At 31.8% G+C, this 72,089-nt stretch overlaps 3 protein-coding genes across 7 annotated transcripts in view; 2 read left to right on the top strand and 1 right to left on the bottom strand.

The window, feature by feature from the left end:
* The window catches only part of LOC123225877 (ribose-phosphate pyrophosphokinase 1), a 5,125-nt gene extending 2,632 nt beyond the window's left edge, over positions 1-2,493 (top strand). Inside the window, exons 8-9 of one of the 4 annotated variants that reach the window (XM_044650193.1) lie at positions 778-937; positions 2,357-2,493. In XM_044650193.1, the coding sequence (XP_044506128.1) occupies positions 778-937; positions 2,357-2,479 (283 nt within the window). In that variant the 3' untranslated portion in view covers positions 2,480-2,493. Of the gene's footprint in view, positions 1-777; positions 955-1,370; positions 1,790-2,356 lie in introns of those variants that run through there. The other 3 variants (XM_044650192.1, XM_044650194.1, XM_044650195.1) reach the window with 3 other exon arrangements.
* Positions 2,367-5,998, bottom strand: LOC123225879 (zinc finger protein 4-like). The gene is made up of 2 exons (XM_044650197.1): positions 5,780-5,998; positions 2,367-3,469 (listed from the first exon to the last, which is right to left on the bottom strand). The coding sequence occupies exon 2, from the start codon at positions 3,362-3,364 to the stop codon at positions 2,588-2,590; it is 777 nt and encodes a 258-aa protein (XP_044506132.1). The 5' UTR covers positions 3,365-3,469; positions 5,780-5,998; the 3' UTR covers positions 2,367-2,587.
* Positions 5,999-48,808: 42,810 nt separating this feature from the next.
* LOC123226010 (potassium channel SKOR) lies at positions 48,809-63,814 on the top strand. Of its 2 annotated transcripts, XM_044650430.1 has the most exons (13): positions 48,809-49,204; positions 51,249-51,473; positions 51,559-51,622; positions 52,346-52,685; positions 54,363-54,658; positions 56,820-56,900; positions 57,503-57,601; positions 58,379-58,600; positions 58,743-58,931; positions 60,260-60,335; positions 60,419-60,713; positions 61,247-61,368; positions 63,439-63,814. In XM_044650430.1, exons 1-13 carry the CDS (start codon positions 48,987-48,989, stop codon positions 63,678-63,680), a joined length of 2,469 nt encoding a protein of 822 aa, XP_044506365.1. In that variant the 5' UTR covers positions 48,809-48,986; the 3' UTR covers positions 63,681-63,814. The 2 variants fall into 2 exon arrangements, with proteins under 2 accessions (XP_044506365.1, XP_044506366.1); XM_044650431.1 differs by lacking the exon at positions 56,820-56,900.
* Positions 63,815-72,089: the final 8,275 nt, after the last annotated feature.

The following is a 72,089-nucleotide window of genomic DNA, read 5'->3' as shown; positions in this document are numbered from 1 at the left end:
TTAATTATTTTATTTTTAGGTTGTGCATACCTTACTATTCTTTAAAAGCATATATTTATGAGAATGAATTATTGCAAATTAACACTATGTTAATATTATTAAGTAGTTTAAATATAAAAATAAAGAGAAACAAAAGAAGAATGATTTTACTTCTTCAGGTTGATGATAATAGCGGAAAGGAGAAATTGATGAAAAAAAAGAGGAAAGAAAATATAAGAGAATTAAATAGGAAAGAGGAGACATATGAAAGAGAATGTTGAAGATATAACTAGGATAAGAGAAAAAAGAGATAATTACGCCGTGATGATAATAAATCTCTACCCTTCATTATTTTTTAATCCAAAGGCTTATTTTTTATGCAAATACATGTGTAAAGTTAAGGGGTTTTTGATCTTGTTCTCATAAAAATGCTAATTGTTATAATTTGGATAGAGAAAAAGAAATTATTATTGCATTACAATAATCCTTCAGCCTTTATCATGTTTTATTCGAAATGTTTAAACTTGATGTATAATTATGTGTAAATTTAAGGGGTTGTTGATCATGTCCTTCATAAAATAATAAAATTTATATATATTTATTGATTGATGTTTCTTTTAGTAATTTTAATGCTATTAGTTGAAATTTTGAATGGATGTGGAGTTATACACACGCACAAATATTTACATAAACTGCTAATTTGACAATTTTATTGAATGACAAGATTCAGACTTTGCATAATAAAAAATCATTTTAATTGTTTGTACCAAATTTTATTTATTTATTGCTTGTCTGCAGTCCTCCTGCAATAGAGAGGTTGTCAAGTGGCCTGTTTCAAGAAGTTATCATCACAAATACCATTCCTGTGTTGGAGCAGAACTATTTTCCTCAGTTAACTATCCTGTCAGTTGCAAACCTTCTAGGGGAGACCATATGGCGGGTTCATGATGACTGCTCAGTGAGTAGCATCTTTCAGTAAGATTGGATTAGTACAGTAACTTATTAAATTTGTTGATGCCACCAAAATACATAATGAAATTAATTCATTCTTTCTTCCTTCATGATTTGGTTGATGTGCTTTCGGTTTGCTTTCATTCCATTCTTTAATGAGGAATACAAGATTTGCTGAAATTTATGAACTATACATTTGATATAGAAGAGAATTAAAAATTTTGAGTATCAAAATTAAAAAATGAAAAATGAAAATAAAAATCCTAGTAACTTTGTAATGCTACCCAGTTTTTAATAGAATTATTGAATGTGGAAATTTCTATTTTTCTAGTTTGTCCAGTGTTAATCTCAATAACAATATTACTATAGATATTTTAGCTGAAATTTTCTTTAGTTTGAGGGGTTGCAATAATTTGTAAATAGTTTTATTATTCTTGTAGTGCTGGGAGTAGATTCATTTCAGGTCTTTTATGATTGTCAGGGTGCCTATGAACCCTATTCGAGCTTGGGCATTGACTGATCAAATTTCGTCGGTGCTTTATAATTCAGCTTCACCATTGCAATTTTGCTATCTCCTTGACGTTGAACCTATAGCAAAATCATAAGTTTCTGATTAGAGCGGCTAAATCTTTTAGTTGTTTTGTGCTCAAAGCTTTATACTGTGGTTCAATAGGCGTGTTTTTAGTAGCTTCAATTGAATTCTGTATAGATCTTAGAGATTCCTGTTTCTGGGAAATGTTACGAGAGTGAATTGAAACAGATGTATAATTTGTGTTTTATTTTTGAGTTGAATGTCAAATCTTTTTGTATAATAATTTCAATTTTTGGATATCATTAATACTTAGTGAAATTACTGCAATTTGCTTGTGGAGTTTATGAAATGAGCATTTTCTGCTTGAATGAAAGTCATCTAATATGCTGTGGTAACCTAAAAAGATTTGATCTACGCATAAGGCATCCCCACCGTGACCTTGAATGGTTCAATTTTAGACTGTACCTACATAAGGTTGCTGAATCCTCAGTGAAAAATTTAACATTTAATAGTGGTGAGTTATGCCATTTTAGCTCCCTGTACCCCTCCGTTGTGTTAGAAATTGATCCCAACTCGTTTCATTAGAAATAACTGATTTTTTTTAATTTGTTTATGAGAACCATGAAAGCGGTTGCCCCAGAAATTTTGATTTCTTAGATTACAACAGGATATGTTACTGTGAACTGTTTAAGTAAAGTTACATAATATTTAACCCTTAAGCCCCGGTTTCGCTCCCGATATCATCATGTTCTATTTTTCTTACATGTTATTTTAAGTTGAGAATTAGGGTTGCATTATGAGAATTCATACACCAATTAACTTCCAAGAGGGCAAAGAAACTAGTTTGTTTGCTAAACATGTTGGAGAAAATTGATAGGACTGATTTTTCTGCAGACACAATCACTGAAGCAAGAAATTATGGTCTTTTATGCAATCTACATGACAAATCTGCAGAAGTGTCAGTCAATTACATGGATCATGACAAGCAGAGGACCTTACAAAGCCCTTATACACTAGCAATAAGTTTTACAACACGAAAAGTATTAAAGAGACTCTTCCTGGCATATGTACATCTCACAGAATGACATAAAGAGCTGCCAAAGCCAGTAAGAATACACAAACTGGTCAAAGTTTAAGTGTGAGATCTGGTGCAGAGTTATCCAAGTTCATTGGAGGAGATACTTCGAAAATATTCATTCTTGAACTTCCTGCTGCTGCAAAACCTGGATAATTATTGCCCAGCTCTGCTACCTGACGGAAACTACCTGGCCATAACAAGTCCGCCTCATCGTCCTTCACATATATTGGGAGACCAGGATACCCGTGTTCAAATTTTGCATTGCTTCTGACATCTGGCAATCGCATGGCTGGTGAACAATGTTGATGCACTGATGAATGAGCTTGTATCCCCAAAGACCTGAAGAAAGACCCATGAAAGGGCAGAGATGCTGGAGTGGAGTACCTCTCAGAAAATATCCCCATTCGCATAGCCCGTTTTGCAAGTGTTCTTTCTCTTTTATGTGCATTCTGATGGCCACCAAGTGCCTGGGAGCTGAAGAATTTTCGATGACAGTAAGTGCAGGAAAACACTCGCGGAATGGCTGCTGCTGAAGGATTATTCACAGGTTCATTGCTACTCTCACTTGTGCTTGACAATGATAATACTACTGTATCCGGTCCTCCCGATTCATGGTTATTGAGGCAGAGAGTTAAGTCAAGTAAAACTGGATCTGAATTTGATTGAATCTCTATAGGATTAGTGACATTGGAGGTGTTAGTGAAGCTGTTATTGGAGGGATCAGCAGATGCTTCTTGGTTTGAAAGGTTGGAAGCTACCTGGCTGCTAACATCAGAATCTTTTTCTGATAAAGCTTCAACTTCAAGGTCAATTTCTGGCTTCATGGTTGAATTGAAATCTTGAAGCAAAGAGCTAGATTACATTCCAGATATGCAATAACAGAATGATGAAGTCCAAATAATATTTTGCTGTATTTACATAATATTCACCTGCATTTTTCAAGATATGATGGGTGCTTAGTTCATTGCAGTTTAAACTAGTTCACAAGGCAAAGTCTTATGAGTAGGGCCTTATAATTGGAAAATCAAAGCTCATTGCAACTTTTGATATGGAAATGAAAAAGTTTTGAAGATACATGAAACAAAACAAAACTTTTTATATTCCAAAAACAAGACTTTTTAAATCTATCATATAAACTTAAAATCAAAACTAAGAAATAACCAACACAAAGTGATTTAGGACGAGAACAATCGCAGAGGAAGACTAGCAAAATTACACTTTATCTTGAATTTTATACTTGAAAAGAAAATTATTTTCCACAAAAAAAAAAGAGGAAATCTCAAAGAACTTCTGTTTAGCAAAAATAATTTGTTCACTACGAATCATTCTCTAGTCCTTGAAAAAGAATTCTAACATTAAAAGAAAATTACTGATATATATTTTAAAGTAGAATGTATCAGACGCTTTCAACAAAACTGTATATTGTATCAGCAGTGATCAAACAACTGCCAGAGCAAAAACAGAAAGAACTCTAGACCACACTAAATTATTCAAAACCAATGCTTGATAGCAAGGACAAGAGAAAGTGCGAAAACCATATATGTTTAAGGATAAACAACTAGACTTTGCCATTTCAATGATAAACAACTTGATGTCCTGTAATTTTTTTTTTTTTTGGCATTTGATAGGGCAATACTTTGGGCACGCATCTTACCATTAACTCTTAAGGAGAAGCACTATAGAATGTCATGGTTTAGTTAGTTTTGAGATCATTAAGTGTTTCACAACATAGTAAACTGTAATATAGCATGCCATGGTGAGGTAGCTCAAGCTACGCAACATATGAAAATAAAACTGTTTGATTTGTGGTGAGCGTGCTGGAAAGTTTGGCAGTCATATTTTATATACAAAAAATAAAATAGGAATACTTTTGGTTGGGAGAAAGTGGATTTCTAAGCCTAATATGTGAGAATAACAGAATGCAAGAAAGTTGAAGCTTCATTATACGAGTCACCAATTATAAGAGCACTTTTTCAGTAGTTTCAGCTGGGTTGTTAGGACACTGAAATTTCATTTTGCAACATTTTCTCACCCTCCGAAAGGGAAAAAATAATTGAAGAAAGGAATACAACAACATATCATGCTAAGGATTAAAAACATTGCCCACGAAAAGAAAGAAAAAAGAAACATACACACAAACTCCTGTGACTTGTAGAAAAGTCAGGATCAACTATCTAAATTGCTAGTTAATGGCTTTCATAAAACAATGACTGAAATTTGTACATTTTTTCAAGACAATGAACACCACACTTCCCCTTTCCTCTGGTAAATTGTCAGTCAACTCCTCTATTTTGTTTATTAATCAGTAGAAAACCCAACTTGGAAATGTAATAAAAAAAGGTGATATAGTCATAGCTCGAAAAAACAGAACCAGCACCAGAGGAGGCCTACTGACCAAAACTGCTGATAGCTATTGACTGACAGTGAAATTGGAAGCTACTTGTGAGGGATACATGGAAACATAAAAACAATGGAACTTTGTACTCACAACATATAAGCTTACTTATTCAAAGCTATAGTATCCATTTTATACAGCAAATCAAGTATACAAAGCATATAAACTACTTAAAGTAGCATGTGAAAACTGAACAATTAACAATTTTAACTTTCTGAAAACTTGTTCTTCTGATGGTCTAATCAGACAAAACAATTTCCTCAAAGTACAGGATCAGAAAGCCAATCTTATCTGTCATCATAATCTAACTGTAAAAGTGTGGGGGATATTTGATTCTTGACAATGATGCACAAATATGTGACAAAAATTTATAAATTAGTAACAGACAAGAAAGATTAATCCCCAATTCACAGAAGGTAATTTTACAAAAAGAAAAAGTAGCATAGAATGTACTCCAGCACCAAACAAAAACCAACTTAATGGAGGAGAAAAGAAATAATAATCTCACTGATTATCAATCTGAACTCCAATTCACTAGTTTAAGATTTTGAAGTTAAGGATTTCTATAAACTTAAAAACAAGCTAACAGAAATTAGACAGTCAATGAAGATGAATAAAAGGAATCCCAGAGAATAAAGCAAGAAAATATAATTTGGTTCATAAGATGTGAAGAGTCAAGTTCAACAACAGGCGTGATAGAAATTAAAATGAAATAACATGTATCCATCAAAGTTAAAGAATTAATTGAAGAACTCAGCAAAAAGTACCATACACATAAAAGCAAAGATATGAGTAAGGAGAGTGTATAAAAAACAAACAAGTAAAGAGAAACAGAGGATCATACCATAAGCATAAGAATTAGGGAAATGTAGAAAATGAAGGTCAGTGGAGGAGCATCGAGGGTGATCGTTAAAAGACAAAAACATGAAAAATGGGAAGCGTTAGGAAAGGAGAGAGAGAGAGAGAGAGAGAGAGAGAGAGGAGAGACAGTGGTGGAAACGTCAGAGAAGTCAGAGAAAAAGGATGTGATGGTGTTGGGATAAAATTAACAAAGGAAAAGGTTATCTTAATGAATGTACTATTCTTTTTACTTTAATGGCTGACGCTGACGAGTAGTTTTGGAGATATCAAACAAACAAACAAACAGCCCTCTCTTGGGGATAAGTACATAGAAGGAGTTGATTGTCACGTAAAAGAATCTTTCCCTTTAGCTTTCACTTTCTCTCTCTGTCTTTCCACTTTGAAATGAAAGTGGTCAGTATAACTTCACACTGCATGGCCTCGCCTGTCGCCTTTCTTTCGTCACCTTTCTCTGCACGTCCCTCCCTCCCCCCATCTATAACACTATGACTACAACTACAACTACAACTACAACTGCAACTATCCCCTTTCATTCTTTCTTTTAATATAACATAAATAATATACAGGATAATTTTCAAAGCACCCCACCCTCAGAGTTCGTCATATATATTTGGTCAGTACCTATTATTATTATTATTATTATTATTATTATTACCTTTAGACCAAATTAAAACTATTTAAAAATTGATAACGTCTTGCATTTTAAACTAATACTTGATGTCTATTTTAATAATTTAAAGCTTGAAACAGTATGGTGAGGATAGCCTAGTAATTTTACAGACCCATGACATAAATATTTTCCCTAGGTTTCCCATTCACTCAATTAAAGTCTGTTTTCCATTGAGAAAGTTGGACTGAAAATGATATACTTGCATTGACCATATATTTTACTTACAACTCATTTCACGCTTTTTTATATCACTATTATTAATTGTACCCATTTTTCCAAAAGAAGGTCTACCCACCTGCCTCATATTGCTTGAAATTGGATGGGTAAAACACAAGCTAACATCCTCTACTTCCCTCTCAATTTTTAAAGGTACAGATAAAATATTTTCCAAATGAAGAAATATTTAAGCTTGTTTACATAATTCCCAAAATTGGGTTACTTATCTTCTAGAGCTTCAAAACCTCACCTACCCTTCTCCATCTAGCTAGTTCACTTCATTCATTCTTTTCTCTCTTACCTAGAAAGAGTTTATCGTGTTTAGTTAAGTCAAGTCCAAAAGTGAAGAAATTAGGCTTGAATATGCATCTATCCCTTTTGCTACATAATTAGCTTCCAATGAGTATTTTGACAATCCATGGAAATTTCTGATGCAATGACTTAACGGGCTATAGATTTTTGGTACTATTGGTTTTGGATTTGTTTGTATGTTGATTTTGTAAAAACGCTTAATCAAGTCCTAATTACAATAGATAATGTTAAGGGAGCGAATAAAAGTTTAATTATTTTGGTTTTGCTAGTTCATGACTTCATTTGTAAGGAAAGAAGAGAGTTTTGTTTTGAAGTGTAAAAGACTTGATATATCCTGGATTTTCAATGGTTTTGTGTAACAAAATGGTGCCCAAGAGAGGTAGTTGACTAAATGAGATACTTGAAGGGAGGTTTAAGGATTCTTTACAGTTGATGGGGATTAGTTTTTTTTTTTTTTTTTTCAATCAAACGTTAGGATAGGTAGTAGATGATCAGTGAAATGACAAAAAACCTTCACTTGAGATAAATCAATTCAGTTTCTATGTAAACAAATACACTGGACCACCTAATGTTCAGCTTCGCACTATATCCAGCAACACCATAACCAGCTGGGTTTGAGAGGGTCACTCGGGGGCGACGGCTTTAGAAGCTATTCTTGTGCATAATCTAGAACTTTTGTTGGAGAGTTGATGGTTTCATTCATCATTGTTGTTGGAGGCTCTTTGTTATTGAGGTAAAGAAAATACTTGAATCCTTCTAATGTGACAAGAAATATTCAAGTTATAGTTTAGGTTGATTTTGTTAATATTTTTATTTATATTTATGTAAACCCTAATTTTGTTTAAGGGTTGATGATTATTTTTTACTCCATTTTCTGTCTAAAATATATGGCAAGTTATTCCATTTGATTTAAAACGTATATGTCTACATTCTGAAAAATGAACACAACAATTATGAGAAAATTGTATTGTATGTGCTTGATGGGGTTACAAAAATTTTTATACAGAAATCTAGGTTGACTTATGCCACTAAAAGGAAGCAAAAAAGAAAAAGAAAAAGAATAATTCCCTATTGTTGTGGATCAATTCTCCCTTGATTTTCAAAGGCTGTCAACACTCCCTTACCTCCCAAAGCTTGAGCTAGGCTATTTTTCCTTCCTAGCTTGTCTAAGATTAGATGAAATGTAGAGGACATCAATCCTTTAGTTAGCACATTGGCTAATTGATTTAAGTAACATAAAGAGTACATATATATTCTAGTTTCTATTTGATAAATTGATTGTCATTCTCCACATGTTCGCTGTGGTCATTATGGATAGGATTGTGATTATTGCTGTTATGTTATCATAGAATAGCTTAATTTATAGGACTCATGACATTAATCTTCAGGTTTGAAAGAACTAGGTCACAAATTCCTTGTGCCGAAGCTCAAATTTCTATCTCCGCCCTTGATCTTTCTATAGCAATTCATTTTTTAACTAAAATTTTCCTGCCACTAATGTAAGATATCCACTGTCCATAATAGATCTAACTCCATCAGTCAAAATTTATATAGGCTTTTAAAGAACTTCTCCTTTAAAAAAAAAAAAATGCCATATATACTAGATGTTCCATTTAGGTAGTGAATGATACGATAATTGCCTCCAAATGGGATTTAAATGGATCGTGCATGAACTAATTAACCCACACCACTTACAACACAAGCAATGTCAGGTATGGTATGTGACAAATAAATTAACTTCCCCACTAGTCTTTGATAGGAATCTTGTTGCCATGCTAAAGTCCATCTTGATTTTACTTGTGATTGTTGCATATCATGACTATAAGATTTGATAGATGAATGTTAAGTTTTGTAAATGAAAACATTATGGAAGATGTGTTCATGAAACAACCCGATGGTTTCACTCTTGAAGGGCAAGTTGATAAGGTGTTCAAGTTACGAAAATCCATATGTGGACTCAAGCAAACTTTGAGGCATTGGAATATTTATTTTGACAAAGTTGTAAGAGAAATCAATTAAATCAAAAATGAAGACGAGCCTTATATATATGGGAAGGCTAGTGGGAGTGTCATGGTATTTCTAATATTCTATGTCAATGATATAATGCTTATAGAAAATGATATACCAAACTTGCAAATGGTAAAAAAAAAAAAATTGTTATCCAAGAACTTCTTCATAAAGGACTTAAAAGAAACAACCTACATTGTCAACATATAGATTTATCATGGTAGATCATAAAAATTTCTTAGCCTAAGTCAGAATGCATACATGGACAATGTGCTAAAGAGATTTAACATGGAAGGATACAAAAGAGGGATTCTTCTGATATCACATGACATAAAACTCTCTAGATACATGTGTCTATTACATAGGATGAGAGAGAAAAAATTACTAAGATCCTATATGTGTCTATAATTGGATATCATATACACCATATTATGCACTCAAATTGATTTCGCATACACCTTGAGCTTATGTGGTAGAAATTAATCAGATGCAGGTGAGCACCACTAAACAATTGTTAAGAATATCCTTAAGCACCAAATAAAGACTAAGCATGCTTTCTTAATTTATGTAAAGGACAAACTCACTGTAAGAAGACATAGTGCTACTAGATGCCAAACAAATAAAAATGAGTATATTACATTATCAGATATGACCAAATAAGTGATTTGGATTAAGAAGTTTGTTTTAGAACTTAGGGTTGTTCCAATCATTTTTCGATCTAGTTGAGCTATTCTGTAACAACAGTGAACCCATCACTTAAGCTAAGAAGCCATAGTCTCACTAATGGTTTAAACATATTTTCAAACATTTCAGCTTATCAGAGAAATTGTTTAGCATGAAAATGTGTAGATATATAGAGTTGATACAAAAGACAATATAATAAACCCATTGATGAAGTCTTTATCAAAGTAGATGCATAACAAACATGTAACATCATTTCATATTACACAAATAATTAATTAGTTGTAGTGTAAGTAAGAAATTGTTAAAATATATGCTTTAGAGCCAATTATTATGGCTAATATTGTAATTGTATTAATACATTGTATCGTTTTTAACAAATATATGAAATTTCTTCATCTATATCTTACGTGTATAAATTATGTAGGTGATGAATGCTCTTAGAATGATAAAATCGTGACGAGGGGATTAGTATATACTTTGATCATGAGGACCTTATTTACACATGATGGCCACCTTTCAACATGTCCATTGTATGATCTGGCCAAGAGGATTCTATATAAATGATAACCCCTAGTTTTTGAGAAACATGTCCTCTAATTAATGGTGTTCTATGTAATCCTTAAACTTGATCACTAGAAAATCTTATGCACAAATTGGTAAAGTTTGACATTAGCCTAGAATTCCTGAAGAGATACTCATACGAAGTTGTGCACAATTGTGCGTGATTTTTGCACACTCGAACATGTATGTTGCACGAGGAGAATTCGACCATTAAGAGTTTTGATTGAGATTGAATTTTCTAAAAAGTGGTCAAGAACATTAGTGTATTTTGAATGCACACCCATACATCCTCGATTTTCAAGAGAAAGAAGTCATTTTCTAATGTCAACAAATACATTTATCAATCCAATGATCATATCAACCTTTCCAGTCATGTAAACCTATAGATTCAAGTCTCTTAGAGTTGAAAAAGGTTAAAGATCATACATGTAGTACATATACTCTTCTTCACCTCAAAAATTCTCTCTAAAGCTTATTTATCACATCCTTGAGAAAAACTTTGTGCTTAATATTTTGTATCAGCCTTCTAAAGGCATTTTTACTTCAAAATTTATGTATTTAATCTTTGTTGGACAAAATCCCAGATAACTATTGTATTGAGCGCAATTTTGGATCGACTAGTGTAATTAGGTGAAATCCTATAAAACTATTGTAAAGAGAAGATTCTTTATTAGTGGAACTTTAAGCCGATTACTTGAAAAATGGACGAGGAGGCTTGGGTCGAAGAGCTCCGAACCTTATAAGTCATTAGTATTTCCTTCCTTCTCCCTTTACTTTATGTTCATTATTTGTGTTGATTGATTTTGAACAAATATATTTGTATGATAGCTTTAAGTTGTGTGAAGTTTTAAATAATTCTATTCACCATCCTTTAGGATTATATTAGTCATTAGGGTGTTTTCGGAAGTGAGAGCCACTTGAGAAAATACATTTCTCTTTCTCTCTCCTCGTCACCACTCTGTCTCTCCTTGGAAGGAATTTTCCTTTAAAATTTCTTCATCAATGCAACTGTATACTCATACTACTATCACCAACTAGCACTTGTGTGTTCCCTTTTCATCGCCAAGCCCCTATGCGAACAACTAAGGCCTTGCAGAGTTTACAAAGGAACTCTTTGGAATCTAGGATGGATTCAAGGTGAATTCAGAGAGAAGGAGTTTCCAAACATAAGTATCAAGGTATTTGAGCTTCTCTTTACATATATAATTAACCTTTAACCTTGGAATTAGGTTTCTTGTTTGATTTATTCCATTGTAATTTTATTTTATAATGCATGAGACATTTAGACATTTAGAATTTGATTGACTAGTTCACCAACCAGTTGATTAGTTCAAACAAAAGTTGAATTCTCAAGTGGTTGACTAATTTGGTCAATTGGTTCATTTGACCCGATCAAACAAATTTTAATAGAGGGGTTTTTTGATCATTTTTTTGTTGATATGTGAAGGATCAACTTGATATACATTGATACACATAATTTAATATGCATTGTTATGCATGGTTGAATGACAATGAGCTCAAATTCATGTCAATGCACGATTGAATTCAGAATATGTGTTTGGGATCTATTATAGTTTTAAATAAATTATGCATTTTTTTAGGATCAAAGTGAAAAAATTCTAATTTAACAAAGATTGGATTTTGAGTGTGGTTGGTAAAATGTTATGTATGCTTGGCATGTCGTTCAGTACATAGGCCTAAGATCAATAGGTTGATTTTTTTTTCTTTTATTTTGTTGGGTTTTAAATGTAATTTTAAAATAGAGCACGGATGCCCTACCCTCTCTTAAATGTTTTTTGTAATTCTCTTTTCATTTCGGCTCCCCTCGAATGTAACTCAAGGTTTCCAATTTATTGATATAATTTAGATTGAATTAATCAATGTATATAGGCTATGTAATATCTCAAGTAAGCATAAAAGGCAAATTTGGAATTTTCTATTTTTTAATATTTGGTTTTAATTTAAAACAAAAGGATAGACTCACATCATACTTGCAATTATCTACAAATTTTTTAAGAGGTAATCTATTCTAATGAGAGATTATTATTCTCCATTATCTTTTTGTGAGTCCACAAAATAAGAGAGGGGGAGAGACATCCGTACAGGGAAGTAAGGAGAAGGTTCAACCATCAGAGGGGATTTTTCCGTAAGTAAAGAGTGATGATTTTCCTGTAAGTAAAAAGTGATTTCAATAGTGAATCCTCTAGCATTGGAATTGAGGTAAGTAGGATTTATCTTTATCATTTGGGAAATCAAATTGTATGCTTAGAGTTTATAGTGATGATAAATCTTAGATGATGTAGAATTGTTTAATATTAATAATTGGGTTGATGTTTGTACAATTGAAAGTGATAATAATGGGTTTTTTTTGTTGCTGTAAGTTGAAAAATGTGGAAAGAAAGTTAGGTTGTATATTTTGGGACTGTTGTGACAATACCTTCCATTAAATCTAGTGAAAGACATTTTATAGAATAATTGATTTTTCTATCATGACATTTGAGCTACCTTTACAATATCATCATTATTTGGAGTAACCTGAAATTAATTAATTACATTTTCAATATAATTAAAATTAAACAAACTGTTATGGGTGCAAGAACAAGTAATTGTCTTATACTATGATAGTAGTTTTTTTTTTCACCTTTTCTTTTATAACTTGCTTCAAAATGGATAGTGCAATTGTCTCTAGTTCTTGAAGAGTAAGGTCCTGATAAAAATAATCAAATAAAACTAGAATTGATTATTCGATTTGTAAATGGTGTATGGTTATGGAATTTAGATTATACTAATTGATGAATTACCTATTTAATTTATTATATGTTGATATGAGTCTTCCGGAATTGTATTTTAAGTATGATTTGAGCATGTGAATATGGAAATTTTATAAGAAATTTAATGAGTTTGATGATGAGATATGAATTGTTTGATTGAAAGTACAATAAATATTATGTACTATTAAGGTCAGATTATTGAATATATTTTCTTTTTTTGGGTTGTGATGTGTTGTGAATTTTTACTTTGAAGAATATTAAAAATACTTAATCAAATTTTCATATGAATAGAATCGAAGCTCTTAAATAAACATAAAATATCCGTATGACACTGGAATAGGGTAATGAGACAAAAAGATCCCGAGGAACAGTTAAAATTAATTATCTGTGTCATACAAATACTTGAGATTGAAGATTGTATTGAGAGGGTACTCGTGACATAGACTATGCACCTATTGAGAGGTGTTAACCCATAGAAAGGACACATAGTCTAGAGTATGCACCTATAGAGAGGGGCACTCATAGAAAGGTGTTATGAAAGAGATTGATTCATATGTACTGTGGACTGCAATAGTTGAGAGAGAGAAGTCACATGGTTAGGGTGTCAATTCCCTAATACAACATAGATTGATTGGCATAGAGAATTGAAATGAATTAAAATGATAAATATTCTTAGAGAAATAAAAATTTAGTCAGACTGAATAATGTATAATGAAGATTATTACTTACTAAGTGATTTGTCACTCACTCGTTTTAGTTTCGATCTTGTAGGTTCAAAATGAGTTAATGGTGGATTATAGGGCAACCAATCAATAGTGGAGGTACAAGATAATGAATTTCCTTATTTATGATTTTTAATAAATTGTTTAGATGTTATGTGAAACGGGAACACACAATTTTACTTGTTTAGTCTAAATTATAGTATGAATTTTATTATAATTATTATTTTTACTTTTTAAATCCATTTTAATATTTGGTTTGATTTTCGTATAATTTATAAAATATTATGATTATTTTACAACTCCCACACAAATAATATTTTGATTTATTTATTTATATTTCTCTTGATTTCTAATAACATTTCTCTTAAGGGCATGACCCTTGAGGAAGAGACGTTACAATTGGTATCAAAACCTTAATTTTGGGAAAACCAAGTATTTGATTGATATGTGTGTGTATTTTTTTTCATAAAAATAGATTCCTTATGTCACCCTGATCGCCTTTGTAAGTTAACCACTGCAAGTAAGGATTTATTTTCCTTCAATTAAATCTTTTAAGTGATTGATTATGGGTTTTTTTTTAAAGAAAAATAAGGAGAACCAGGAGACTCACCCGTAGTACACCTAAAGCTAATCCCCCCAAGGCTCAAATTTTGAGGATGTCAGCCCCAATTGCTCAACTCGGATTTAATATTACGTATTTTAAGAATTTAATTGATAAGACATTCAAATAAGGGGAGCATACCAATGTTCAGGTTCAAGTTAATGAATCAGTCTAGGTTTCGTCTACTCATGCATCGATATAAGTGACTTCCTTGGATACTCAGGCAGTGGTCAGGATTCAACTGCACTCCATTTACTCTTTACCTACCATGCACCAATTGTAAAAATTCTTGGGTATTAAAGATCCTACAATAGCAGAATAATGGTTGGAATCAATAAAGAGTGCAATGTCTTTGTTTGATATGACCGAGGCTAAAAATGTTAGATATACCACGTACCAATTCAAGGTTGATACGCGACTTTGGTGGAATTTAACAAAAAAGTCTATAAAAGTGGCTGAGATCACTTGGGCAGAATTTAAGAAGTTGTTTGAGCAGGAGTACTAAAGTGCTAATATGACATTTGTGAGAGCTTAAGAATTCATCAATATTTCACAAGGGATAGATTCGATCAAAGACTATGCCACTAGATTCAATGTAATGGCGAGGTATGCTCTAAGGTTGGCAAATGTTAAACTAGAGAAGATGGAAAAATTCATTTATGAATTGAATCTAGCAATCTCCAAAAATGTCATGATTGGACAATATTCATGTAGCATCCCTCCTTGGAAGTACTACCCACCGAAGGAGAAATGTTACGAATTAATATTTGTAGTATCTATTTTTGTTTCTTTTAAAATACCTTTAAAATGAACACATCATTGAAAGTGTTTAGAAATTATTCTAAGAAAACTGAAAATCTGGAAGCGAACAAAAAATGTATATACTCATATAAAAACTCATCTGAAAGCATCTGAAAACATAGAGTAATAATATAAAACTGTACAATCATCTCAAAAAGGTCATAAGTCAATAAGAACATGCGACTGTATGCATGTAATATAAATTAGAGATAACTTGCATCAACCGGATCTATCTCCACTGACCTAACCCTGCCTCGCAGTTACCTCGATCACTTGTACCTGCAATCATGAAAGAAAAGGAAATGAGAGATAAAAACAATCAATAAGGGGCAAGAATTAAGTAAACTATCTCTTTTCCAGTTCTAACTCCCTCTCTGGACTCAACCACATATCATAACCTCCATAAGAAATCGAAGAGATAATATAGTTTATTCTTTACTATTTGGGTCATATTTTATCCCATCTGGTGTCTATTTGATACTTTCTAGAAGCTAACTATATGAATTTGACACTTTTCTAAGCTCGAGCTCCCTTCCTGTCTCTCACTACACCATTTTTGAATTTGAATTGAGCTCTACTACGAGCATGTTTTACTGCGAGCAGACCCTACTAGAGATCTATGTCCTACTATGGACGTGCCCTACTACGGGCGGTGTAGTGTAAAGTGTCCTCTCATAGTTCATAGCATGCATGCATGTCTTATATCTTACTAATCTTGTTTCTATCTAAATCTATTCACAACTTACCAGACCATACTCTTGGGAACACCCCTGAATCTTGAGCCCCAAATTCCTTTTCTTGCTTTTCTTTCTTTTCTTCTTCTTTTCTTTTTCTCTCATTTCTTTCCCTTCTTTCTTTCTTCCTTCCTTTCCTTTTTCTCCTTTCTTTCCTTTCCAAAAACTGTGAAATACTATTCATGGGACTGTTCATATGGTAGGGTAGCCTTCTTTTTCATACAATTTAACAGTCCTAACGATTTATAATTCATACAAGTTAAATATTTTTGAAAAAAGGATTCAAAGAGATTTCCAATAAGCTATAATAGCACTCATAATTCATTAGATAAGGCAGTCAAAACATGAGATGAAATCAGTGGCAAAAAACTGTCTTCACTGCTTATTTGATAAAGCAGTCCTTTTGGTTCATACAATATTTTAACAGTCCAAACGATCTCTAATTCATACAAGTTATATATCATTGGAAAGAGGATTCAAAGAGCTCTCCAAAAAATTATAATAGCACTCATGATTCATCAGATAAGGCAGCCAAAATGTAGGATGAAGTCAGTGGCAAAAATTGTCTTCACTATTTATTTGGTAAAACAGTTTTTTTCTTCATGCAATTTAACAGCCCAAACGGTCTCTAATTCATACAAGCTATATATAATTGAAAAGCGGATTCAAAGAGCTTTCCAATAAGCTATAATAGCAGTCATGATTCATTAGATAAGGTAGTCAAAACGTGAGACGAAGTCAGTGGCAAAACTATAAATATTATCCAACTCTCTGCCATGAACAAAATCACACACATAGATACCCCAAATGACAAAACAACATTTCTGAACTTCAAAATCATTATTTATAACATAGATCCAAGAAACCAAAAGCCTAAAACATGCAAAATATCAAGGATAATACCCCTTTTACCTTGTTTCAAGCCAATCTTTGCAAGTTGGCTCCCTCCTCCTTGTTTTGTTTCCTTTATCACCAAAATCACCTTAAATCAACACCAAAACATACCAACATATTCATATAACATGCATCCAATATATATAAACATAGGTAAAAGGAAAAGAAAGAGATCTTTTGGTTATCAAAGCTTCTAAAGTGTTTCCTCTCCTTTTCCTTCCTTACTTTTCTTTCAAACCCTTCCAAATCACCTATTTTTCTTCAAAAACACAACAAAAACAAAGAACACTGCCTTTCTTCTGGAAGAGACAGGAGAATGATGGAAAAAGGGTAAAAGTTATCTTTTTTGACTTTTCTCTCTCTCTCTCTCTCTCTATATATATATATATATATATATATATATATATATATATATATATATATATCTTTGCTTTTCTTTGTAATTGCTTTGTATATAACACATACATACATTTCGACATATAAATTTAAAACTGGAAATGTCTCAAAGTAGGACCAAAAGACACAAATACCCCTGAAACGTATTTAAAGGTATTACAATCCACCCAAACTATAGTGAAGCTTTAAGTCAAGCTTTAAGGGTTGGGGTATTTATTCAGAAAATGGCATAAGAATCAGCAACTAGCCAGTTTGTTAATGTCAAGTATATTAGTTCCAAAATATAGGAAGTGCTAATGTCAGAGTTTACATTATTATCCAGGGACCAGCTAAGGCGAGCCTATCTGTTGTTACTAATCAGTTAATCTATCATGATTCTCTTTTATATATGTTGATTGATTCTAGTGTTTCGCACTATTTTATTGTTAGTGGTATGGTTGAGAGACTAAATTTAAAACCAACAAAGATAGCTGAAAAATTCAAAATAAAACTGTCAGGCGAAGATCGTGTGATTAGTGATTTGATGTTATTGGGAGAGTCAGTTTTCATTAAAGATAGAAAGATGTTAATAGATCTAATAGTCTTTGATATGCTAGACTTTGATTTAATACTAGGAATGGATTTTCTTGAGAGATATGGGGTAGAAATAGACTGTCAAAGAAAGAAAGTCAAATTCACTATTAAAGATGGCGAAGAATTCCCTTTTAGTGAAGGATATCTTCAGAGCATGATTATCAATTGTATTAAAGCAAGGAAAATGTTGAGTAAAGAGTGTTTTTGATACTTGACCCACGTGGTGAGTAAAGACATAGGGAAAGGTCTAAGTTTAGAGGAGATGTCTGTAGTTCGAGAGTTCTCAAATATGCTTCCAAAAGAATTACTAGGCCTGGTACTTAAGAGAGAATTAGAATTCATTATAGAGTTGGAACTGAGAACTGCACCGATATCCAAAGCCTTGTATAGAATGGCCACAACCAAACTACATAACTTAAAAAGCAATTATAAGAGTTACTAGATAATATATTCATTATGCCAAGCCAAGTCATTCCCTATAAGGAGCCCCAATTTTATTTGTAAAAAAGAAAGATAGTTCAATGAGGATGTGCATTGATCACCGAGAATTAAATAAGATAACTATAAAAAAAAGTACTTGTTTTCTCATATTGATGACTTGTTTGATCAATTGAAATGATATTCAGGCTTTTCCAAGATTGATGATGTACAATAAATATTAAGGTCAGATTATTGAATTTTTTTTTTTTGTTGTGATATGTTGTGACTTTTTAGTTTAAAGAATATTACAAACACTTAATCAAATTTTCACATGAACAGAATTAAAACTCTTGAATAGACATTGAGTATCAATATGACACTTGAATAGGGTGATAAGACAAAGAGATCCTAAGGATGAGATAAAATTAATTACCTGTGTCATACAAATACTTGAGATTGAGGGTTGTATTGAAGGGGTACCATGACATAGGCTATGTACTCATAGAGAGGTGTTGACCTATAGAGAGGATATGTAGTCCATCATATGCACCCATAGAGAGGGGCACTCATAGAATGGTGTTATGAAAGAGATTGATTCATACGTACCATGGATTATGATAATCAAGAGAGAGAAGTCACATAGCTAAGTTACCAAATCCCTAATACATCTTAGATGGATCGACATAGTTAATTGAGATGAATTGAAATGATAGATATTCTAAGAGAAATAAGAATTTAGTAAGACTGAGTAATAATGTACAATAAAGATTCTTACTTACTGAGTGATTTATCACTAACTCATTTTAGTTTCAATCTTGCAAGTTCAAAATGAGTTTGTGATGGACTACGGGGCATCCAATCAATGGTATAGGCATAAGATGATGAATTTTCTTATTCATGATTTTTAATAAATTGCTTAGTGATGTTATGTGAAACGGGAACACATAATTTTACTTGCTTGGTCTGAATTATAGTATGGATTTTATTATTATTCTTATTTTTATTATTATTTTTATTGTTTAGATCCATTTTAATGCTTGATTTGACTTCCTTATAATTTATAAAAGATTCTTATTATTTTACGATTCTCAAACAAATAATACTTTGATTTATTTATCTATTTATTTTTCTCTTGATTTCTAATAACATTTCCCTCAAGGGCATGATCCTTGATGAGGGATGTTACAGGCTAGAAAAATTATTATGTAATCGAAAAGACAAAGAAATATGGCTTTACATTCCAAAGACCAAAGGAGATAAAGAATGAAGATCAAAACTGTAGGTTGATTGAGTCGGCCCTTTGGGCTTGAGGAAGTCAGCATTAGATAAGGCCTTGTATCAACGTGTAAATTATGTTTTAGATTACATGCTTAAAGGTGTATGTACATATAGACTTAGGTTATGCTTAAAACATTACTAATAAAGGTGAGACCTAAATAAATAATTAAATTAAAATTGCTCAATAGATATTAAGTTGTATACTAAGCCTTCCATTTCTATGCGCTTAGTTATGCTCTAGTTTGTCAATATCTTGTTCACCAAAGCGAATAGTACACTTTAATTTAGTGAAAATTGAGGATCGATAATGACAAGTTTGATTTAACTAACCAAAACACTTGTTTGCCAAATCAAATGTGAATTGTGTTAGAGGCATGAAATGAGTTAAATGAATTTGTCAATACATTGATGATATATATTATATAACCTATTTATACCTAGAGTTTCTACTCTAGGTCATTTGAATTGTTGCATTTAAGAACCTTGACCTGAGTTCAACAACTTGTACAATTGGTTTATAAACCTACCTAATCTACTCATGTAGTTTATTTATCAAAGTGAAGTTGAAATGGACTAGATAAGATCTCAATCCATTAGGATATCCAATAGAAACTCCTGAAACTTACATTAAAGGTTATTAGCTTGAAAGAAAATAGTAGGAGTATTTATTTAATAAAAGCTCTTATTGAATAAAACATAAAATACGTAATCATTAGTCTTATTTGCATGTGTAGTTTCATAGACTGATATGAAAATTTTTGAATTTTGTTATGTCAAGAAAATAAATTATATGTCATTGAGATACCCAACCCATACAACCTGATCTTAATGCCACCAAAAAAGAATGAGATATTTATCATAAATATCTTGATGATGATAATGACGTTAGATGTTTGATGTTTGATGTTAGCATCAATGACATTTATAGAACCAACATGAGGAAATAGATACTAGATCTATTCTCTTAAACCTCAGAGTTATTCTTTGTGCATGCTTCTCATAAGAGGTATAAGGTGTCAAAGTCTCTATACATATGCAAGATTCAAGTAGGCCCTCATATACCCAAGATGATTGGGTATATTAAGAGGCATACGACCTTGGGCTTTTGCACAGACCATGACCTTACCATTAACTTGGTCTTATAGTCTTTGCCAAATTATTATTCCAATTCATTATGATTTTTAACATGAATGGGATTGAGAAATCTCTTTCTAAGTTTCTCTTATGTCACTTCTCCTTCTTACACACCAAAACACAATGGATATTTTGAACGTTGTCATTGTCACATTGTTGAAACAGGTCTCTCTCTTCTTTCACATGCATCCATACCTTTATCCTATTGATCTTATGCATTCACCATTGCAGCTTATCTCATTAATCGTCTACCCACCCCGACACTTAATATTTTTTCCCTATATAACAAAATTTTAAGCACTCCCTCAAACTACTATAAACTTCATAGTTATGGATGTCACTGTTATCCATGGCTTTGACCTTACTCATCCCATAAACTTGCCCTCATTCTTTGTGTGTTTATTGGTTACTCATCTACCCAAAGCGTTTACCTTTGTCTTGAACCTACCTTATCTCGTATCTATACAACACATCATGTCAAATTTGTCGAGTCTATTTTCTCATTTATTTTACTTCAATCTCACTTGGAACGTCCCTCCTCCAAAACATACTTTTATTGGTGTTCTTTTGTGTCTTTCCTCCTAGTTATCGACCCACCATATACGACATTGACTCAATCCCCCCTGTGAATCCAATTCAAGACATATCTTCTCCTATTACCATTTCTACCTCTACCATTGAACCACCTTTGTCATCTCCTACATTTGTTGCCTCTCATCCCCGAGTTATTATAACTAGATCCAAAAATAACATTCATAAGTCAATCACTAAATTAAACCTCACTACTTGTTACCTCTAATGACCTCAAACCCACATATTTTTACTTAAACCATCAAAGATTGAAAGTGGCATTAAGCCATGTCTAATGAGTATGATTCTCTTGTTCAGAATGAGATGTGGGAACTTGTCCTACCAATTCTAACACAAAATCTAATTGGTTACAAGTGGATTTTTCGTACTAAGTATTTATTTGATAGTTCTATTAACAGTTATAAGGCTCACCCCGTTATAAAGGCATTTCATTAATGCCCTGAAAATGATTATCATAACACTTTTGTCTAGTAGTCAAGTCAATCATGGATAGTCTTTTCGACGACTTGATGTCAACAATGCCTTTCTCTAAAGAATTTTCTCTAAAGATGTATATAGGGCTCAATTATTGGGCTTTATTAATAATGATCATCTTCATCATGTTTGCGAACTTTGCATAACTATTTATGGTCTTAAACAGGCTCTTTAGGCCTGGTATCATGAGTTACTTTAATTTCTTGTCACCTCTGACTTTATCAACTCTCATATAGACACCTCTTTATTCATCTTTAACAACGGTGAGGCTATGATTTATCTTTTGGTTTATGTCAATGACATTATTATTACATGTGATAATTATGAGATTGTGCAACATTTCATCCAACTCTTTGCCCATCGATTCTTCTTTAAGGATCTTAGACCATTAACTTATTTTCTTGGAGTTGAAGTGGTTCCCCATTCTCAAGTTATGTTTTTGTCTCAATGCAAATATATATAAAAGACCTTCTTTCTTGAACACACATGACCAATGTTAAGCCTGTTGCTACACCCCTTGCTATTGTTCCTCCACTTACACTTCACTTTAGCATAGTACTTTTCAATCCCTTTGAGTATCGCACCATTGTTGGTAGCTTCTCATATTTGTCCCTTACATGCCCTAATTTTGCTTATACAATAAATAAAAGCTCTCAGTTTATGCATTAACCCACCAATGATCATTGGATAGTTGTTAAGCATCTGTTATGTTATCTTTATGGGACCTTAGATCATGGGGTTGTCCTCTACTACCACTCATCCTTATCTCTCCATGCATTCTCTATTGTAGATTTGGCAGAAAACAAAGATGATTTCACCTCCATCAAAGATTATCTTGTTTACCTTGGTCATAATCCTATTTCTTAGAGTTGTAAAAAGCAGCGAACCATGGCTCGTTCCTCTACTGAGGCTAAATGTCGATCAATTGCAACCATTATAGCTAAGTTCAGTTGAATTTGTTTTGTTTTAAGTGAGCTTGGTGTTTCTCTTCTACAACGGAGATTTATTATGATAATATTGGTGCTATAAACTTATGTGCTAATTTGGTCTTTCATTCTTGTATGAAACATATGGCTTTGGATTATCATTTCATACATGAACAAGTTCAAAATGGTGCTCTTCGAGTAACTAATGTCTCTTTTATCGATCAATTAGTAGATGCTCTCACCAAACCATTTATGGGTACATGATTTCAGTTTATTATAACCAAGATTGGACCCTTCTCTCGGAGCTTCATCTTACGGGGGTATGATAAAGGAAATCCCTCAAATAAAGCTCATCTCCTTCAATCAAGCAATTCCTCAAATCAAGCTAATCTCCTTCAATCAAGCAATTCCTCAATTCACGCTCATCAATCAAGCAATTTCTTAAATCAGGCTAATCTCCTTCAATCAAACAATTCCTTAAATCAAGTTCATCTATCAAATAATCCCTAAAATCAAGTTTTGTCATTATCTCTAATTAAGATTACTAATTACCATTTCTTTTATTATTATCTTAATGTATAGTCATTTAAGTCACTAATTTTCAGTCTTCCATTATTAAGAGTTGATTAGGATCAAAAGTGTACACAATATATATTACTTTGTAATACTTAATGAAAAATAAGAGAAAATTTTTATCCTCAACAATTGTTTTTTTTTTTTTTTCTGTTGATTCCTTTACAGGCATGCATATATCAGATGCATGGGTGTGCATCTCCTAAATCCTATTTATCATCTTCAACCTAAAGACCCTAAGGTTCAATCAATATTTCTAGCAATGCACGATCATATAAACTCAATGCACAGGCGTACATGATGTTAGTATCTTCTTATCTAGATCGTCGCACGTTCGTCCGCTGGTGAAATTAATTCTTTACAATAAGGACGTATAGGCATATGCTTCAACATGCATAAGTGTACGTCCTTAGATAATTTAACTATTCTAGAATAATTTCTTGATTACACAATTTGAGTATAAAAGTTTCTCTCAAGAATATACGTATAAACTTAAAGAAAGAAGAAGAGAAGGCTTTTTGAGAAGAAAAAGCCTATAAATTGAATTAATAAAGTCTTTAACCTTTCCTAACTTGAAATTACTCCAATTTATAAGTGAAATGTGTTGGAAACGCTAAAACAATTGTTAGGTTGAAAATTGTATCCATTGACATTTAAAAAGAACAGATTTCTCTTGAAAAACACAGGTGCATAAGTGTTATTGCTTTATGAACAAGCATGTCAGATCAGAAAATCTTCTTTTTAGACAAAGTCAACCTTGGTCAGAACCTCAACAGTCAAATTTTCTTCTTATGCCAAATGGTTAAACAACCGAGCATTTATTATGCACGGTCGGTCCTTTCTTTATATGCAAAAGCCTTCTCGAATTCTAGAGTCATGTATGATAAGCATGAACAATGACTTGGCCAACTAGAATTTACCTATGAATGAGCATTCATTGTGCCTTAACTAGAAAAGTTATGACTTTGACTTTGACCATAAATGATGATGAAGAACACAAAGCCTTTCCTATGAGTCTTCATATTTTACAATGCACAGACGTGCAACCTTTTATGGATAGGTATGCATGAGATTTTTGACTTTTTTTTGTGTTGAATCCATTTAAATTTGAACGAAAAAGCATGTATGATAACCTCTTCCTCGTGATGGGTTGAAAATGGTCATGCATAAACATTCAACTTTAAAGGACGGATATTCATCACCTATCTAAAAGATGCCAAAATCACAAAGGTGTGAATAGGCACATGCACAGACTCGTTTGTCTTCATGCACAATTTGATTTTGTTTTGTGGACAGGCATGCATCAAGCATGCACAGTTGTTCATCATGTCTAGATATGCATTTTTCAATTTTTGTTCATTTGGTAATGTTTTAATGCATTCCTTGGATAATGCTAATCATTCTAACTTAGTTTTTATCATCATAAAAACATGTAAGGGATTAACATCCTCATCTCCTTCAGATATACTCATTCTTATATCACAAGCTAGCACTTGTGTACCCTCTTGTCATTATAGAGTCCCTTAGTGGATGAGTGTGGTCTATTTGGTATAACAGTGGAAGAGTTTTTATACAGGAAAATTCAAGACAGATTCAAATAGAAGGTGAGACCAAACAAAATTCTTATATCACAAGCTAGCACTTGTGTACCCTCTTGTCATTGTAGAGTCCCTTAGTGGATAAGTGTGGTCTATTTGGTATAACAGTGGAAGAGTTTTTATACAGGAAAATTCAAGACAGATTCAAATAGAAGGTGAGACTAAACAAAGGTATTAAGGTTTCTAACCTTTCCATACATGTATAATTGCCCCTTGATCAAGGGGATGGATTTTTTTGTTCAAAAAATTAATTATTTTACTGTTATATTCTAATTTTATGTGTTCAAAATGCATGAAAAAACCGTATACTTAAACATGTCCAAGGGGTCGGGCTAGCCCACGAAAAAAGCCTAGCCTATGTGGGATATGACTCATAATTTTATGGGCCATGTTAGGGGTCTGTATAAAAAGGCTACAAGCCAACTTGACATGGCCGATGGAAAAAATAATAAAAAAATATATAATATGGTGGACCAACCTACTAAAGTCCTAAGAGGAATGGTCAAAGGGGCTTTGAGTCATACCTTAGGTTGTGCTATTCTGCGGGTTGGCATGACCCACCCATTTGTGGGCCTTGACACAACGCAACCCATGGCACAATAGGTCACATTGAATTCGAGCCAGCATAATCCACAGACATGTCTACCTATAGTTACCTGTTCCACCAAGCAACCAAGCTAATAGAAAAGCCTACTCTAAAACTCAATGTCACAACCAAGCAACAATCAACCATTCCTACATGGGTACTTAAGAAGCAGCTACATTTCCAAAAAATCGTAAGGTACTACCTGAAATCAAGTTCTAAAAATGCAATGTCATGGTATTATATTCAAAGTAGTGGGATGCCCCAAAACATTATTAATTATTATAACACACCCATGCATAGTTTGTTGTCATTCGAATCTTTTATCTCACATATTTGTTTGTTCATTGCATAAAGTATGTATAAACAAAGCCTTATAAGAATAATTAGTCAGCAAGCACACAAGTGACTATTTTTATTATTTACAAGTACATAAACAAACAAGCAACTTGGTTTATCGGTAAAAAGCCTAAGTAGCTTGCTTCTTCATCAAGATATGACTTTCTTCTCTCATGAGGAAGTCAATATGCCAAAAGCCACAAGTCATTTTGTTTCATTTTAATCATTAAATTAAATTATTTAAAATTTTTGTGTTTTGTTTATTCTTTTTCTTATCTTTATTTATTTCTCTTAAACACTATAATAGACAAATTTAAATCTTTTCAAATTTTAATCGTTATTATCATAATCTATTTTATATAATACTCTAAATCCCCTACATTAGTTGTAGAAGAAAAATCACATCAATAATTTGAAGAAAACTAGGTGGAGGCAAGTGTGTTGATAAATAAATTAGATTAAAGAAAATGATGACAACTTTTTGATTCTTATTAAATTCTAAAGTATAGGCACTTACAAGTAGTTAATATTAAATAACTAGGTAGCCTCATGTGATTCGTACCATGTAGGAGTTAGGCCATTGAGATATCTTAGTTTTATTTATGAATACAATTAACAAGAATCTTGAAGGTTTGCAAGCAATAGAAACAGTCATATATGCCCTTTAAGCCACTACAATTCGACATAAAATTCCAATCCACGTTAACTGAAATCTGGGCCATACATAAAAGTAGGCAAATGAATTATTCACAAACATTGAAAAAGAGGCAGGAATATATCTGATTAATTAATAACACGTGTTGCACTTAGCATCTCAGTTTTATTATTAAGTAGATGTGAAAAATGGAGATATTGGTTTCATTTCAAGGGAGGAAGTAAACTTAATTGGAGACAGCTTAACAGTTCCGCCGCTGGACGCACTTCCCCAGACGCCGATCGACTTTGTCCTATTCAATTGGTCCCCGCCCACTCAAACTTCTTTTTATAGTTTAATTGCATTATTTATAAGGTATATACTTAAATTTACTATGCGGCCCCTCCACTCTACTACTTGTTAATACCATTGTTTCTTGTCACAAACACTTGGAATCAATATAATACTTGCTGAATTTTAAGTGTTTGACGATGCACTTATGCCTGTTTCTATCCTAAATATCAGCTTTGGAAGTTGAAAGATAATTTTGAGATTGACAATTGTGAATAATTGAATATCCTCATACATGTAAATCACATATATTTTCGACAAATTTTATCATATTTGATGGTACATATTAATCCTTCGACCAAAATGACTCATAAGTGCATACGTTCGGTGGTAACAAAGAAATAATATTTTCACAAAATAAGTCACCTTGACACCAAAAACATTGATAGTATGAGTTTATGATATAATCAAACTAGTTGTTTTTTGAAACACGATTCATTGGGATTAACTATGTCGATTCATGATTTAATCACAAATTATCTAATTTTATTCTGTGAAATTTTAAAAAAAAAATGACAGGACTTGAACCTAAGTCTCAATATTATATATTTTTATGTATTTATAGAGTGTTGTATTTCAATCTGACTGATGGTACCATGGGCCAGAGAGAAAACCAAATTGGACTTTTGATTGGGTCAACACTCATTCGGCAATTAAAACAATGGCCTTATTCAGCCTTGTGCAGTGAAGTAAAAACTTCCTGCAACAGACCATATGTACACCCGGCCAAACATGATTACCATGCCACAGAATTTGCACGTGCTCTAAGTTTGGTTGCCTGCGTGTGGGGAAGTTAAAAACCTTTTTCCTAAATATAAGCAACTTAGCCAGGCAAAATTCCTCACCAATTGAGACAACAATCATATGCTATAGGCTAAGGCCAGGCAAAATTTCCCACAACTTGACACAACAATCATATTCTGAAAATTTTGCACTTATCCCAGCCAAGTCACGCAAGAAATGTTCTTGGAACAATTGGATACTCTAATTGCACCATTGCCAAACAAAATATATATATATATTTTTTTTAATCTACCATAATAGTAAAATGAAAACATCTATCCTTCCTTTGTACATGAAATTTATGTACAATACCTTTAAAGTATCACATTGGGTAATGGAATGAACATGCAATACCTTTACTTCATTCTTGACTAGGATAACCTTATATATACGTCATTCATTGGTTTCATCTTGTAAAAAACTCACCAAGTAAGTGGCTCTAACTTTCAACCAGTTTGTCTAAAGATGGTTTAATCTCTTCTTCATCATTAACTATGAAGAGTTCTTGTTGGCTAGGTTCTACCCTCCCTTCTCAAAAACACATCCAATTTAAATAGCCCTATAAAGGATTGACAAAGTGACAAAGGAAACACATATTACGTCTCAGTTATCACACCCTACTTGATTTTTTTTGTGAAACCACACAACCTTGTATACTCTCTACAATTGTATTTATCACGACATTGAAAAGTGACAAAGAAAACACATCTCACGTCTCAGCTATCACACCCTACTTGATTTTTTTGTGAAACCACACAACCTTATGTACTCTCTACAATAGATAAGTTATTTTAGATTAGTCATGATTGACTCACTAACAATATTATAGCGAACTTATGTGTCACATATAATAAAAGGTCAATTGTTAAGATAGTAAGAAGCTTTAAATTTGTATAGAGTGGATTATCATTGGTTTCGAGATATTTTTTAATATCATTAGGAAACATAAGAGTCCTAATTTAATTTAGATTCTAAAAGTCTCAATCAAGCTAGAACTCTTAAAATTTCTAGTTCAACTAGAATTTGATAGTTTATTAAGGGGATTTCGATCATTATCAATAAATGATTCGGATTTATCCTAATATGATATTTGAGACTTATTTTGACATGGATTAAGTAAGCTTTATACTTCATGGGCCAACCTTGCCCATGAAGTGGCCCATAGTTGGACTTGGATAAACTATTAAGTTCTCTAAAGCTCATGTCTAAGTGCACCCAATTAAAAGTGAAAAAGGCAAACTTTTTATTGGAAAAGTCAAATACCCACTTATAAAGTCTTTCTATTAATTAAATCGGTTAAATATGGAGATAGAATAATCATTTTACCTTATTATTAAAAAAATCTAATTTTAAAATTATTTACGATTAGGACAAATAAATTGTTGCACCCCCTAATTTTATTAAACACCTATAAACATCTAAAACGTAACAAAAACATTCTCCATCTATATATTCAATTCGATTCACCAAAAACAAAATTAGGAGTCCTGTGTTGCAGTTAATGGACAAAATGTTTATTGCTCTCTCACTCAGAGGTTTGCAATTCAATTAACATAATAAATAGATTAGTGAGTACAATATTATCCACTCACCAAAACAAAGTAATAGAGTGACAAAAAGAGCCATCAAATTGGGAAGAGGAACTTCGCCGCTCTACATCATAACTTCTTAGTAGCCCTTTATGCCCAATTGTTGCCATCCAAAAACAAATCAAGACTTTGTAAAATCCATAATAAAAAAAACATCAAACAAAATCAACACAACACATCAATATATAAATAAAGTTAACAAACACAGTTCATCAATAATTTAATTTGACAAAAATTCCTTCTCCATTGCAGCAATGGTGGCGTAGCCTATTACACCCCCAAACCCTCATCTACAACCTCTCTATCTGTAGATGTTTTGACAATAATGGCGGATTGACATGATTGTGATCTCTCCATTTGCAACGGTTTCGACAACGCTGGAATCATTTTGCTAACATCAATGTTGACAACGACTATATCAAGGATTTACAGTAGAAGAATTGATGTGGTAACGACTGTCTTGTTGGTAATGGCTTGAAAATTATTGTAATCTAAAAAATATTCTCTTTCCAACATATCATTGACAATCACGGATGTTGTTAAGGTAGAGGATTAGCTGCTAAGAAATTAGTTAGAGGAGGGAGATCAACGGTAATAAAAAGTAGCGTTTCACTTGAAAATGTAAATAACAATAGAGAGAGAGAGTGACACGATGGAAAGGGCATAAAACAAAGAGAAATGAAAGTGAAATAGAAGAGTTTTAAATAAATATATTAAAATAATATGTAATTTAAATATGCATTAATTTATTATTATGTTTTTGTTATTATATTAAAAAATGGTAATTTAATTATTCATTTTGAAATTTAAAGGAAGATACTAACAAACATGGACAATGGTTGGGGTGTTTGGCTTTTTCAATCCTAATGGGTGGGAATTGTCATATCAACAAACCTTGGGTGGAAAAAGGTCTTTTGGCCATTACTATAATTTAAATGGTTAAATTTTCACTAACGTACTCACCTAATTTGCATCTTGTTTCAATTTCATACCCGTGCTAAACTTACTAGCTTCCTTTATCCATTGATTCCTGGTAAACGACATGTGACTTTTCCCTGCGCCATTCTGGTAAACAAAACAAATGTATATTTATTATTATTACGTGTCCACGCCCCAACAACTTGACAGAATTGATGTTGTACGAGCTACCCAATAAATTTGTCTAGATAGGGGTAATTAATTAAAATAAGCAAAATTTTAAGCGTTTATACGTTTTTAGGCCACCCTAAAAAAGTTTTATCAAAATAAGCAAACCGTATTTTTTTTACCCTTTTTACCCTTATGTTGAAAAACCCAGTAAAAATATTTTTTCTGAGAATGTGCGTCGGTTTATGGTAGTTACAATGGTGGCTAGGGATTTTACACTAAACCCTAAATATGTCGAATTATGTATATGGATGTTTTTGAATGTTTCGAACGCTTAAAATGATGTAGTTTCAATGTTAATGGATGTTTGGAAGTGTAGCCGTTGAGAGACAAAAACGCGCAAATTTACAGTGTCACGCAAACTGCGCAAATTTACAGTGTTACGCAAACTGCGTAAACACTGTTTACACAGCGCAAACCTGTTCACATCGCGCAATCATTGTTTACATCATGCAAAAGTAGATATTATATTCTGTAAACAGTATTTTTTGTGCGATTTTGCAAGCAGTTTGCACGATGTGAACAGTATTTGTGCAGTTTGCGTGACACTGTTCATAGTTTGCGTGACACTGTTTACGGTTTACGCGATACTGTTCACTTTTTGTGCTTTTGTCTCTCAACGGCTACACTTCTAGGTATCCATTAACATCAAAACTACATCATTTTAAGCGTTCGAAACATTCAAAAACATCCATATACATTCGACATATTTAGAGTTTCACTGTTAAATCCTTAGCTACCATCGTAACCGCCGTAAACCGACGCATATTCTCAGAAAAAATACTTTTACTGGGTTTTTCAACATAAGGGTAAAAAGGGTAAAAAAAATACGGTTTGCTTATTTTGGTAAAACTTTTCTAGGGTGGCCTAAAAACGTATAAACGCTTAATTTTTTGCCTATTTTAATTAATTACCCTCTAGATAGAGAGACGAAGGGTGTAGGGTTTGGCTGAGAGGCGAGTTCAAGGGTCGCCATATCAATGTCCCTGTTCTGGAGTCGAAGAGTCAAGAAGAGATAACGATACTTCAACCATTGGGTTTCAGATTGGTATTTTCCGACTTGTTCAAAAGCCTAATAAAGAGGTTGAACCTTCACTTCCCACTACATCTGCCATTGGGTTTCAGATCCTCGATTTATTTTTCAGCTCGACAGTGAATCGGTTACTGGAGTGTAGTACCGTGGTTTTTCACATTCAAGGGAATAATAATTTCGAGCAACCTTTTTTCAATTGCAAGTAGAGATGTCAGTAGGCCGTGTCAGGCCAGGCTTGACTAACTCCGGCATAACCTACTGTGTCTAAGGGACGGGTCAGCTTGTTAGCACAAATTTTTTTAAATTTTTTAATAATAATTTAACATTAATTATTTTTTAATTATTAAAACCCATAATAATACTACAAATATTTTCATACAATCCATTTACTGTAATCATATCATAAAAAATATTATAATATAAAATAAATTAATTTTTATACTATACAATTACAAATATAAGTATGATATATATACAATCCATTTACTCATCTTTAATATCCAGATTTTTAAATTCTTTAAAGATATCTTTTGTGACTCGATTTTGTAATTAATTATTAACTTTAACTCAATCCTTTATTCACATAATTGGTATAAATTGAATCGTCTATCATCAAGTATGCATCTATATGCATAAAAGTGAATTATGATGCTATAGTTGATAATGGAGGTGTTAGTAGATCTCGGCAATGATCACAAACATAGGAAAAGTTTCTGCCTTTTCTTTCCACCATGTTAAAATATCTAGTTTCTCAACATCAAATCATTAAATAATTTTTAAATAATGGTCAATATTGATATAATTATAAAACTCACCATAATTTGTACTCTGACTCACGATATGCTTACCTGTGTGAATGAGTAATTATATGCACAACTTTTTTCTGTTTAAACAATCAAAACATACCTTTGGTTTTTAACTTTGTCCAACCCTTCCATATTTTTATTTATAAATACTATACATTTTCGATAAAATTTGTTGGACATTGTTTATGCAATTAGGAGCGTGATAATTAACAAATTTTCGTTAATAGCATCAAATAAATTTTTTTATTTATATTTTTGCCCTAGGATCTAAGATAGTGGTAGTGATAGAAAGTAAAAAAATTTCATTTCAATATTTTTTAAATTTCTGTTTCATTTGCCTAAATATATTTTGGAAAAAGCAATGCTATGTGTACCCATTTTTTGTACACAATTCATATATACAGTGATGTGTCATCATGTAATTAGGTGATTTTAAAACATGTATCATCATATGATAAAGAAACATCAAATCATATGATAACACTTTATCTGTGTACATAAATTGTGTATCAAAAATGAGTATACATAGTTTTATTGTTTTGAAAAGTATTATAATATCTATATTTTTTAAAAATATCACTGATTTCTATTATACAATATAAAATTGAACAAGTAGTTAAATAATGCATATATAAGCATTGGTTTGTGGGTGTTTCAATGATTTTAACATGTTCATTAGAAACATAACAATCTCTTAATCATAATCTATAAAAAAAAAAAAAATGCTTCGAATCTTCTGGGTGGGTATTGAAGAACCATGTTATAGGTATTTCATACCTTTCACATGCGTTCAACATGAGATATACTGGATTTCACTAAGTTTTAACATCTATTTTTATTTTTTTCATCTTAACCCCATTAATTTAAATAATTGATGATATGTTTGTATTCATGATGAGGATGATAAAATGTATACAATGACATGTCTAATTGTTGATATATCTTAGTTTTAGCCATGCTTAAACCATCTTAAGCTACTAAATTACTAATATCATATATGCACATCTAATATTAAATAATTTTTCATTAAATGAAATAGGTATATGATTAAACATTAATTTAATAACTGTGTTACTATTTTTGGCATTATCAAAAGTCATTGTAAAAATAAAATTATTAATTTTATATTCGTAAAAAGTATTTGCTAATGTTCGATAAATTGTAGGACTATTATGCAAATATTTTAAATTTCTAAATACAATAACTTTTTGATATAATTGTCAATCAGAATTAATGTAATGAGCAATTGCATATAGATACCCTATGTCATGATTTGTAGTTGTCTATAAATCTAAAGTAATTGAAATTACACTATTAAAATTACTAAATTCTCCAATAATTTTTAATTAATTCATAATTTTTAATAATGTTTGACCTAAGAGTTGATATAGAAATTCTTTTAAATACGGGTTAAATATTATTTTGCATCATCCATTATAATATTTCATCTACGGCGTAGGAAAAAAGTTTGTCAAAAGCAACAACATACTTGCTCATGTAGTCTCGTACTTTCATTTGATCGCATGTGACAGTAGACATTTCTCATATGTGTTTGAAACGGCTCAGACTGCCTGCTGCATTAATGTCGGGATCAACGAATCACAATAAAGTGAATGTAACCTCTAACCTCATGTGGAACTTTTTTTCAATAATATGTCAAGGAAGATGCCCTGTATCACTCGAACTTGTGCATGTTAAACATGAACCGCAATATTTGTACATTGCTTGATGAATATGTTTTCCTCCAATCGTTTCTGTTATTTGATCAAAATAATCTCACACTATAGACTTTTGTCTTTTTTTTTTGTCCTTGTCGAACATGTGACTGTCTCATTTTTACCTATTGGTGCTTCACTTGTTCCACATTGATCATGGTGCATTTCCATCAAGACAATGCAACAACACACAAACTCAATTCTTGAAGTTACTATTTATTTGGCACATCAACAATTTGTCTTCAATTTTATCTAATCAAATGACCTCCAAATCATGCAAATTATATATCATTGAAAAAAGTATTCAAAGAGCTTTCTAACGGTATATAATGTCAGCCACAACTCAATCAACAAAGCATTCAAAACTAACTTCAAAGTTTATTGGCAAAAACTGGAAATGGCAAAATCACACACTGTGAACAGTACCCGAGGCATACAACACATATTCAAGTTTTCACACTTTGGATTTCAAGGATAACAAGAAAAATAACTAAGGTTTAAAGGAAAGTTCTCCCAACCTTGGGGTCTTCCACCACCAATCTTCCTCCAAGAATGATTGGATAAAGAAAATGAGAAAAAAAAACCAACAAAGCTTTCTTCAAGTTTTCATTCAAAAAGCAAAAACCAACCTATTACAAATGAAGCTCCACCCCTTTATATAGGAGGCATGGATGGCAATGATATAATATTTCCCACAAAAGTCAACTAAAATAGCATGAATTAAGCTAAGTCATTCACTCTAAACCAAGTCCATACATAGTAATTAACTAAAGACAAAAGTTAGTTATTTTTTTCTTAACTTTAGGAATGATGTTTCCTAACTAAAATAACCAAATTCTAATTTAGTTCTAATGTAACTAAAAACCAATTTTGGGTTCTTTGGGCTTCTCAAAATAATGTTTGGACGTTTGGGCCATTGATGGACGTCCAAAATCACACTTTTTGATCAATTGGAGCAAACTATTCACTTGGACCTTGGGTGCATGCAATGAGACTATACCCAAAAGTGGTTTTGGGCCAAAATGGAATGTGCAATACTTCCTTTGGCTTGAGATTTGTTAGAACTTTATTCTTCTTAGCTTCAAAGGTTGCATGTAGACTTGAGGATGGCTTGGAACCCAAAAATGACAATGGAGTCGTGTATACATCAGATCATCAATAATATCATCAGTGACAGTATGATAATATTCAAATGAATTGAACTTTGGAGAGTCTAAATCTATTTGTAAAATATTTTTTATAAATTAAATTATAACAAAAAAATATATAATTAATTGACAAAATTGAAATAAAAACAAAATTGTAAACATAGAAAATTATTGTTTATGAATTCAAAAATTTTCAAAATGAGCCTTGAGTCACTTGACAAGAGAATATGAGATTGAGAATAATGAAAGATTGAAAATGTGACTATGAGTGAGTGTATATGAAATTTGAAAAGAGAGAGGGGGGTTGTTTATACAAGAAATGAAAAATGAAAAAAAATATATATAAATGGCTACTCGTAGTAGTCGTTGCTATTGGTTCTAGCTTCTGCTAGTTTCATAAAATTTTAAAAAAATTTATTGTTTTAATTAAAGCACAATGCTTGGGTTGGCTCGTGGGCTTGATGCCCAGACCCAAGGCCCTACAAGTCTGGCACAACCTGTTACAATGACAGGTTATGCCCTTCTAGATAGTGCTATTTGGTATGCTTTAGGTCTAGCAGCGGGCTAACCCAACCCATTTGCTATCTCTAACTACAACTTTAGTGATAATAATAATAATAATAATAATTATTATTATTACTATTATTATTATTATTTTATAATATTAAAATTATAATAAATATATGTTTTTCAATAGGCCAAAAGACTAATTCCCGCCCAAGGGTTGATCTACTCCTAAACTCTCACCTGTTAACTTTTAAAAATTCAAATGTCCACTATTCTGTTAATAGGGTTAAGGGTAAAAATATTATTTAGCTAAAAATATTTTTAAAAATCTAAAATTTTATCACATTTCCCTTTTTATTTTAAAAAACTAATAATTTCTCTCGTCCTTGTCTTCAACAGTTACCTCCGTCTTCAGTAATCGCCGATTCAAACCATAGATGGAAAGTTACATGACAGTCATCCATCTTTGTCATTGATGGATTCGGTGGACTTGCATGACACAACCTGAGATCTTCATCTTTAGTTATGAAGATCTCGAGAGAATGAAGGGCATTGGCAGAAAAGATAGTCGGAGTGGAGAAAGTCACTAGAATCACTACTGCGTTTTGAGTAAACCCTAACAGAGGAGAAATGTTTATTTTTCAAATTTTGGGTGGAAAAAAATTGTTAAGTTTTTAAATTAAAGAGGGAATATAATAAAATTTTAGTTTTTAAAATATTTTTAACTAAATAACATTTTTATCTTTAATCCTAATAAAAAATTTTAACAGAATTATAAACATTTAAGTTTCTTAAAATTAGCGGGTAGAAATTTCTCATTTCACTAAACTTTGTGTGAGAATAAGTCTTTGGTCTTTTTAATACTATTAGAAAAAGTCTCTTTTATCGTTAAATCTAATAAAATAGATTAACAATAACTGTTGATATATGGATATTTAAATTTTTCAAAATTAATAAATAAAAATTTATCAATTGATTAAATCTTGGATAGGAATATGTCTTTCAACCTTTTTAAATATCATATCAATTCTGCTAGCCTTGATCATGGTGTGAGTGTTGCGTATTTTAAATTAATTATGACTATGTTTGACTTGTCATTCATAATTTATAATCTCAAAATTTCCAACACATCCTTGATGTGGTTAAAGTTTATGAGAGGGGTGGCTCCGATAATAAGGAAAGTCGAGGGCAGCACATTGTCCATTATTTTTTTTTTGGGCAAATTGACGCTTTGACAAGAGAAAACGGTCATCAAAACTAGATATTTTATCTTTAAAGAGTTTTAATAATAGGGGAGAATCCCTTTGTCATTAGTAGTTAAAACTTCCTCTATAAAAGTATTAAAAATTCAAAAAAAAAAAAAAAAAAGGCTCATAATTAATATAAATAGCAACGGTCATTAATGTCACATTGAACATTCTAATATTTAGGAATATTTTTGTGTTTCCATAATTTCGAATGCTTGTTTTGGTGGAATCTAAATTAAACTTTATGTTTCCCTAGCCGCATATGTGTGTGTCATTCGACTACTGTAATTTCTCTTTGAAAATAATCCTCTCACACAATCAATCCACTATCTCGAGGAGTAACACTAGGTAAGTTTGACGACTATTTTAATTGTTTAATTTATATATTCATGGTCTAAGTTAGATAACTTATCATAAGTATTAAATAAAGGGTCATTCAAATGAATTGAAAATAAAATTACAAATTACATCAAAAGTATACTAGTGTCTAAACAAGTCAATTGGGTCAGACCGAATAAGGCTTGGTCTGAAACACGAATTTAAAACCTAACTCGATAAGGCCTAATATGATACTGTAGTACATTGGGTCTACCCTATAGGCCTTTTCGAATCGGACCATAGGTTTTAATATTAAGCCCATGGGTCAATCCAACTCGACCCATTACTATTTAAAAAAATAAAAATTAAAAAAAATCAAATGGCAGAAAGCAGCAGCCAAGGCTTCTAACTTTTTTTTTTTAAAATTAATTAATTAATTAATTTATCTCCATATAAACCAATCTAACTTTTCATTGATTTCAGTTTCTCTCAATCTCAATTCTTTCATTATATTCTCAATCTCTTTTTCTCTCATCAACTCTCTTTTGAAAATTATTTAAATTCATAAATAATAATTTTTTGTGTTTATAATTTTATTTTTATTTCAATTTTATTATTACAAAAGGATCCAATGTCAAAAGAATTTAGAGATTTGGATATTAAAAATAAGTAGATAAATGATATAGTATATATATTTAATTTATGTTTGTAATTTATATAGTATGTAAATCAATTTATTTATACTATATTATAAACTTATAATATTTTTCATCATATAACCATAATATTCCTTCACCACAAATGAAAGATTATAAATAAAATGTTCGAGGTATTGTTCTCCATTTTAATAATTAAAAAATAATTTGTATTTAAAATTTTAATTAAAAACTTTTAAAAAAATTATTTAAATGGGTAGGCCCATTTAAGGCCCGACTCGTCCCAATTATATATAGGGTTGGGTTTTGAGCTTTAAAAAATATATGGGTCAATCCAGCCGGAAGGCCCATTACAATATGGGCCTTGGGCCCAACTAGGCTCATAAGCCCTATGGGCCGAACCGGAGTTAGCCCAGCCCGGCTTGGCCTGGCCTATTGCCATGTTTGTTGGTGTCGATTGGTTCTAGATTACTACTCTAACAATTTATTCAAGTATGATTCAAATAAACTTTACCTAGTTTTAAAGATATTAGTTGAAATGATTATCACATTGAGATAATGAATGAAAAAAATGTAAAGTTTGTTTGCATTAGTTGTATTGTCTTTGATTAAAAGTTTATATTAGAAAAGTTACCTATTTTAACATCTAGATTATATTATATAATCATAAAGGTAATTGAAATTTATGCAATCTTGAATAAGATATTATTTGGTCAAATAATTTTCATGTTTTAATAGGATCATCTTAATCACCCAAAATGATGTATAAAGTTTTTGAAATTTTGTGTGAGCACTTGATAAGGAACCAAAAGGTCTTATTGTCTAATAAAAAAATGTGTACCATCTCCTACCAAGGTTTAGCATTGAATATATATCATCCATACAAAGTATTCAAGAACAAATATGAATACAATCCTCTACTGAGTAGATCTATTCATCCACCTAGTGGATCATTTCATTATTTTACGTTATTGATTTATGAATTTGCATGTTGATCCCAAGTTTGCTTATTGTTTACATATAATGTTATGTTTGCTATATTTTTAACACAAATTAAAGTCAAAGTCAAGGGCACATTTGTCTGACCATCTATTTAACTACCTTTCATGGGATAATACTGAAGCATTTGATGATTATTGAGTTTACATGGGAGTTCAACATGTTCATGTTTAAAATGGATTAGCAAATTGCTTATCAAGCATATTTAAGTAATTGCACGTATTCTACTATTGCAAATTCAATTGCCAATTTGTATTTTGACAATGCAATATACATACTATGAAATCAATTCATTTACAACCCACTTTTTATTTTTAATATGTTAGAAATTTTCTGATGTGGGCTAACATTAATTATGATTTTGGTTTAATAAAATTGGATAATTGAATTGTCCAATGCTAGTTTAAAGATGAGTTTAAGTGATCAATAATGATAAGTTCAATATACTTAAAAGTTATGATATGGGTAGACAGCACAAGTGTGGGTCTTAAAGTTTATTGAACCTTGATGGGGGATCAATTAACCTACTATAAATTGGCTAAGTCCCTACTTCAAAACCTAATACAGAATAAAATGTAGTATAACTTACCCATTCAAAGCTGTCATTCAAGGAGATTTCTGGAGTAGTAGACCAAGTCACATAGAGTGATGATCTCGACAGATAATTTTAGGTGATTTCAATAGGTTTTTCAGTTTCAAATTGCATGGAGATCTAGGTATTTCTAAAACCCTAAAGTTTAATTCAGTATTTTATAATCTGTGCGTAGATCTTGAGATTGTAATTGGATGATCTATTTTATTATGTTTTGCCAAATAAATCTTACATGTGGTATCAGAGTGGTACGTATTAGATTATAAAATCTGAAATCCATTGATTCTAAATTAGGGTTTGAGTTTTCAGAATTGGAATTAAATTTTTTTTTTTTTTTGTGCCTTTAATAATTCTAGTTTTGAATTAGGGTCTTTTAAATGAAAATTAAGGCTTAATTTTTTTTTTTAATTAGGGATTGATTCAATTTCAATATAGATCAAACCCAAGAAATTAATTTTTTTTTTATTGGAATTAGGGTTTATTCAATTTGAAACTAGGGATTCAAATCAATTAAATTAGATTTCAAAAACCCTAAATCTAGTATTTTGAGGATTGAATTTCACTTGAATTTAAAAAAAAAAAAAAAAACCATGAACAATAGCCAAGTAACATATGCTTGTATATATATATATATATATATATATATATATATATATATATATATATATATATATATATATATTTTAATCATTGTCACAAATTTTGACAAAATTGGAGGTGTCAGAGCCACCAACTGTGTAAGCCATGTTCTGGCACCACCTCCTCATCGGCTAAAACCTCTATCGGCGAACGAAGTCGCAAGATAGAAACCATCAAAGACGTACGATTTTATTCCTTCCATCGAGTTTTTCTGAGGCGATTTCAAGGCCAAGACATCAATCTAGTTGACTTCAGAATACTTATCAGATTTATAGGTGGCCGAGATATCCAATAGTTGAACAGAATTTCAAAATCAGAAAGTTAGCACAACAAATCAGGGCATTAGGGTTTTATGAATTGTACGGGTCAAAATCGGGTTGGGAAAACCCGAAATTCAACCTGCAAGATTAAACGGATCGTGGTGGCCCAGTCAAAGTCAACAGGTTAGGAAATGGGTTGTAAACCAACCCAAATATTCCTAGGCCAGGCTAACCTGATCCTAACCCATTTGAATTCCAGGTCCAGTTGGCTGAGCGTGTGGATCACGCGCAGGACATTTCATCGCTCGCGCAAGTGCGTGGTGGCAATATAGAGCGTGTGGAAGTGCATGACATAGGAAGATGATACATGTGACTCAATTGTAGGCATGTGTCCATTATATCCACTGTGTGAAAGCGTGTGGAGCATGTCTAAAGGCGCATAATGAAGATGTTGAAGCGCGTGAAGGCACGTACAAGTTACCTAAATGGTATGGAGGCGCATAAGTTAATTCTAAGAGCGCGTGTGAGCATGTTACACCCTTGGAGGGCGCGTGAAGGTATTCAAGTGAATCATTTAGACATACGTGTATGTGTCAAAGTCCTTTGATAGTATGTAATAAAGTTTTAAAGTTTTCTTGGGGTACGCAAAACACATGAAAGGTTTTATGGGGTGCATGTGAGTGAATAAAAGTTAGTTAAACACATTAGTGTGTGTAAAACCCTAAGGTAGTGCATGAAACCCAATAAGAACATGTGACCATAAGTGATTTAAAGGTTTAAGGGGTGCATGTTACAACATATGAAAGGCGAACAATAACCTTTGAATAACATTAAAGACAAATAATACATGTGAATGGCTTGTGGCGGCTTATAAAGACATATTAGACACCTTATAAGTCTCCATTTGAGATGAATTGAATTTTAAGTTAACTATTGTGGTATAAAGTATTCCCTTAAAGTAAAAATTATTGTTCAATAGGATAGATGCAATAATTTAAGGAAGATTGTCAGAGATAATAAAGTATTATGTCTCATGAAATCTTACTTAGGGCAATAATATTTAGTATCATTGGAATATTTTGTAAGTTTCATGATAGTAATTACTAAAGTGATACACTATTGAGACTTACAAAATTTTTCCTACGGTAATGATATATTTTTTGGTTTTTAAAGCATAAGGTTAATTTTGGTTGGTCATGAAGAACTCAATACACCCAAAGGTGATTGGGCTTATTCAATTGACATGTGTTTTCCTATTAAACAGAGGAGGAACAATGGTCTAGAAAGTTTTATCTGCCTAAAAGTGATATTTTTTTTGAAAACCACATGTTCTGAAAGTCCTCATATGACTTTAACCTTGTATTCGGGATCCTAATAGCATGTCATTTTTTTGCCCAAAAGTGATTTAATGATGATGCACCAGAAATCCCTATGAGGTATGACTTATACAGTTTTAAAGCTACTTTAATTATTACTCAATGCGAATTTGTTGTAATACTTAATTAAGATTGTTAGAGGTAATTCAATGTTGTATCTCAGGAAATCTTAATTTTAGCAATATTATTTAGTTTCAATAGAAATTATTGTAAGTTGTCAGAATGTTTAATCGCTAAAACGATGCATTCATTGAAGCTTGCAAAATTTCTATTTTCGATGAAAGAGACATTCTTTAATTAACACATACAATTTCTTGCCCAAATGTGGTTATTGTGTGTTAAAATTGATGGTCGCATAAGGTGTTTGTGGAACTATGTTGGTCGTGAAAAATTCAATTCACTTAAAGGTGGTTGTGATTTTTCGATTAACATATGTCTTTCTTATTGGTGTGAAAAGGAGTAGTAACTTAAGGGGTTTATCTGTCTAAAGGTGATAAACTTTTCAAAAGTTATTTGTTCTTCTTATTTGTAACCTTATGCTCGAGGGTTTTAATTGCATGTCGTATTCTCTGGCCAAAAGTGATTATATGATGATGCATCTAGAACCCTCGTAGATAATAACTTATAAGGTTTTCAAGCTATTTGTTGCCAATGATATTGCTTATTGCATCCCATCACTGATAGATTTCATTATTGTGAACAATAATAATAAAACCATAAAGAGTTAGAGATAAAGGATGATTTTGCACTGCTAATTAAGGATATATCTTTGGCCTAGTGAGTTAATGAATCATCTAAGCTCAAGATAAAAGCCTGATTAAATAAAAGGATTTCTATATTGAGTGGGAGAAATACATTAAGTTAAGGTTGTTTGTCATAAAAAAATCTTTTATTGATTACCTCATTGAAGGTTTATCCTAAAGATTACTAAAACGTCTCACAATATTAGAGATACTCATTTAATTAATAAGACTTTGAGAAGGTATGATGGTCCTAAAGGAGTCAAAGATTGATGGATATGTGATAGTTTTCAAAAGGCACCATAAGACTCACTTTTGACTTCAATAAAATTAAGATTAGTTATGGTTTAGAATCAGATATGAAGTACTATTAATCTAATTCATAAATATTCTCGAATAAGGAACGCATAGAGTTAAAGAGCCTTAATGGTATACTAGGTTATTCAAGTGATCCTTAATTATAAAGGAAGAACAATAATAAGAAGTATTAGTTTTGATTGCCTAAATAAAGTTAAGTTTTTAAACGTGAAGTTGATTAATAGATAAAGGCTAGGTAAGTGGGGGTCCACTTTTAGGTTTGAAAATTGTATGGACATTAAGGTTAAAAATATTGTCATGGATATTTTATTAAAATTTTCAAGATCTTGGGATTCCAAAATGGTATTGCTATAAAACTTAATCTTAGGCTTAAAGTTACAATAAGAAGTAAATGTGGGTAAGTGTTCATGGGGTAAAGTTGTTAAAATAACTTAGTATTTTCTTAATGGATTTCTTTATATATATTTCAAAGTTATTACCTCAATTAAGGTACTAAAGTGATTGACGTCCAATTCTTGAAATGTTATAAGATTTGATAATGTCATGGCTAAAATCAATAGTGGGAGTCAATAAAGATTACAAAGTCTAATGGAAACTGAGATCACCTTAAAAGACGTTTCCCTAAATAATTGACAATTAATCTTATAATAGATATGTCAAATACAGTTGATGAAGGTATGAAAATTTTAATAGGATTGTCTATCATAAAGGGATGATTTGCTATCATTAAGAATTATTATATGTATCTCAGCAAAGGAGACCCTACGACATTGAAAGCTCATTTGGATTAAAGTTATAATAGGTGAATGTCAAAGTTATCTATCTGAATAAAAACCTTAGTAAATGAGTCTATATGATGCAATTAGGTCTATTAAAAGCATAAGGGATAAAACATTTGGTATGTGATCTTGAGGAGTCTATCTACGGTTAAATAAAAGTATTGACAATAGTATCTCAGATTTAATAAAGTGCAATTGCTCATAACTTCATATGAAATGAATTCGATCAATATAGGAATATGAAGATTAGTGGGAGCAAATTTATTTATAGCATGGTTCAAATATATTGATAGTGGTAATATGAATTTGTTCCATGAGATTAAGTCAATCTTATCCAAGATGTATGATGTGAAGGATCTTCAAAATACATCATTTGTTCTTGGTATGAAGATCCATTATAAAAGGACTCGGGAACTTAGTGGTTTATCTAAAATAAATACTTGAAATGTGTGCTTAAAATGCTCAACATGGAAAATTTTAGGCAAACAATGTACTAAGTAGTCACTGAATAGCTCATGATTTATGATTTTCAATTTACACTTTTCAAATCCAAGGTTAATTATTTGGTTATGGTTTAAGAGATAATGAGATATTTGCAAAAGATCAAATTTTGGTGGTTATAAAATGATCTAAAATCTATTTTATGATATATTCTTATACTCGCTCAATGGCCTATATTTGAAAAAGTACTAAGTAGTCGTGTGCAATAGCCTCAATCATAAACATTCAATTTGTAGTTTACCATAGAGAAGCTTCTTGAGCGGGTTGAAGCATTACTTGAATAAACTACTTAGTGTTAACTCTTTAGCAGTGTAATTAGGTAAAAAAGCATTGATAGATTGAGACATACAAAATAAAATATATTACAATCAAGAAACATAAGGTTAAAGAGAAATTATAAAGAGGACTGACAAGGATATAACACATGTTTGTGATCACATTATTGGGTGCTATTTTTGCTACACTCCCAGATTTAATCCGTGTTAATTTGATTATTAGTAATTGTGATCAAGAATAATCTTATGTTAATAAAAGACATATGTAATGTCTTGGTTCGTTATTAATGGGCATATTAACTGAATTATTTATTAAAGTGTAATTTATCTTTGGACTATTTTGTTTTTTAAAATAGTGTCACTTAAAGTTAAAATGTTAATTACCCGAAAGTTAAAATTGTTTTCTTTTTCTTAAAATAAAATAAAATAAAAATAGTTAATAGTGCCCAAGTGGGAGAATGTTGAAAATTTTCTGATGTAGACTAACATTAATTATAGTTTTGGTTTAATAAAACCGGATAATTGAATAGTCCAATGTCAGTTTAAAGATGGGTTTAAGTGATCAATAAAGATAAACCCAATACACTTAAAGGTTGTGATCTAGATAGACAGCACAAGTGTCTTAACGTTTATTGGACCTTGATGGGGGGTCAATTAACCTACTATAAATTGCTAGGTATGTGCTCCAAAACCTAATGCAGAATAAATATGGTATAACTTACCCATTCAAAATTGTCATTTAAGGAGGTTTCTGGAGTAGAAGACCAAGTCACATAGAGAGGTGATCTCAATAGATAATTTCGGGTGATTTCAATAGGTTTTCCAATTTTAAACTGCATGGAGATCCAAATATTTCTAAAACCCTAAAGTTTAATTTAGTATTTTATAATCTGTGCGTAGATCTTGGGATTGTAATTGGATGATCTATTTTATTATGTTTTGCCAAGTAAATCTTACATAATATTCTATTAGGTCTAGGTCTACCCATAACGGGGTCGATCCGATCCGACTTACTTTAAATGCCAAGGACAGTTAATGTGAAAGTTATTAGTAGTTGGACATCTATTTAAATATCTAAACCGTCTCTTTAAATGAGATGACGTTATTTTTATAATAAAAGAAAAAAGTTTCTTCTCCTGAAATCCAAAACATAGAGAGATAATATCTCTCAAAAGAAATGTAGTACATGGACAAATGAGGTTGTGGAAATGACTCACGTCAACACCCCGTGTCATGTTTGAATAGACTTCGTTGTAAACTTGAAACTAGGTACACATATTTATATTTACAAAATTTATAGTATTCACAAAATGTTATGTTTAACATATTTAAATTGTTTCCAACACTGGTATTAGAATGTAAGTTATGCATATGTCATCTTTTTGTGAATTAAATTATGTATTTTGTTATTGTTATAATCCGAATTTTTTTATTTGTGATTAAAATTGTTGTTAAAATTTGTTTTGGGCACGCATTAAATTTTTCCAAAATTGCATGAAACTGGACTTTAGAAACGTGCTAAAATGATTGTTGGAATTGTTTTACATGTTTTAAATTAAGAATCTAATCGAAATAACATCGAAATTAATGGATTTAGAGCCCAATCTAAGACGAAAAGGCGTGTATATCTTGCTACCGTATCACCAAAATCAAACGACTTTTGTGGCTATCGTTGGTCCGAGAAGGACGATCCATCAGAGGGCTACAAAAGCCTTATGGTCCCATCACAGAAAAATCGTTAGAAGGTGGCTGATTTAACAATCAAAATTTTAAGATTTATTGCACAAATTCGAATCACAATCGAATTGAAAAAAACCTGATTATTTGACCTGTTAGTTAACGGGTTGATCAAAAACCATCAATGTAACTTTATTAAAATATAATTTTATTTTTAATTTAAAATTATTAAATTATATAATATTTATTTATATATTTAAGATAAACTCATATAATCTGATTGATAAAACAATTAGTGAAAAACAGACAGATGCCCTAAATTAGGTAGAAAAAAGTCAAAATGATTTTAAAAAAATAAAATAAAATTAGTCTTATTTGCATAAAGTCAAACTTGGGATATGTGATGTGGAAGAGTCAAAGGAATAGGTTCCTTGATAAGGTTAGATCACATGGCATATCTATCAAGGAAAGTATTAAATTAAATGAGGTACATCATGAGACAATTAACTTGCCTAGTTTGGTTACAAATAATGGGCTATAGAAATAAACTATTAAAATAAAATCAATGACGTAATTGTTAAGAATGTCAGCCACGTATGAGTGCGCAGATAGCCTAAATTCTCCACAACTGAAACCAGATTGTGTTGCTCTTAGTTCCTCCAATTTTATAATTGGTTTATGCCAGTAGTTTCAGTTTCGATCATAAATGTTCAAACCTTTACAGTGCAGCAAGTGCTAAATACATATATATTAATCGCACACTTGAAAAGTGGATTTGGACAAAAGCAACTTAATTAGATATTTAATTGCATGGTTGTGGTTTGTGCTTACACATTGCTTTGCTTTGCTTTAAACTGGGTGATAAATGATGTGTCATCTCAATCCCAAATACTGTGGATTCCCATTACCATTCACTTTGTCGAAATAATATATAATTAAGGATGAAGGAATTTTCTGATTCAACAACAGATCATGATGATGACCATGCATTCACTGTTCTAATATTTTGTACCTACTAAGTTCCACGATCCATTGTTACATTTCTCAATTCTCAGAAAAAGTAATAATTATTAATAATAAGAATAATACTAAACTCATTAACTTATTTCGTGCACACTTTTGTGTTTCATATTAATATATGTAAGTTTTGATATTTAGTAAAACTCTTCTCAAGCTAAGTTTATAGGGTGACATTTGAAAAAATGATCAATTATAAAAGTAACGACTAGTAGTTTATCATGCGAATAAACATCTTTTATCTAAAGAAAACAACCCATTAACTTGTATTCCATCTTTATTTAGTGTCATTGTGGGAAAGAAATAATTTATTACTAAATCGAGATAAGATCAATATATGTTCATTTATGGTATCTAGTTTCATCTTTATGTTTTGTATGAAGGATATTTATTGTATTTCATAAATTTATGTGTATGGATGAAATTATTTACAGGTTCATTCAGTCAGGTAAAGTAACACTTCCCTTTGGACGATAATGCTTCTAGAAAGGTGTTACAAATAATCGGTAGTAAGTAAATTATCATGCCTCTAACAGTCTGATCTCGTACTTATGTGAAGTTATATTCATCCACTTTGAATATATAGTATTGTCAGTCAGTTTTGCTTCTTTACAATTCCAAAATGTTTCTTATACATATAGAGTTTACATTCTATTTAACTAATTTTTTCTTATCATTCTTAAGCAATGTGGAATGCTTATACATATATAAAATCTCTCTTGTGCATTGTTGTCGATGTTGGTATCATATTTTCATTCTCTTACATGAACTTGATATCATCACAAAGTTTGTCGTATTATCTCTTACAAGAAATTAACTAATATAATTCTCTTTTACCATGCACCCCTTAAACTAAAATAAGTTGCTAAGACACCTTAGTATCGAGTACATAATGTATCTCATAAGTATTCATCTTTTTTTTAGTTTTTTTGCTTTCACAAATATTATATACCCTCATTTGCTGACTTTTTCGTGGAAGATCGTCAGAGGAGAAAGGAAAAAAACATAAAAATTAAGAGGAAAAATAAAGTTTTTAAAATGTAGATTTAAGAGAAATTATTGATTTTTAAAATTTAAGAGAAGGAAACATTCTTTGCCCTATTGTTGTTGTCTGTCTCATCTTTCAGAGATAATATAAAAAATTAAAATAAAAAAAGTGACAAAAGAAGATTCGGGATTTACGTGGAGTAAGATCATGCAAAATAGCAGCATCTCTACTTGCTCCATCTTTTCCACGGGTAGCAGGAGCATCGCATCCCGATCGCTAAAGGATTCACATTTTTTGACCTTTACGGACGTTTTCACAATTTATTTACTCTACTTGCTTTTCATTTCCCCTCTAACTTCACTCTACAATGTTAAATTATTCTTTTCATATATATTGAAGAAAATATAAAATAAATAGGATTTTTTTAGAGATTTTATAGAATATTAGCTGTAATTATAGCCTGTATTATTAATCACATAATAACAAAAGACACGTTGTCGGCCCCTGACTTTTCTCAACATCTAAATAATATTAAAAAAAAAAAACCTTATCCTTCACTAAGATGCGCCTACGTGTATAGTGTAATACATTAAATATGCGTTTAATTTTTTTTATTATTTATATTATTTTATTTAATTTATAAATAAATTTTTTATTATCAATAATAATGTGATTGATATTATAAAAAATAATTTGATTATTATATTTATTTTAAGTATTAAAAAATTATTAAAATAATTTTAATTTTACTATAATATATTATTTATTTATTAATTTTTTTAAAAGTAAAAATAATCTTATTTTTAATTGATATAATAAATAATATAAAAATATTTTAAAAGAATTTAAATAAATTAATTTTTTTTTATTATTTCGAATCAAACATAATAATTATTTATATCTATTAATTTTTATCAAATTTTATCAAATATAATAATAATAATAATTTATAAATAATTTATTTTTAAAAATTTTTTTAATTTTAATAATAAAACATTCCAAAAATCTAACGCCACTTAATGTATATACTCATCCAAAAAATAAATTAAATGAATATGTCTGAAGCAGTTGCGTTTGTGTTGCTGTATAAATTGCCGTTTCACGTGGAAACAGAGCCTCCAAGCTTAGCTTCATTCCATTGCCAATCGTCCCATCTTTCTTCAACTTCCATTTCATTTTGTCGTTTTACGTTTCTGATTTCGTCGTTTGATAAATTTGAATTGAAGTGAAAGCCACGTATGGGCGATACTGCAAGAGAAGAAATAGTTGGAGAGGATTTGTCGGATTCTGGCGATTACGAAGTAGTAGATTTGAGAGATAAGATCAAATCATCGCGAGGAAGCCGATTTGATTTAATCGCCAATCAGTTGCTACGAAGGCGATACTTCAGCCGTCAAAATGTTATCACTGGTTTCCAAGGTCTCCCCAAAACTCTTCTGATCCATCCCGATAACAGGTTCTTTTCTCAACATTTATTTCTGATTATAATAATTTTATCATCATATGTTTTTTTGAAAAAGAAACAGAGAGATTTTTTTATTTTAATGTGGTGAGAGTATTTGGGACTGAACTGACTGAGTCGTCATTCCGGCCGTCCAAAAAAAATGTTTCGTTTTCATTAGGACTCATAGGATGTGTCATAGGGTATTGTATTACAATTTCAAATATTATTGATTTGATTCAAATTAAATTTCATAGAAAAAATATCTTCTTTTTGTTATATCAAATTAATAAATCGTATTGAAAATTATTTTCTTTAGTTTTCATTCAATAAAAGGACCTTGGCTCCAAAGGGGGTTGACTCGACTCTTTTGTTGTCTCTAATATGAACACTAAAAATCCCATTTAGAGAAGAACAATATTAGAGATGTCAAAGGGGTTGGGTTAGTTTGACCCCTATTTTTTGGCACGGGCTACTACTGTAGTGGACTATGCTAGGTTGGCATGTCGGACCTTTAGGCCCATGAACCGATTCGGTACGACAGTGTGCTCAATGTTTTCAAAAATAAAAAATTATAATTAAAATATAAAAGAATTATAAATTTTTATAACAAAAATAAAAATATTAGACTTATAAAAATGAGTTTGGTTTTTTTAATCAATTACACATATGTGATACAACCAAAATTTAAATTTGATTGAAATATAATATTAAACATTTATTTATGAGTGAGTATATTATTTTAAATATAAGACACTTTTATAGTTGCAAAGTGCAAAAATGTCTCACATATACAAGTATATAGTCACTTACTTCTTTTACATACTATAAATAAGTTTAAATAAAGTATAAGTTTTAACCAAACTTAAATTTTAGATTTCACATAGATACGAGTGATTATAAAAACTCAACTAACAAATTATAAATATGTTTGCTTCTTTTTAATTATAATTCAATTTTTTAACATATTTTCTTTATTAGAAAATATAATTTAAAAAATTATTTAATAACAAATTATTTTTTTATTAAGATTAATGAGATTATATGACACAACCTTATAAAGTCGTGTTATAAGTGTTTACAATTATGTGGGTCATTCTGACATGAAAGATTTACAACTATATAAGTCTTGTTGGGCATGACTCATATCGATTCAAGTGTTTGGGGGTCATATTAAAAAAATATTTTTTTTATCGTAGAGTTCAATAGCATTTTTCTTAAGAATTGTGATATACTAATTTGTTTTTAGGTGTTAAAATTTTAGTGTTAAATAAAATAAATGATAGAAAGAATTATTAAATTTTTTATAAGGTAAAGTTCAAATGCTTTAGAATTTTGGAGGATATCTGTTGGTAGGTCCTACCTCAGCGGACATCATGGTTTTTGAACCCTTTAATGCTGGAAAGTTGGATCTCTTTTTTATTATAAAAAGCCAAAAGACTTTTGCCCACCCAACCCAAGGCGTGGGGAAATATTAACCTTTGCATGTTAATTTTAAAAAATTTAAATATTTATTATTAAAATTAAAATTAAAAATATTATTTAATTAAAAATTTCTGAAATTTTTTAATTTAAAAATCTAACAATTTTTATTTACTTAAAATTTGAAAAGTCATTATTTTTTGTTGTTAATAATTGCTTACTTAGTATTTCTTGCTGTAAAATTTGGTAAAACTTCCAATTCAGATAAAATTTATACAAAATTTTAATGACTTATTTTTACATTTTAAATAAGTATTATTAAAAAAAGTTAAGTTTAGGTCAATTTTAGGCTTAACATGTCCTATTGTGTGACAAAATTTGTATATTGAGAATAACTTATTTTATTTTATAGTTAGTATTAAAACAGTTAGAAAAACGTAAATTAAGTGGTGTAACTGAAAACCTACTTAATATTCGTAAGTTTAATATTCAATATCGTAGTAGTTGAGTGATTACAAATCTCTCTCTCTCTCTCTCTCTCTCTCTCTCTCTCTCTATTGGGGAATTTTAAACGAATTACATCATTTAGTCTGGGAGGAAGTGTGAGTGCACTGTTGACTTTGTGGAAGAAGTGCAGGTGGTATCAGGCGTGGACAAAATTCGTACTCATATGGGCACTCTACTCATCCTTCTTTACACCCATGGAGTTTGCTTTCTTCAGGGGACTTCCAGAGAACCTTTTTATTTTGGACATTGCCGGACAGTTGGCTTTCCTTCTTGATATTATTTTGCAGTTTTTTCTTGCCTACAGAGATAGCCAGACTTACCGTATGGTTTATAAGCACACACCCATTGCTCTCAAGTACACTACCAATTCAACGCTTTCCTTATTCTTCTCTTTTATTTTCCACTTCTTCCGTTTTATTACCGTTTCCTTCTTCTTGCAGGTACTTAAAATCCAGTTTTGTCATTGATTTACTGAGTTGTTTCCCTTGGGATTTAATTTTTAAGGTACCTTTTTTTATTCCTTTTCATGAATCTCTTTTTATTTCTTTAATTTTTACTGTTGTTAAATGAATTCCTAGAATGTCTCTAGCCGAATGAGTAGTTTTCTTAAGCTCCCATTTGGCCTAATGTTCACTATTTTAGCACATTGCGCGTATTATATTAGGAAAACAATAATAGAAGCTAACTTTATACTATTGTTATGAGTTTCTTTGGAATATTTTTTAACTCTTAACAAATAACTACAATAACCTTTGATTCTCATTTCCAGGTAGTGGTGAATTGTGGCTGGGGAAGCATTTGAAAAATTTCTGAACCTGCCCTTGGTGGGCACCTATTTGAAAACTTAATCTTAGGGGATTAATGCAATGTTTTTTTAACTCTTAAGTAGAGATCAATGCAGTATTCAAATGAACGATAAATAATGGCAGGGGAGGTTACCTGTGATCACTCCTGTTTGAAAGCTTCATTTCAGGGGTTCAATGAATTAACCTATAAATTACAATAGCAAAATAACTTCAGCAACCTTGTATTTGACTTTGTTTGCATCACTTCCCCATTGGTAACTTGAGCCAAACTTTGTGTGGCCTAACTGAAGGCATACTATCAAATGTCTATTAAATGAAAAACCAAATAATAGGTATCACAAGATTTCATGTGTTGACTATTTGGACTCATGAATATTGTTATTGCTCTTTTCTGACAGTCTCAGAAATGTTCTTTCCACAGGCTAGTGGAAGAAGAGAAGAAGTTAGGTATCTGTTATGGATTAGGTTATATCGGGTACGCAAAGTCATTCAATTTTTCCATAAGTTGGAGAGGGATATCCGAATCAATTATCTGTTTACTAGGATTGTGAAACTCATTGCTGTTGAACTCTACTGTACGCACACAGCAGCATGCATCTTTTACTATTTAGCTACCACCCTTCCTCCTGAAGAAGAGGGATACACATGGATTGGAAGTTTAAAATTGGGTGATTATAGCTACTCAAATTTCAGAGAGATTGACCTCTGGCTGCGATACACAACATCTTTGTATTTTGCCATTGTAACCATGGCCACTGTTGGTAAGTTGTCTTTCTAACTTATACTATTTGAATACTATCGATAGCATTATAATTTTATAATTGATGAATACCTTTTGTAAGGTTTTAGCTTTGAAAGAATTTTTAAGTGCATGGTATTCTGAAACTTTATCTTTACCGAGTCATGCCAAAACAAAGGACAATAAGAATGCTTCTATAGAGAAAGAAAAACCAAACTGTTACAAAAATGTATAGCTGTAGATTATCAGAGACAACAATATGTTTTCTTTTTCTATTATGAATTTGTTTTCAGCCATGCAGCAACAGAATAGTAGGCAATCAATCTGTCAGACCTAATACAAGCTTTATGGTGAAAGTATGTTGCATTTAATTATGTGACTTGAGTACTCTCTAAAATGTATGACACTTACAATTTAAACTAGTGAAAATGATATGACCAAGTGTTAGCCACTATTACGAGTATTATTTTTGATGATTAGTTTGAAAGTCGAAGGTCAAGTATGATGAATTTTCTAGAATTGGTTGAAAGACCATAGTGCTTATTCAAGAGGAGGTGACTAGTTAGGTAACTGACATTTAAGACTAAATGATTAATGGTTTGGTGAGCCACAAATGAATTACAAAATAAAGTGGAGATCTCCACACAGCTATTTGTTGGTTGAGATGGATGGGATGATGGTAGGTTGTTGGAATTCACATTGCCTTGTTAGAGAGGGTTGTGAATTAGTAGTGAAGAACCACTTCTGAAAGAGTATAAAGGCTTTTGAGTGATTATGCTATGATTCGAATTGCAAGGCATAAGACTTAGATCCCATATCAGAAAGTTTGAGCTTTTCGTGTGGGACTTATATGACTTTGGACTCTCCATTCTTGACAACAAGCTTTTGGGGTATGATTCTTCCAAGATTCATATCATTTGGTATCAAAGTCACAGTCATCACTCTTAGTTGCAATTGTATGTCATGGGTGGTGACATCTTGCAAAGTTTACCTATTGCTAGTAGGAAGCTAGAACACAACCAATTTGCGTGGGTGTTGGGGTTGCGGAGTGTGATGATACATTACGATTCTAAGTGCAAGGCATGTAACATGGATCTTATATCGAAAAGTATGAACTTTTGGTGTAGGGTTTATATGATTTGAGTTCTCTAATTTTAACAACTAGTTTTTGGAGTGTAGTTCTCCTAAAGTTTAAATTAAATTATCAAAATAAGACGTGGGTTTTGGCCCAAAAAGGACAATAATGTACTATTTTGGAGCAGGTCGTACTATTTTTAGTATAGTTATAATGAGAATTAAAATTTATAATGCTGGAACCAGTGTCCACTGTAATAACACAAGATAATTACTTAAAATCTTGAAAACCTTGTGCAATATGAACATGAAAATTAGAGAAAGAGTATGAAAACATAGACAACTGCAGAAAGGCAAGTATGCATCAACTCAAAACCCCTAACCACTTACAAAAAATGAATAGAAAGTGACTGATGAGGTGTCTTGGAAATCTTTGCAGCAGATGCCCGAAGAGAAGAAAAAAAAATTGATTCTCCCATGGAATCTGACTTCTCTTTTGCTTTCTTCAGAGCATAATATCATGTTATATTGATTGACTTAAGCACTTGCCATTGCAATATAAACTTATGTTATGTCAGCTGGATGTTTTTTCTAATGCCTAATACGTGTGCTCCATCTGTTACAGGGTATGGGGATATACATGCAGTCAATCTGAGGGAAATGATATTTGTAATGATTTATGTGTCTTTTGACATGATTCTTGGAGCTTACTTAATTGGTAACATGACAGCATTAATTGTAAAAGGATCAAAGACGGAAAGGTTCAGAGATAAAATGGCAGATGCCATTAAATACCTGAACAGAAATAGACTTGGGAGGGACATTCGAGACCAGATCAAAGGCCATTTGCGGTTACAGTATGAGAGTAGCTACACTGAGGCTGCTGCCCTCCAAGATATCCCTGTTTCCATTCGTGCTAAGGTAAGGATAGAGAGAGGGGGCTACCTGAACCTTAGATTTTTTTTCTCTTCAACAAGAAAAAAATAATGTTGTTTGCTTAACTTTCATTTTCTTTTCTCCTTTTTTCAGTTCTTTTGAGAAGAAATAAATTGATAGAAAGAAGGCAAATTAAACCCTAGATAGAAGAAAATGGTACTGAAAATGTAGTGCTTTCATATGGAGCAAGATAATTGCACCTGTTGAGCCTAAACTTCTTCATTTTCTTCTCTCTCACCCAATTGAAGTCCATAGAATATGATCATGAATGTCAAAATGAAGTGAGCACATTACAAAGAGCCCAAAACATCTTAAAACTCACAGTTTTTCTAAAATCCAGCCTCATCCAATGATTGGACTGACCAACATCTGTCACTTCCTGCAAACTCTAAGATGTGGGCAACAATCTTCTCTTGATATATTTAAATTTCTTTGTCAGCTGGTGTAGAGAATAATTATTTTAGCTCCCTGCATAATCTATAACTATGCTACCACTTCTTTATTAGCTAGATTTGTGGGAAACAATATTACTTCCAATCTAATCCTCTTAAAGGGGATTCCAATAGGAATGAAGGTTTGTGTTCCCTCTAAAAGAACTGCCAATGGAAACTTGTTAGGTAACTCAACAATAATTTAATTCCTCAACCAATGGAAATCAAGTAATTGACAAAAAATGAGGAAAAGAGTTGCAATATGATATAAATCTTAGGAGAACCATATCTCAAAAGGTAGCTATTGAGATAGGAGAGTCGAAGGCCATATAAATCCTACACTAGTTGTCTATATTTTCTAATGTGAGATCCTAAAATACCACCATGCTCCACAGTCCTGGCGTCCATTCTAGTTGGCTGTGCACTAGCTTCCTGCTAGCCTTGGGCAAACACTGCAATGTTGGCATCACCAACTGTGCCGCACGATTGCAACTGGGAGACATGGTGATGATTTTGATACCAAATGATATGAACCTCAGGAGAACCATACATAAAAAACTAGCTATTGAGATAGGAGAGCCCAAGACTATATAAACCTCACACTAGTTGTTCATACTTTCCAATATGGAATCTAAGTCTCATACCTTGTACTTGGAATCCTAACACAAAATATATTAAATGTTGTTGAGTTTACGAAGAACAATAAGATTGAAATCTAAAACACTCCCAGTTTTGACTTTTGAGAGGTTAAAATCTCTCCCTAAATTTGTCTAATTTTAGAAGGCTAGACACTCTTCTCAATCAGCTAAAACCACCCAAATAACTCAATAACAATATTCCTTTCTCTTCTTAGCCCAGAGTTCCCTTTTTATTCCATTTATCTTCTAACTGCCTAAGATTGCATCTGCTACGTGCCTTCCCTTTCTCATGTTGTCTTGCCTTGCTTTTGTGTTGTGCTACCATTCCATCTCCATGGTATGTATTTGCCAACTTAGTTCTAACATTACCCGCCATTTTTTAGATCCACTTTATTCTCAAGGTAGGGAAATTGGATATTTTTCTTTCACATACAAAAGGATAACCCAAAAAAAAAAAACACCTCAAAATTTAAGTAACGTATTTTAAGCACCTCATCATGTGCTTGCTACCTCTAATTCCCTTTCTTTGGTACACATGAATTCCTCTTCCTTTTCCCTGTACTCTTTGCATGATAACATCTCTCCTCAATAAGCTAAAGTAGCTCGAATAATTCAGTATCAATCTTACCTTTCCCAAGTGGTTCTGCCTTGTTTTCCTACCTTGCTTTTGCGTTGTGCCACCATTCTGTGACATGCATTGGCTGACTTAGTCCTAACACAACAAAATAATATTTTCCTTTAAAAAAAAAAAAAACCCACATTTGCACTGGTACTCGAAAAAGCATAATGGTATTTTTTCTTTTGAATTTTTGGGGGTTTGAGTGGCAAAGGGTTTACCTTTTCAACTTCATTACTTTTTTCTTAAAAATTTAGGTGAGTTTGTTGATCAAACTTTTCAATCATATTTTCATGTCATTTTTTAAATTTAATTTTATTTTTGAGAATATATTTATGCTATGATATGACTTTATTGTTGTTGACTGTCATAAATGCTAATTGCTTAACAAACATAGTTTGTATTGCACCTAACAGTATGGGGGTTATCATACTGAATTAATTTACCTCTTCCTTTGTCAGATATCCCAGACTCTATATTTGCCGTACATTGAAAAGGTTTATCTTTTTAAAGGGTGCTCTTCAGAATTTATCAATCAGATTGTAAGTCACTTTCTTTAACATTTTGTAATTGATGATAATTAAACTGAATAGAAAGTAAAGCCCCTAAAATTGCATATTGTTTTCTGCGTATAAAGTTCATTCCTTGGTTTTGACTTGCAAAGTTCATTCCACTGGAAGATATCCATGTAGTATCAGGTTATTTGTACTTCTTTTCAACATTTAATTTGGTTTGTACAGTGTTAGATGCTGATGTACTAGGAACAGGTGGATTTGACATGACTTGGCACGTTATTCCTCTACTGAATTGAACAAGGATTTAAATTAATGGACCATGAAATATGTCTTGTGTTGTTATGTAAAGATTTGACATCTTTACCAAATGCATTGATTTTTGTATAGCAAGGACACTGATGCTAATATTTGGCTCTGGCATGAATTTTCGGAAAGGTTACTTCAACCCTCATGGCCTGTGATTTTGGATTTAGTGAAATGATGTCATGCGCTCGAGAGGGTGGCTCTATAGTGTTACTACTGTCAATTTTAACCTCCTTTTTGTTATAAATATTGCTTTTTTCACTAATACACAAAATTGAAAAGAAGGGATTACAAGTTAAATAAATCTTATTCTTTTTGTCTTGTAGGTCATAAGACTCCATGAGGAATTTTTTCTCCCTGGAGAAGTGGTGCTGGAGCAGGGAAATGTGGTAGATCAACTTTACTTTGTCTGTCATGGTGTTCTGGTAATATATTATGTCCATTTTATCACCACTGTCAATAATTTAGTTGATTATATCAAAAGCTTGGCTTGTTTTTCTGGATTTTCACCTTGATGGGCATTTGCTTCCAATATATATATATATATATATATATTTACTTTTTGAAAAATTCCTGTGTAACCGTTCATCCTCTGTTTTAATATTTATCCATTGACTTTTGTTAAAGTGGTCATGACACATATTTGGGCACTTTGGAGTGGTTAGACCTCATATGCCCACCTACCCTAAGAATATCCTGGAAAAATTTATACTAATCATACAGTAATAAAAAATTGCACTAATTCATGCTATCTTTCTTGACATAAACAATGATCAGACATATAGACCAGAGCATAAATCTTTGTATCATAGAAAAAACACTCTATATGAGAACAAAGAAAATAGAGCCCAAAAAAAAAAAAAAAGAAAAGAAGAGGAAAAGAAATCTACAGGAACTCTATTCAGGTCCAGAATCTTGTTCATATATAATTCAGATCTATTATGTGGACCAATATTATCATACTATCTTGGTCAAATTACTATAAAGTTAGAAGCAAAATTAATTCTTAAATCTGTCTGTTATGTGGTAAGCACTCCAAAATATTGTTATGCACTATGAACACAAACAACGTCCATTAGCATTTTCTTTGTTTAAAACTATATGTTTATTGTGATTGATTCTTTTAGCAGCTTCTTTAATATGCAGATCCCACAATTCTTACAAGAAATTTATTGAACTCTGGGAAAACTATCTTTCTGCAGGAGGAGGTTGGTGTTGGAGAAGATGGGATGGAAGCTACTGTTTCATATTTAGAACCAAATAGCTCATTTGGAGAGATTTCTATTCTTTGCAACATTTCTCAGCCTTACACTGTTCGGGTTTGTGAACTATGTAGGGTTCTGCGAATCGATAAACAGTCTTTTGCCAATATCCTTGAGATATATTTCTATGATGGAAGGAAAATATTGACCAACCTCTTAGAGGTAATATGGCTATGTTGAAATGTGTTTTTCTCCTGATAAGGTTACTTTTATTTGTGGTTGTAATGCTTATAAGTGAACATATAAATATACTTCAATTAGTGTATGTCATTTTCTATACTATGGTTTTCATATAAACTTGCAGGGTAAGGATTCCAATATCCGTATTAAACAACTGGAGTCAGACATCACATTTCACATTGCCAAGCATGAAGCAGAACTTGCATTGAGGGTGAATAGTGCAGCTTATCATGGAGATCTGTATCAGCTAAAAGGTTTTATTCGTGCTGGAGCAGATCCCAACAAGACAGATTATGATGGGAGGTCACCTTTGGTATGTATTTGCTTTCGAAATTTTCAGATTTGCACTCTTATTTACTTCTGCACCTGAAGTGTGTTTACCAAATATACTGGCCTGTTTGGTGCTGGTTGCATTTGCTAAATTTTTAACTTTTTTTTATTGTTCAAATTTAAATTTTTTTGATAGATCTACGTGTATTTTGTAAATCCATGGGTGTACTTGTAATTTCTCAAAACTTCCGGAAGGTCAGAACAAAAAAATTCAATAGATTTTTCACTTGCCGCTCATTAATTTATGATTCAGTTTTACTTCATTTAGTACTGTAATATTTGGTTTTGCTCTCTGGCTTCCATTGTGTGTTTACATGTCCTTGTCTTAACTACTTATAATAGGAGAAAGTAGTTGTACTCAATGGAAACAAAATAAATGGAAGACGAAGTGTTTACTTTAAACTTCTATTAGAAAAAAACATATCTGTTTCACCATGTATATAATTTTGTTAGAGTTGAGGATTTAGGTGACAGACAGGAGAATAGGTCACACAGAAGGGTAGTTATGGAAGCATAGGCAGTTATGGGAAATTATGAAAAGAAAAAGCATAAAAGAGAGATTGGAGATGGAGAGAAGAGAGAAGAAATTGAGTTTTGTTTGGGCAGCCTTTGGCTGATTGAAGGAGAGAGTTGGTCTCTTGAAAGCCAATGGGTTATTTTGTGTTTTTCTTGCTTGTAGTGGCGATATTGTAAGGGAAGGCTACTGATTTTGTGGTTGTAAATACTGAACCCAATCAAAACAAATATCATCCATTATCTGTGGTTTGACAACATCAATGAAAAACTTTATGCGGTTTTGCTTGTGCTAAAGAGAATTAAACATTGATATCTAAATTCAAGGGCTTTTCTGATACAAAGGACTTAGCCTATCGTGTAAAGTTCAATTCTTTCTTCAAAGGGTTAGTAACATGGTAAAGGTTCACAACAAGCCACTTGTGGAATGTTCTTCAATATTGAAAAATCCTATCAAGCACAGAGCAGAACAGATCAGCCTAAAAAATATTGTTCAGGCAATGATGCCATTCTTTTGATTGAAGAATAAAGTTTATGTTACATAACACTCGAACAATTTTCCGATTAGATTAGGTTTTTTTCACTAATCTCATTCACATGCAAAAGAGCAAGCAAGGGCAATGGGGGGAGTTTTAACGGCATTTATTGTAGTTGCATATATTTTGAGCTTCATAGGTTGCTTCTTCATGTTATGTTATTTACTGTTGAAACATGTCTGATCATTGATGCCACTTTCATTGTAAGGTTTGTAGCTGAAATTTTCAGTCTATGATGATTTATTTTGTTATCTCACAACAGCATCTTGCAGCATCAAGAGGATATGAAGATATTACCATTTTCCTTATACAAGGAGGAGTAGACATTAACATAAAAGGTAATTTTGTTTGTAATAATTTCTTCCCAAGTGAGTCTATGTGAGTTCTATTAACCTGTGTCAATAATTCAATTTTTTTATAGATAAATTTGGCAACACCCCCTTACTAGAAGCTTTAAAAAATGGACATGATCGAGTTTCTTCATTGCTTGCTAATGAAGGGGCCTCCTTGAGTGTAGATGATGCTGGTATTTTTCTCTGTAAAGCTGTTGTTAGGGGGGATGCAGACTTCCTTAAAAGAGTTTTATCCTATGGTGTTGATCCAAATTCCAAAGATTATGACCACAGAACCCCACTTCATGTAGCTGCCTCAGAGGGACTATATCTGATGGTAAAGTTGCTTTTAGAGGCTGGGGCTAGTGTTTTTACAAGGGACAGGTGCAGTAGAATTATTCTTCTTGATTGCTTTATGTGGATACATTCATTTTCTTTAGGTTACTGCTGAGGTTATGTGAGTTAATCTCTATGCCTAGCTGGAAATGCATGAATCCTTTATATGGAACTCTATATGAGCCTCCTGGCAGATTCTATTGACATAAAATTTAAAAGAAAATTTGAACTTCGATTTCTAACATAGATGCCAGAACTTTGAGAGAATCTGAGTGCTTCTGAAACATGAATATATCTATTTCATGAGCACTGGATTTCAGAAAGGTTTTTTATTTTGGATCATCTAAATTCCACAATTCAGTCTACCACCCCCATATTTTCAATTTTTTTTGGATTTGTTATATATTATTTGACATGACATCTCAGTGTTTATATATACTCTTATGTGGTGGGAGGAGAGAGAGAGAGAGAGATTTGTATCTTATACAACTTTAACAACTGAAAAAATAAACACTTTCATGCACATTTAATATCTTGTATTATTCCAATGACAATGTTGTTCTGATATCTAAATTCTGCAGATGGGGGAGCACCCCTCTTGATGAAGGTCAGAGGTGTGGAAACAAGAATTTGATCAAGCTGCTGGAAGAAGCAAAATTCTCTCAGTTGTCAGAATTTCCTCATTGCTCTGAATTCATGCTAGGTATAGCATCCAAACCTCTATTAAACATTTCTATTACGGCAATTTGAACTTTGAATTACATATAAGATCTCAGTGGAAATCCTTGCCAAACTGTTTGCTTTTCAACATATTTGTGTATAGAAATATTTAAATATAAAATGATAACGAAGGTTTGCAGTGCATCATAGCACATTCTTAAACTTCACTTCAATGTGCAATGTTGGTTTACTAATTACATCTTGCCAAATCAAGCAAAGGAGGAAGTTTCTGCACATGACTGTCAGGAAATTTTAATAGCAATGTCCTCTTCCTTCTCTTGACTTTGTCAAGCAAACTTGTATCTACTCAATAATGGTTAGGATGTTTTTACTGAGTTTGCACCTGTGTTTGGAACAGGAGAATATTTGTTTTTTTAAGAGTAGAAAAAATTTTTGTTCAAACCCTCATTAAATAAAGTGATATTGTGGATATTAGCCAATACATAGAATCTAGGGGAATAATTCAAAATTCAACAAAGTCAGGGATATAGTAATATTTCTTCTTTTATTTTTGGGTGATATGCAATCTCTACTATGCTTCTTTGTATAATGTTGCATATTTGTGTCTGAATAGGGCCTCATATAGGCCTACACCCTTTACGCTGGTTAAAATCTTCCAGATGCAGAATTATGGAATATTCAGGAAAATATTTTAGTTTAGGGATTTTTAGTTTCACTTAGTCAAGTAGTTTTTGATTTTCTGTGTAAGGTTGATAGGATTACTTAAGGTAGATTTTTTTTTCTTTTGTGTGTGTGTGTGTTTGATTTGGCTTCCTTGTAGTTTAGAAACATATTTGATTGATATTAAAAGAATAGAATTAAGATTTCCTTCCTGTTCTCTTTGATTTCCTAACCTTTCTACTCGCCCTTCGGTGCCTTCACTGCTCTTCATTTCTTTCTTCTTTTCTGTGTCACTTCTTTTTAATTTCACCTTTTAATTTTATTTCTGATGGACCATCATAGTTACATTTCCTACCAATCAATTAAGAGTTCATTTTGATAGTTTTTGGGCATATAATGATACGCGAAAAATCCTTGTGTTTGGGTTGAGTGGTTACAACATGTCGTTTGACCAAGAGGTAAGGAGTGTGGGTGTAAGCTAAGTTGAACTCAACTTGACTAATATTGAGGTGAGCTCGAGTTTAAGTTGCTCAAGTTTGGCATTTGAGGTGAGCTCGAGTTTAAGTTGCTCAAGTTTGACTTTTGAGACGAGCTCAAGCTTAAGGATAATCGGTTTGGTGAGCTCACGAGTTTACAACTCATTGAGAGTAAAATATAAATAAGTTTTAGTTAGTTTTAAATCTTATATATATACCCTTAAAATTTTATTTTTGTACTTTAAATATAGAGGGTAATGAAATAATATATAAGTTGTAGGGTTAAAATTTAATAATTAAAAAAATGGAAGGTTAAAATGTAATTTTGTGAGTCAAACTTGAACTGAGCAGGACTCAACGAAACTTGTATCAAGGTCGAGCGAGATCTCACCAACTTAGAGAGCTCAAGCTCCTCCTAAAATAGACAAGTGAAACTCAAGTCAGTCAATACATAGTTTGACTTGACTTGATTACACTCTTAAATAGGAGTTCGAACTCCTTTAGTTCGTTATTTAGAGTATTAACGAATTTTTGACCATCAGAGTTTTAACATCTGACAGTAAGTTGGCGTAATTTCTAACTTAGGTGAGAGCTCAAGCTCCTCCTAAAATAGACAAGTGAAGCTCAAGTCAGTCAATACGTAGTTTGACTTGACTTGACTTGATTATACCCCTAAATAGGAGTTCGAACTCCTTTAGTTTGCTATTTAGAGTATTAACGAATTTTTGACCATCAGAGTTTTAACATCTGACAGTAAGTAGGCGTAATTTCTAACTTAGGTAATTCATAAGAGATTTTGAGTATTAAGGAAAGGAATTTAATAATCTGCCATGCACAAGTGTTGCAAGTTTTTATTGTAAGATTATAAAAGACATTGCTAGTTTCGGTAGTTTTAGTTGTGGCCCTGATCTTGCGACTTCTGAAGCTTATAATAGAATCTCTTTTCACTACTGCAGATAAAAAACTGCCAAGGAAATGCACTGTGTACCCTTTCCACCCATGGGATACTAGTGTGCATACAAGACATGGAATTATGTTATGGATTCCGCATACCATTGAAGAGCTTGTAAAATCCGCAGCAGAACAGCTAGGTTTTCCTAGTGATTGTTGTGTATTATCAGAAGATGCAGGTAAAATTATTGATGTAGACATGATAACTGATTGTCAAAAGCTGTACTTAGTTCATGAAACAGATTAGTTATGAACTTTGTCTGTTTTTGTATATTGTAAAATATAGCTACATTTCTTTTCCAAATTTGCATCAGTCTTACTGTATCCGTTGCATTTATCATTTGCTTTAATATAAAATTTACAAGTTTTCAATTTTCGGAATTATTATGTCAAGGAAGCAATTGGCTTTGTGTTTGGATCCAGGTCCTTATTTAGTTATTTGATTTAGTGGCTTTGCATTGAAGCTGCAATCAATTTGCAGGCTGCAGCTCATCTTTCTTCCACAGACTAGAGTAATTTAATTATGTTAAATGCAAGTACAGAAAATTTAAGTATATTTTGGAATCTACATTTATACAAAATTTAGGGTGCATTTGGTTTGGGTAATTTTTTGTTACCAAATGAAATATTAACATGAAAATAAATTACTTAAAAGATTATTGGATATAAATTATTACTATGCTTGTGTTTGATAAAAATTGATAAGAATTGAAAAGAATAAAATTGCAAAAAGAACTCACTATGAATACTCAGGATCTAAATTGGAATACCTCAGATTTTCATTAACAAGATTTGAGTTTTTATAATTACATTTATACATGAGAAACTTCACTAGCTAATAACTTATAGTTGTCATCTTAACCTTTGATTGTCGTTTGATCACTGTGAATCAGAGAGTTAGTGTATTTAGTTTGAATTGAAGAGCAAAAGAAGTGAAGTGTTGTGTATTGGTTGGAGAAGTCAAAGCACTAACTTTTGTCCCAAAATATCTTTAACAATGAAACAGTGCATTTTGTCAATTTAACAAAGTGCATCAGTTCACCATTCCTCTCAACATCCTCCCTCAAGCCTAGCACTCTGGCATAGAGTATTTGGCTTGCTCACCTTCTATTGCACTTTACAAAGGGCATTAATAGTAGTATGCTTTATAATACACTAATAGCATCAACAATATTTCAGCTGACAATACTTTCTACTATTATTCTTCTTTAATAGAAACGTCAACAAGGTGCATTCTAGAGAAAACTAGTCAATAACTTGTAGATAACACCAAATTTACCATCTCAACTGATATCACAACTATCCTTTCTTAACAAAAAAAAAAAAAAATACCCACAAATGATCTCACTACACCATAGAGGAAACAAAATCTTCCCTTAATTTTTACTTCCTTAAAACTCATGAAATGGCCAACATAAACCTTCAGATAGAACCCTTCCTCAGCTCTAGAGTTAGTAGTGTTCACTTAGCTTTTAGACTTACTAAATCAAGTTAACTGATAATATAAACAGGAAAAAAAAAAAGCTAGTAAGAAGAAGATGAATGAACTAAGAGAATCAATCCCCATTATTAGCATATTGCACCTACAAAACCATACTTCATATCACTACTCAATAACTCAACTCCACTGCTTACACTTGAGACAACATATACTAGCACACTTTCCATTTCACCCTTATAGCTCTTCTACATAGTTCTACTCCTTCAGTATCAGTCACATAAGTCTACTCCTCCCTAAGCCATATGACACGTCATTGTTTGAGAAGTCTGCCATTCTAATTTTGTCACTCTAGTTTGTGCTTTTGAACTTTGCAGTTTATCTTTTGGTGTAAGTGAAATTAGTTAGAAAAGTTTCTGACCAACCTAGAATGCTCAATTTCTTCCTAAGCTCTTAGAACCTTGCAATAGGTAGAGGTTTAGTAAGAATATCAACAATTTGATGCTGAGTTGGTACATATTGAACTTTTAAACTTTTAGATGCAACTTGTTCTCTAACAAAATGCACATCAATTTCTATGTGCTTAGTTCTACTATGAAACATTGCATTTGAAGCTAAATGACTTGCACTAGTATTGCCACACCACACTACAGGTGTAGAGAACCAAGGTATCTTAATCTCCTGTAGAAGGCTCTTTAACTAGGGAATTTCAGTAGCCATCTGACTAACAACTTACTCAACCTTTGTAAAGGAAAGTGCCACCATTTTTTGCTTCTTAAATCCCTATTGAACTAAATTTGAGCAAGAAAATATAATGTATCCATTTGTGGATCTCTTGTCACCTAAACTTCTTGTCGAATCTTCATCTGCACAAGCCTCTATAATAAAGGCAAGTTTAATGAGCAATCGATAATTTTGAGTCCCTTTAATGTACCTTAACACTCTTTTGCATGCTTGCCACTGCATTAAGGTAATGTCCTTAGTATATTGGCTTAGTTTATTCACTACAAATGATAAGTCAAGCCTTGTAAGGGTCAAATATTGTAATACCCTAATAGTACTTCTAAACAAGGTAAGATTGTTATAAGGCTAATTGTCTCTCATATACAATTTAACCTCAACAACCATGAGAGTCTTGTAGACCTTGTCATCTATCATTTGAGTTTTAACTAGCAATTTAACAACTTACTTGGCTTGACATAAATGCAACCCATACTCATCTTTGTGTGAGCTCATTTCCTAAAAAGAAGTTAAATTCTCCCAAGTACCTTAGAGAAAAATTATTATTGAGATCCACAATTAATAATGGTATATAACCATAATTTGACCTTGTTAAAAGAATGCCATCTACATATATGAGTACAAACACAATCACATGTTGAGTCCTTAAAACAAAGAGACTTGAATTTAACACTTTATTCACAAATCCCTTGTTAGGCAATGCTTTTTTCAACTTATCACACCAGGCTCTAAAAGCCTGTTTTAGGCCATACAAAACCTTCTTTAATCTACACGCATATTGTGGTTTGTTACTATCAAGAAACCTCTTGAGGCCGACTCATGTACACTTTCTTCTATAGCTTCTTATTAAGAAAGGAATTTTTTACGTCTATTTGGTGAACTTCCCACTGATAGGTCACCACTAAAGTAAGAATCACCTTAATAGTCATTGTCTTTGCCACTGGACTGAAGGTATCTAGATAATCAACACTAGCAATTTGTAAGAACCCTTTGTCCACCAATTTGGCCTTTAATTTCTACACAATCTCATCTACATTCAATTTTTTTTTTGTAAATTCATTTATGACTTACCAAATGTTGTGTTGTTATAGGTGGAACTAGCTTATAGGTTTGATTCCTAACTAGGGCTTCATACTTTGCCTCCATGGCAACAAACCATCTAGGATGATTAAATGCTTTATAAACTTAAGCATGTTCCTTGGGAATAGATTCAAACACAAAGGAAAAAGTTCTAGTAGGTAGAAGATGCCTTGTCTTGGCTCTTATCGACATAAGATACACTAAGATATTTTTAGATGTTATAGTTGTGTAAGTTGGATTAATAGAAATTGCAACCTCTAATTTAAGTGTGTCATGAGTATTTGAGGATTTAATTGTTTGTGGCAAGCTGATACTATGTGTGTAGGTGTGTAGGTTGGTATTAAGAGAATAGAAGACTTTGGAATGGTGGAAAGTAGTTGCTCTGAGGCAGTAGATAAGTCTATTGTTATGGTTTTGTGATATGAAGATTATGAGTCACTAGAATAGTTTTGATCCAAGGTGTGTAAAGACTGATAAATGGTAGAATTTGGCTTATGATCATTATGAGAAACTTCATAATTGAGTTTGTAATGACTGGAAAACCAAAGTTGTTTATAGGACCATTTAAAGCATTTTGTAGGAAAAAATTCAGAGTGGAAAAATATAGATTTCATTATTGGAAAAATTAGTTCAACAAACACTTTGTTAGTTTTAAAAGGAAATTATGTTTTATTGAATTTTACAGATGTAGAGAAGTAAATGTTTCCAAATTTACTAAGACATTTTGTAACATCTACATGTATATCTCAAGGGTAATATAGTCTTAATGCATGGGTTAGTATGATTTGAAAGTCAAAATATGAGTTTTGGATGACACACAAGCGTGTATGGAGAGGCTATGCCTATGTGTCATGGCTTGTCAATCAGATTAGACTGATTCTGTGAGAATTTAAAATTAAGTGGCACATAGTCATATGCCTCAAACATCACTCATGTATGTGTAACACATTTTCAGTTTATACATAACATGTCATTGCATTTTGTGGATTATGATTTCATAATACTTAAACACACAAAATCCGTAAAATTTGAGTGAGGGAGAGAGATTTATCATCCGGTTTCCATGTAGAAATCTTCAACGATAGTTTTTTGATAGCATGGTCAAAGGAAATCTAGAGAGAAGGGAGCCTAATTGTGCATTCCAACTTTTGCAAATCAACTTTGACTTTGGCAGTTTTTGGTTAAAAGGGAAGTTGGATCTGTAATGTTATATATATATATATATATATATATATATATATATATATATATATATATATATATATATATATATATATATATATATATATGATGCGTATTGAGGTTTCTATTGTTGTGGATATTAGAGTGTGATGTCATATTGGGTTGATAGCTTTTTATTGAGACTTATGAAATCTATATATGAATCATGCCTTAGTGTGAATTGATGCCATAATCCTTATGGGTAAGCAAATTTGAGAATGTTGATAATGATGTGTATGTGATATAATGATAAGAATATGACATTAGACATCTGTGTTTTATATATGGATCTCATGTCGTGTTTATGCAAGTTTCGTTGATGTCATTATACATATTTAAATTGTGGTTAAGTAAACTTGTTATGCTAGTATCATAGAAGTGAGGTGTTTAGTTTGCTGAAAGGAGAAGTGTTTTCCTTAGATATTGAATTAAGGTTCAGATGAGACGTTTTCTACATTCTAAACATGATACACGATCATGTGATATGAGACACACAATCATGATGCATAGCTCAGAATTCAGTCAATGTTTTTCTGACATTTCGATGAAAGTTAGGCATTATTAACTAGTAGGATACGTGGGCTTCCCATGTATAGTTTAAGCATGATCGTGTATAGGGTGAAATGACCATAATACCCTTGAAAAGTAAAACAATCGAGACAAAAATAGAAAAGGAAAGTAAAATAAATATCTAAAAGATGCACGTCCGTGTTAGTTAGGATACATGCCCATGTATCTATCAATAAGAGCACACGAGAAACAACTACAAGAGGCGGCCATGTGCGAGTAAAGTATAAAGACACATCCTCATGTGTTAAGAGCCACAAGCATGTGTATTCAAGGCAGAAGAAATACATGAGTAAGGGAATTAGACTAGAAATTTATGGGTTGTCCCGAGTAATAGTACATAGACCCCGAGTATATACCAGTACCTTGCATGCCTATAAGTTAAGTTATCGAATGACATAAGATATAGTTTTAGGTGGAAGTAAAAACGAGCCAGAGTTAGTTAAGAGTCAAGATGCATGCATACTAGACATCATAAAATCGTTATGAGAGGGCATTGTAAGTATATATTCCTTACACCACTTACAGTAAGACATGTCCACAGTAAGACACCATACCCATAGTAGGATACTTGTTCATAGTAGAGCCCAATTGTGATATAGTTCTAGTGTAGTGAAATAGACAGATAACTCACATGACCAAGGTGTTAAATCCCTATATTTGATTTACATCGATCAACCTAGTATATAACTTCAATTACAATTTTTAGATTCAGATGCTTTCATTGAGTTAGATAGGGTCACACCAGATAGGAATCTGGGAGAGTGGTTTATTAGTGACCAAATGAGATATAGTTTGACTTAAGAGTTTTGATATACCACTTAAATAGTCCCTAGAGCACAAAGATAATATATGACCCGTTATTATCCATATGAGAATTTAATGTTGACTTCAAATGACAAAGTTAGTACAGATCGAGACGAAGGATATTTTGGAGATTTCAGTAAAAAAATTATCAGTAGTCTCCTACTGAATGTTTTATTACTCATTCTTTTACTTTCATATGTGCGGGTATAAGTGATTATAATGGCTAGGGAATGAGTAATGGTCAAAGGGCATAGAGTTCTAAGAGCATTTCTGTCATAATTGTTCCTTTTTAGATTTCTCATTCGACTGTTTTATTTTAGTTTTATTCATGTATTTGATTGCATATTATAACTTTCTAGTTTTCGTTTTATGGTTTAGATATCTTTTGTATGCCTCTTACTAATGTTTTTATTAAGGGTATTTCGATAATTTTATAAAGTCTAATAAGTGTGATTTTATTCAAGTGCTTTCGAGTTTCTATATGTTTTCAATTTTTGCATGCTTGAAATAGACAATTTGGGTAACTTTTTCCTATGGAGGGCAGTTTTTTTGAAGGCGGTGTTACACATTTGTAACCCTTGTGTTGTAAGCTATATCTTAAGAACACACACTTTTAGGTATGGAAATCAAACTTGTGTTTGTTGTAGGGTCTAAGGTATAAATAACAAGCACATCCAAATACTTTTAAAAATGAGTAATTTAGACTTTTCTAAAATAGAAGTTGGTATGGGTTTTTGTTACCTAGGATTGGAGTTGGCATTCTATTGATTAAGAAAACTAAAGTTTGGAAAGAATCCTGCCAAAAACAAAGGGGTAAACCAGTTTGTGACATTAGAACTAAGCTTAGTTATATTATGTGCCTGTGTTTATGTTTAGCTCTCTCATTTTGTTGATGTGTATGAGGACAAGATACCCTAAAATTGATGCCACTCCTGCAAATAAGGAACAAAGGCTCTAAATTCTCCTCTTATCAATTTGAATATTTTTAAGCATTTAGTCAAACTGATTTTCAACATATCTATGGAAATTCTTAAAAAATTTGACCTATTTCAATCTTACTTTTCAAGGGAAAAAATCAAGTGAATTTAGAGTAATCATCAAGAAAATGCTAGTATTTAAAACCTTTTTTAGACACTATAGGAGCATGACTCCACAAATCACTATGAACTAGTTCTAAAACTCTAGAAACTCTAAAACTTGAACTAGGAACACGATTTTGCTTATGTTTATCAAAATGGCAATCTTCATGGAAAGAAAAATCAGAAAGATCAATCTTGACATGCATAATTTTAAACACTGATTTCATAACCTTTTTACTAGGATGACCTGACCTTTTATGCCAAAGACAAAGATTAGTTTTATTAACATGTATAACCAAGTTTTTACAAACTGAAACCTTATTCATATCAGTAGTTTTATTAAAAGAAAATTTAGAAATCACATTTGATTGAAAACTAATAGCTTTGGGAACAACAAAGGTAGATTGAAACTAATACAATCCATCCTTAAGAGTCCCTTGCAACAACACCACCTTGGAATATGTCCTTAGCAAGACAACGATCACTTATAAACTCAACAATGACATTGTTACCATGAGTGAATTTAGAAATACTAAGAAGATTTTTGGTTATTCTAGACACATAATATATTTTTCAGATATAAGTATTTATTTGCTAAAAAATTAGGGAAAAAAGGTAGAATCTTTATGGTAAATCCTCAAACACTCACTACTTCCAACTTGAAGTTATTGGTTGCCTGTGTAATCCTCCTTAATAGTAAGATGCTTAATCTTGAAAGTGACATGATTTGAGGTCCTTAAATCCATGTACCAACTCATATCTTTTATTGTATTTGGATTGGCTATAAAGGCTTGTAAACTAGTGAATGAGAACTTGTCATTATACATTAAAGTAGGGTTCACTAGTTGAGCAGTCGGTTGGGTTACAGATGTTGTAAACTGTGAAAGGTTATCAAATAAGGTGTTTGAGAGGTTTCATGGTGATGAGTAAGGCTGTGAAGGATGACTGTGTGATGAAGGTTGTGTTTCTGGTTAGGATTGACTATAAGGTGAATAGGTAAACTGACTACCAATGAACTATGCAACACTAGGATGTACAAAATAACTTTATGACTGTCCAACATAGGATTGAGAGTAACCTAGGTAGGTGATGTCAAACTTGTGGTAGTATTATAGACCTACATGTCTTGGCTTACCACAAAGTTGACAAATAACCTTTGACTTGTTTACAAACCTACCTCTACCTTTTCCTTGAGTAAGATACCTTGTCTCAGGCCTTACAACTCTTATGCCTTTCTGCTAAACTAATCCACCAAAAATTAAAACACTATTAATATCCATATTTGGGAACTAACCACTCACACCTCCTTTTAGGAATTAAAAACCTACATTAATGCCTCCAATAAAACTCTTAGCATGTTGATTAACCAGGTTAACAATGTTATGACTAAACTCATAAGGAAACCTATTTAGTCTACCTTCAAATTTCTACAGAATCAATACCAGGTCTCGGAGACTTAGTTTCTCAACTGAAATGTTTATCATAGCATGATATGCATAACAACTAGCTCACATTCTAGGCCTAACCCTTCTAATATGTAATTAATCAGCTTAACCTTTATAATATTTTGTTCACTAGACACTAAGGCATCAAATATATTTTTCATCCTTTGAATACACTCATGAACACTTAAGATTCTTTTTTTTAGTGTTTGAAAAGTATTTCTATGACACGCTATCCTAGCCTTGGATTTTGTTACAAAATAATGTTCAAGGGCAAACCA

The sequence above is a fragment of the Mangifera indica genome, chromosome 9 (assembly GCF_011075055.1).
Source record: "Mangifera indica cultivar Alphonso chromosome 9, CATAS_Mindica_2.1, whole genome shotgun sequence".
Taxonomy (NCBI): domain Eukaryota; kingdom Viridiplantae; phylum Streptophyta; class Magnoliopsida; order Sapindales; family Anacardiaceae; genus Mangifera; species Mangifera indica.
The sequence above is the reverse complement of the archived record's forward strand: the minus strand, read 5'-3'. Positions and strand labels throughout refer to the sequence as shown.

Bases quoted from the DNA above. Each gene is read 5' to 3' on its own strand.
- LOC123225879 (XM_044650197.1), bottom strand. From the start codon at position 3,364: ATGAAGCCAGAAATTGACCTTGAAGTTGAAGCTTTATCAGAAAAAGAT.
- LOC123226010 (XM_044650430.1), top strand. From the start codon at position 48,987: ATGGGCGATACTGCAAGAGAAGAAATAGTTGGAGAGGATTTGTCGGAT. The intron at 57,602-58,378 runs GTAATATATTAT...ATCTTTCTGCAG, and splicing joins TTGTCTGTCATGGTGTTCTG to GAGGAGGTTGGTGTTGGAGA. The intron at 58,601-58,742 runs GTAATATGGCTA...ATAAACTTGCAG, and splicing joins TATTGACCAACCTCTTAGAG to GGTAAGGATTCCAATATCCG.